This window comes from Vigna radiata, unplaced genomic scaffold, assembly GCF_000741045.1.
Source record: "Vigna radiata var. radiata cultivar VC1973A unplaced genomic scaffold, Vradiata_ver6 scaffold_179, whole genome shotgun sequence".
Classification (NCBI taxonomy): Eukaryota; Viridiplantae; Streptophyta; class Magnoliopsida; order Fabales; family Fabaceae; genus Vigna; species Vigna radiata.
Window position 1 is genome coordinate 167009 of NW_014542553.1, and position 55303 is coordinate 222311.

Here is a 55303-nt window from a genome sequence, read left to right on the forward strand (position 1 = left end):
ACACATACAAGGATAAATGAAATAAATTTATATCATACACAAAAATGAAAATTTAATATTATGCTACCAATTAAAAAAATCATAATATAACTTTTAAAAAACCTAAGTGAATCTATATATAACAAGATATGTTGAATTATCCTTAACATAACTATGTAAGTTAAAAAGAAAAATCTGGGTCTCTGTCATTCCTCATCTTCTCACTGCACACAACAAAGTACGTTTAACAATTCTGTAACTCTCACATTCCTTTGTAGTTTGAAGGAACAGTAGCAACACATTTCTCTATCAGAACACCGTTTACAAGAATCCCTGATAGATACCATCATCCATTATAACTGTCAAAACAGAAAAAGAAAGGTTCTTCCAAAACATTCCGCATACTACACCGGCCGGTAAAATTTAGGACAAAGATAAGAACTTCAGAATCAAAACACACACCATTAGATACCCCTTCTTTTTCTTTCCATCAAAAACTGCAAATAGTGGAGTTATGTTGTGTACCCCTTTATGGACACTATGTTAACTTTACATTATAACAACACAGCGGTAAATACAGACTTATTGTTCTACTTTTCCCTTGCATTTCAGAAGGGAGGACCATGACTAGGTTATTAAGAAGCATAATTGATGTTCCTTTTTTGTCTACTATAGCAGAGAAATCATTTGGATAAAGAGCACTGATATAACAGCATTTGCGCCAGAGGAATTGCTACCAACAAAATAATTAAGCACCCATCATTTTAATTTCTGAGATTCCAAGGTTAATTAGATTGGCCTTTGAATGGTGCACCACAATGTCATGGATTTGGAGGACAGGTTGGAGCCAATCAATTTGTGAGGAAGATGAGGTTGAAGAGAGACCAAAATGGCTTGACTAAAATCCACATTACCACAAACTTATTTATATTATAATATATTTTTATTATTATTATTATTTTTTGTGTTTGGTGTGGATATAGAAGAAGAGAGAAAGTGGGTTACAACGAGAAAGATTGGTCTTTTGGTCTTTGACATTTCATTGGAGACAGCCTATGTGCCCTACTACTGTTGTGGGCACCCACAAGCAGCTTTTTTGTCTCCTTATTTTTATTATTATTGTTGTTACTTTCTTTCTTCTCCATGCCCAACAAGCAAGCAACTAAGTTTCTTTGGCATGTAAATGTTTTCTTGTAAGAAAGTTTCTTTTTCTTTTCCATCCTTCGACAGCAATGATGTTTTTCTGTTAGGGGCGATGTAAGTGTTGAGGAATCTGAGGAGTGTGTTGTTGCTGTGAATGTAGAAAAGTGGCTATAATAGCCTCAGTAAAAAAAAAACAAAAACCATTCTTTAAAGTTAAGAAGGACTAGCACGAATAGAATCATGAGTGCACGAGTGTTTTCATTGATGGGTTTTTAGCAGAAACAACTTCTTTGCCAACCTTTAATATTAACCGTTTCTTCTTCTTCTTCTTTTCTTCTCCCCTTTCATCCTCTCATTGTCTTTGGATTTTGTGTTTTGTTCTTTTTCTGGTTTTGTATTTGGGATTTTTGGCTTCTTGCTTCTGTTGGGAAACTCCTGCATTTGATATTCCTGCAATGTCTCAACAAAAGCAAGCTCAGATGGTAGGTGGTAACAACCAGGAGCAATATAATGACACAACTTTTACCAAAATCTTTGTTGGAGGGTTGGCTTGGGAAACTCAGAGGGACACAATGAGGAGGTATTTTGAGCAATTTGGAGAGATCTTGGAGGCTGTTGTGATCACTGATAAGAACACTGGGAGATCCAAGGGTTATGGCTTTGTAAGTTTCCTTTTACCTTCTGGATTTTGTGATTCTCACTCACATCTTTGCATAGTTTATATCTGCATGTTTATTCCATTTATGGTTGTACTTGCATGATCTTGAACAAGGAGTCTATGGTTTGTTGTTTCCCAAGGTCACATTTAAGGATCCTGAGGCAGCCATGAGAGCATGTCAGAACCCATCTCCAGTTATTGATGGAAGAAGGGCTAACTGCAATCTTGCTTCTCTTGGTGCAAACAAGAACCGACCACCAACTTTTCAGCATGGTCCCATTCCTTACATTCTGCTTTATCTAATTTCTTCTTCCTTTTTTTCTCATAATGCTTTACCATTTTTTTCATAAAGATATCAGGTTAGCTGTTCTTTAACTGCAGCTATTTATTTTGTTGAGTTTCACTCTGCAATTTTTTCCAAAAACAAGTTTGAGTTTCCTAGTTATTTCATCTTGATAGATTTAACTCATCATAGACAAAAAGGTACCAGCTTCAATGGTTGGTTATTTAGTAAATGTAAAGCAAAATGAACTGTGTGTTGTAAGAGAAGAAAAGGTTTGAAATGCAAACTCACATTGTAGGTTCAGGACGGTTCAGGCCTCCACCACCTGCTTATCATGGTTCTTCATCTACTGCTACATTTTCCCATCAACCCCCTAGGCAATACACATTTCCTTATTCATCTTACGGGTAACATGAACTTGTTTTAAGGATATGCTCATTTTTGTTTGCATTTCTTTCAATTTTCTGTCATTTTCTCTGATGTCCATTCTATCTGCTGACAGATATTCTGGATATTCACAAGACACCTTGTATCCTATGGTAGGTGTTAATTATAATAAAGTTTTTACAAGCAACTACATTAATTCATTTTCCTGCATTATTATGGAACACTCTTAGGTGTAAACTATTGCAGAACTACTATAATGTCTATGGAGTTCAACAATTTTCAGCTTACTACCCATCTGCTGGAGCTTCTGGTGCAGTAGGGTTGATCCATAATATTTATCCCTTTTATGGTCAATATGCACAGAGTATTCAAGCTCATGGTTTTGGGGTTCAATACCCTCAAATGGCACAGTTTCCATTTTTGTCTGACCCTTATGGCTCCACTGGGATATTGTCATATCCTTCTTCAGTATCAGTGCCAACTACTACTGCAGGTGATATGTCTAATGCAAAAACTTATTACTTCTTGTTGGCATTGTTATGTTATCTTTGCTCTTTAACAATCCTGTCATAAACATAACATTGATGGCTAAAATGTGACAGTTTCAGTAACAGGAACTGCTACCACAACTATAACACCAACAACATCAACAGGTGTGACAGCAACAGTGGCTAGTAGTTCACAAGCCTCACAAGCAGCTTCTGAACAAAATTCTACATCTTCAAAGATACAGAACATGCAAGGCTAACCAAACCACATCATCAAAAGCTGAATTCAAAATTTCAAAATACAAGACATTTGTTAGATAAAGCTTGTGCCCCTAACCGACCTTAACCATTTCTGAATTTTCATCATGACAGAACTCAAAAGTCATCATCATCATACATGTTTGTTTTAGGAAAATAGGCTTTGTTTTAAATTTTTTTAAGTAGGTTGTAGGAGTAGGGGAAGATCATATTCATATCATTCATGTATTCAGCATTGGGTAGAATCTAACTATTTGAGCTTTGGATTCTACCTTTTAGAGTAATTCAACCAAAGTTATTATTACTGTTATGTCTTGGGTGATGGGAGCATCCAATGACATAGTCCTTTGTTTATATTGCAGCAAATGGTTTCAAAAGATCATTTTATATCTTTTGAAGCCTTTGATTGGCTGGTCAAATAGGAAGACTACATTGAGCTTGGATGGCTCAATAAGCTACCATGTATTTTATTTTTCTTGTCATTCATGATTTCTTCAAGATAGGATTAGTCCAAAAGAAAAACATAGCCTCTATTGTTTCTCACTTTTTCACGTATAATCATGTTTTTACCATTCATCTTTCGCTGTCACGTCGCATTCCTTTTTGTTTTAGATAAAGATTATTCTTCTTTTACATCAATTAAGTGTCTTTTACTCTCTCTACTCTGCAAACGTATATGGAATCCAACGGAACTCTCATGTGTGTTGTCAATAGTTGTTCTTACCTTTTCAATACTTTTTTAAGCATATTATTAATAATATGCAGATGGGGTTATTGGTATCACTTTTGATCACCCTTTTGAATTTTAGTTCATACCTGAATTTTCTTACATAAATTTCTTTTGTTGTTTTTGCAAATTCATACCTTTCTATCTATGAAACACGGAAACGTTTAATTCAGAAATTCAAGTATTGTCGAAACAGAATTTAACACAATAAAAGAAATTCAAGTATATTAGTTCAGCTATCATTTTGCTGGTAAGAAAAGATATCACGATTTAATGCATTTTAGTTAAGAAAAAAAAATCAAATTAAGTTTCTCCTTGGTTTTAATATTTATTGTATATAATGCTATATCGTTTTGTATAAAAATAATGAGTATCATACTAGTTTATACTTTCCTTGTCTATTTTCGCATTTTTGGAAAAGTTCAAGTCACTTACTATAATTTTTAATTCAATGTCTTAAAAAATATTAATGTTGTAGCATTAGATTTAGGGAATTTATTTATCTTTTATAAGGTATAATTGTAATTTTCTGCTTTAAATAATAATTTTAGGTGACTAAAGAGAGACATTGAATTCCAAATTAATAGATGTTGAAGGAAAGATTAATTTAAGGTTGAATGACACATTAACGTTATAATACAAAAGTTAGATTCTAAACTAAAAAGAACAAGCCAAAACATACGTTACTTTGTCATTTTTTAAAACATGAATTCACATCGAAAAACTCTCTAATCCTTCGAATTATGAATAATTGTTTAATAACACTAGTAAATTAATTTCAGTTCATTTTAATATCTTTAGCTCAGTTTGTTAAACTGGTGAGTTGGATGTGGGATAAATTTTTTAAAATAAAAAATAAAGGTTAACTTTATGTATTATATTAATTGAAGGATTATATATATTATGAGTTAAATTATTGATATTAATAAATTAGATTATAACTATTAATTATAATTAAATAATTTAATATATAAATGTAAAAGCCATTTTAATTAGTCTGATTAGAGACATTAGTTAATTAATTAAAATTTTAATATTTATATAATTAAATATATTTTTAAATTGAAGAGTCTTTTGAGAAAAAAATTATTAGACAGATTGTCAATAATTTTGTGTTTAAATCCATATTTGAATTTCTAACAATCTCCTTAATAAGTTCCTTTTACATAAGTACATGTTAAAAATAATCTAAGTATGAATCTAAATCTTACTTTACATAGAAATGACAAAATTAAACATTATATAAGAAAAAGCACCTATGAAATTAATATTTTGAGGTTTGGGTTAAAAGTGATATTAATTCTTTATGTAGATTGGACTAAAGTGGCATATATATAATTTTTTCCCTCATGAAATACACTCAAAAGACAAAAAAAAAAAAATAGACTCACCAAGGGTATTTGAGCTGATATACTCATCGATGGTAGCAAAGTTCATAATTTGTCATAATGATCATTTTACAACAACAACATCATAACCACAACAACAACAATATAAGTAAATGTTACGTTACATTTGAGAGGAGATATATAATATTTAAAGGGACTTCTCTTGAAGGAGAGATTGACAAAGTCATAACCACAAGTAAATGTCACTTTACTCTTGAAGAGAAATATAGTATGTGTAAGAGACTCACTCTTGAGAATATTGTTGGGAATAATTCAAGCATGAGTTTAATCTCACATTAGGTAGAGATAACAACGTTAAACATTATATAAGAAAAAAAAATCCATAAATTCAATGTTTCAAGATTTTAAGTTAAAAGTTGTACGGTAGCATAATTCCAACGGACGGAAAAGTCCGAAAGACCGAACGGTCTTGGTGGGCCAACGGCCCACCATGGCGTTACAATCTTAATGGGCTCAAGGCCCAATGCTAGCGTACGTAAATGACCAGCGTAAAAGATGTCTACAAAGATATATCAGATATATCTTAACAGAAGGAAAGATACGCTAAGTAAGATCGTTTATATTTATTGTTATTCTGTTTATATTTTGTTTATCGCATGCTAGCCCAAAGCCTATAAGTAAAGGCTGAAGGGTTCCGAACAGGTACGTTCTCTGAATTCACTTACTCACAGTTCATACAGCATATCTTTCATCTCATCAATTCTCTCACACAGAGAATTCTCAATACACGCCTAACTTGAGCGTTGGAGTGCCTTTTCAGGTACCTCCCCCCCGGTTAAAGCTAGAAGATCACCGTACGGCTGAAGTCAACGCGAAGACGTACGTCCGAAAATCAGAAGAAGCAGGAGAAGAGACAGAAAACGACGACATCGAGGTTAGTCCTTCGGTCCCAGTAAATTTACACCGTAACATTTTGGCGCCCACCGTGGGGCCGAAGGAGAAGATTCCCTATGGTGACCACCAGAAGCAGAGACGGAAACAATACAGACCCTATGGAGCAAATGAGGCGACTTCAGGACCAGTTGGAACGGCAGAATCAGCTCATCCTACAACAACAGGAGGCCTATCTAAAGATAACATAAGAACTTAAACAACTCAAGGAGAAATAGCGAGACGCAACGGACGACCACAGCCGGAATGATGATGATGACCATACGGCACAGAACAGAGGACCTCCTCGCTCACCGGACCTGCTACCTTTCACGGAGGCTATCATGCAAGCTCCTATGCCCGACCGGCCTCCTCCGCAAATAGAAAAGTTTGACGGAACAACCGACCCAGAACATCACCTCCGAAGCTTCCTGGATTCAATGGCCTTTTATTCCAGTGACGATCCGGTCAAATGTCGGGCGTTTTCCCTATCCCTGAAGGGAGAAGCTCTTGAATGGTACTATGCTCTCCCTCCTAACTCCATTGATAGTTTCCGCACGTTTGCCAGTCTATTGAAAAGGCAGTACGTATCTAACCGAAAAGAAGCAACTACGGCGGCCGAACTCGTCAATCTCAGACAGGAGAAAGACGAGCCACTAAGAAAGTTCATGCACCGATATACTGAAGTAGCAAGAAGAGTAAAGGGGGTAAGTCATGAGTTCATTATCACTAATTTACCTAACTGCCTGAAGCCGGGTTACGTCTCAGAATCCCTGTATGCCAAGTTGCCTANAACCATGGAGGAGCTGCAAGAAAAAATGAACAAGTTTATTAAGATGGAGGACCAACGACATTTTCGCCGGAAAACGGACGCNGCCACAGCCGAGACNAAACANGAGGGGGGACGATCACGGGATAAAAACCGTAATCATAAACCGCCGCAAAAACACACCCCTACTCCTTACAATCCTCAATACAACCGGTATGCCCCTCTTACGGCCTCGAGGGAGAAAGTATTTGAAAAAGCCCTACAGGCCAACCTAATTACCGCCGCCAGACGGGGGACTCCGGATGCCGCAGACGGAGCTAAAGTTTGCAAATATCATGGCAACCAGGGGCACACTACAGAAGAATGTCGGGTCCTCAAAGACAGAATTGAAAAGTTGATTCGTGAAGGACATTTGCAGGAATTTGTCCGAACAGACGCACGCCGACGAGACCGGTCGCCTAGGGGGACTAAAAGAAGTCCCGAGCATACCGGAAGAAATACCGAGCGTTCCCGGGATCAGCACCGTGAGCGCTCTCGCAGTAGACCTCAGAAGCGCGACCCCACTCCGCGGGGACGGATCGACACCATATCGGGCGGTTTTGCGGGAGGAGGGGCCTCATCCTCAGCTCGCAAAAGACACGTAAGAAGTTTACGAAGTGTTCACAACATCGCCCGCAACCCTTTATCGATGCCGGACATCATCTTCACAGACGAAGATTTTCATGCTCCAGATCCCGATCAAGACGATCCAATGGTGATAACCGCTCGTATAGCAGAGTATGATGTAAGTAAAGTTCTGGTTGATCAAGGCAGCTCCGTCAACATCCTATATTGGACCACCTTCCAAAAGATGGGACTATCAGAAGATATAATAGCACCCTTCGGAGAGCAAATTGTCGATTTTGCAGGCGAACGGGTGGATACTCGAGGATATGTTGATCTCAGAACCCGGCTGGGAACTGGTGACAGGGCCAAAGAACTCCGTACGCGGTTCCTGTTGGTAGAAGCCCACACCTCCTATAACGCCCTCCTAGGGCGGCCATGCCTCAATGCCTTCGGTGCCATAGTTTCCACTCCTCACCTAGCGATGAAATTTCCTTCGGAAGAAGGAAAGATATGTACCGTACGGGCAGATCAGAAAGTCGCCCGACAGTGTTATGTGGCTTCTTTGAAAGATAAGACATATCATAGAGAAAAACGATCGGAAGCAATACTGGTCGATCTGGATCCCAGGACCAACACTGATGATCGCATACAACCCCAAGGGGAAACCAAACAGTTCATTCTCGGCAAAAACGCCGACCAAACCACCTCCATTGGCGCCGGCTTGACGCCAGAACAAGAGAGGGACCTAACTGTACTGCTAAAGTCGAACAGCAAACTTTTTGCATGGACCGCCTCTGACATGCCAGGAATTCACCCCAGCGTGATCACCCACAAGCTGTCAATATTTCGTGAAGCCCGTCCGGTAGCTCAGAAGAAACGGCGACTAGGCAATGACAAAAGGGAAGCCGTGCAGAACGAGGTAGACAAACTGGTGAAGGCCGGGTTTGTCCGGGAAATCCGATACAGCACTTGGCTCGCAAACGTTGTGATGGTAAAGAAAGCGAACGGTCAGTGGCAAATGTGTGTTGACTTTACTGATCTAAACAAAGCCTGTCCGAAGGATAACTACCCCCTTCCCAGCATCGACCGGTTAGTAGACGGTGCTTCGGGACACGCAGTCTTGAGTTTCCTTGACGCCTATTCCGGGTACAACCAAATTCCCATGCACGTCCCGGACCAAGAAAAAACAGCTTTCATAACGGAGCATGCCAATTACTGCTACGAGGTGATGCCGTTCGGTCTAAAAAATGCCGGCACAACTTACCAACGACTCATGGACAAAGTCTTTCGAGAACAAATCGGGCGGTGTATGGAAGTTTATGTAGACGATATGGTGGTAAAGAGCTCTTCGCACCAGCAACATTTGAAAGACCTGGCTGAAGTCTTTCAACAACTCGAGCGGTATGACCTACGATTGAACCCGTTGAAGTGCACCTTTGGGGTGCAAGCAGGCAAGTTCCTAGGTTTTTTGTTAACCAACCGAGGAATAGAGGCCAACCCGGATAAATGCCGGACGATTTTGGAGATGCGGAGCCCAACGAAACTCAAGGAGGTCCAATGCTTAGTCGGACGCCTTACCGCTTTATCACGGTTTATACCGAAGCTCTCCGACCACATTAAGCCCATAATAAAGAATATGAAGCAAAATGTGCCCCGGCACTGGGACAATCAGTGCGAAGCTGCCTTCTCCACTATAAAAAATATACTAACGTCTCCGCCAGTTATGGCGCGACCAACAGAAGGCTTCGATTTGCAGCTATACTTGGCGGCCTCTAACCATTCGGTAAGCGCCGCCCTCATTCAAGAATCTCCAATTCTTAAACTAATTTATTTTGTCAGCAGAACTTTACAAGGAGCAGAAGAACGATATTCCCAGGTGGAGAAAGTAGCTCTCGCTTTGATTACTGCAGCGAGAAGACTCCGACCGTACTTTCAGAGTCACCAAATCGTTGTCCGGACGAAACACCCAATCGCTAAAATTCTCCGCAAGCCAGATCTCGCAGGCCGAATGGTTGCCTGGTCCATTGAATTATCAGAATTCGGCCTCCGGTTCGAACCGCAAGGCTCCATCAAGGGTCAGCATCTGGCCGACTTCGCAGCAGAACTCTCGCCGGCAATCGAACCGCCCACATGGACTTTAAGCGTGGACGGTTCCTCAGACAGGAAAGGAGGCGGTGCTGGAATCGTACTCGAAGGACCGGACGGTTTACTTGTCGAACAGGCCATATCCTTCAACTTTCAACTCAGTAATAATCAAGCTGAATACGAAGCCCTAATCAGCGGGCTACTTCTGGCAATAGAATTGGAGATCGAACGTCTGGAATGCCGAATGGACTCACAGTTAGTCGTCGGGCACATTAATGGCACTTTTCAAGTCAAAGATAATCATCTGTTACGATATTATCATAAGGTTAGTGATTTGAGTACATCATTTGTCAGCTTCAGCATTGCACATGTACCCCGACCGCAGAATTCCCGGGCGGATCTATTGTCTAAACTGACGCACAGTCGGAACAAATCTCAGCTAACCTCGGTGATCCGAACCGCGTTGGATAAACCCTTGTTAGAAACGTGCTCCATTGACTTCACCGCCTCAAAGACTGATTGGCGACACGAAATCATTCAATTGATGACTCAACAGGAGCAGGGCGGGTTCGTGAACGCTTCAGACGCTAAACGAATCGCCCGTTATACGTTTGTCGGCGACGACCTTTACCGCCGCGGGTATACGACCCCACTGCTGAAATGCCTATCTGCGGATGAAGGACAATATGTTATTCAGGAATTGCATCACGGAATTTGTGGAACACACTCGGGCAAGAGATTACTTCGAGCAAAAATCCTACGAGCAGGCTTCTATTGGCCTACCATTGAAAAAGATTGCGCAGATTTCGTACGACGGTGCATCTCTTGTCAATCTCATGGACACGACACCCGAATCCCTCCATCAGAACTCATGGGAATCATCTCCCCATGGCCCTTCGCTCAGTGGGGGATGGACATAGCTGGCCCCTTGCCGGTCGGGAGCGGACAGCGCAAATATCTCCTTGTGGCAATTGACTATTTCACCAAGTGGATCGAAGCAGAGGCCCTCGCAACAATTACCGCCCGGAAAGTGCAGAGTTTCATTTGGCACTTAATTTGCAGATTCGGCATTCCACAGAAACTTATTACAGATAACGGTCGGCAATTCATAGACCGGACGCTAGAAGATTTCCTCCACGGGTTTGGTATCAAACATGTTACTAGCTCGGTAGAACATCCCCAAACTAACGGACAAGCAGAGGCGGCCAATAAAGTCATCATTGCTGAATTGAAGAGACGGCTGGGACAAGCCAAGGGTTTATGGGTTGAAGAGTTGCCTGAAGTATTATGGGCCTACCGTTGCACACCACACGGCGCTACCGGAGAAACCCCTTTCAACCTCACATATGGAACGGACGCTATGCTACCGGTCGAAGTAGGAGAGCCCTCCTTGCGGCGAAATATACAAGATATGACCATAAATGACCAACAATTGAGGATGAACCTAGACGCCTTGCCCGAACGACGTGAAGCAGCCTTAGTCAAAAATGCAGCTCAGAAAAGACTTATCACTCGGCGTTACAACTCCAAAGTTAAACCACGCAGCTTTGCCGAGGGAGACCTTGTTTGGCGTAAAAGAGGAGACGCCCGGAAAGACAGAACGCACGGAAAACTCGCTGACAAATGGGAAGGACCCTTTCGCATCACGGACGACCTGAAAAATGGAGCGTATCGCCTGGAACAGCATGACGGAACAAACGTTCCCAACACATGGAACGCGACTCATCTTAAGTTTTATTATAGTTGAAATTATTATTTTCAATCTTTACAAACAATGTTATTTCCCTTACCATATTTCAATGAAGTATTCCAGTTCAGATATATAATTTGCATTTATATCACCGGGCGCCATGCCCCCCTAGATTTTTCAATCTAGAAACTTCAACAGGGCGCCATGCCCCCTTAGATTTTTCAATCTAAGAGAAAGACCGGGCGCCATGCCCCCTTAGATTTTTCAATCTAAGAGAAAGACCGGGCGCCATGCCCCTCTAGATTTTTCAATCTAGAAAAATACCGGGCGCCATGCCCCTCTAGATTTCTCAATCTAGAAAAATACCGGGCGCCATGCCCCTCTAGTATCTACATTAGCTTCTTCCCCCTCCTCCTCGGCAACCTCTTCTGCCGGCTCTTCATGGGCGACTTCATCCTCTATGTCGGCCAGGTCCCCTTCCTCAGTAAAGGTACCGTCGGGAATATCTTTAATCGGCACCATCTCCCCAAGGTAAACATCCTTGTACAAATCAAATTCGAACGCACTAGGCGACACATTGGCCAAACATTCCATCTGCCTTAGCGCCTTCTTAAACCCTTTTGTATGCTCCTGGCGAATGGCCGCATACATCTCCGCCTGGGTGTTTTTCCATTCTAGAGAGGCCGCCCTCAGAGCATCTCTCTCTTTTCGGACAGCGTCCGCTTCCGCAACGGTCTTCTTAGCCGACTCCAGTTCCTTCAGCAGATTGTCCCGTTCGGTCTGCATCCGGAGGCTCGCATTCCTCAACTGCTCATTGAGCAAATGACTTTCAGCTAACATTTTTGCAGATTCTTCAGCATTTTTTGCACAGTTAGCATGAGCAGCACGAGCATCCTCTAGCTCCTTCTTCAGTCGACTCACTTCACTTTGAATATCCCCTCGGCTGGATGCATAAGCCATTTTATATGCCGCCGCTCCACAATTTAAAATATGGTGAAGTAGATATTCGGACATCTGCTGCTCAGACATTGCAGCCATCGCCTTCTCCTCGGCAGCATCAAAGTTAAATTCGATCTTGTGCCTTAGATCGAAGCCTGGATCATCCATACCCAAAGGTAAGTGCCGCTCGGGAACTAACTCTTCCTGAACGGCCATCGTCTTTTTGCCCTTAGAAGCACCACTACTTGCTGGTACCTTCCTCTTCCGAGTTAAAGGTTGAACTGGAGAAGGAGGAGCGTCATCAATATGCACTATGGTGGCCGGTGTGGAGGATGTCCCACTCGACCGTGCGGTCTGGAGCCCGACCCCTTGGTCCACCGCCTGAGACTCCCTAAACCAATCACGACCGGTCCTTCTGGCCATAACTTCTGCAAAATAGCACCACCCACACAACGTTACAATTCACAAAATGCAAGTAAAAGACAGTTGACAAAGAGACCTACCAAACACCCTTGATTTCAGATCGTTGTATCTCAGGCAACTAACCAGCTTCCTGGAGGAGAACGGACGAGGTAACTTGATCAACCTGTCCAGATCCCTCCGCTCGACATCAGACATATCCTCTTCTGGCCAAGAGGTTAAGGTACGAGGCTTCTTAGTCCAGTAAAGGGGAAACCTAGAGTTCCCGTCATCATTATAAAAGAACGGCCGACCCATTTCGGTAATTGACACTTTAAAAAAGTGGTTTTTAAAGTCTTTGTATGACTCGGCGAATAAACTGAAGATGGCATTTTTTGCCATAGACGTCAGAGATACCCAACCCTTCTTGGCATTGGGGCGGGTCTTAAAGAAAAATAAGAATATTTTTGCGGTCGGTTCAATATCTAAGGAGTGACATAACACACCGAACGCTTGAATGTAGCCTCAGCCGTTCGGGTGTAACTGAGAAGGGGCTACATTCAAGCATCGGAGGACATCCATTTGAAACCTAGTCAAGGGGAGTCTCACATACATATCATACAGAAAGGGCATATACATAAAAAAGTAATCTTTTCCAATCACATCTTCCCCGTGAAAAACCCTTTCATCGGCTTTACAAGCCATTAACTTAAGGGCACGCTGGTACCCAATATTCCTAAGCACACAATTATCCTCTACCCAACGCAACAGTGTTTCTCGAGACCCAAATGAACTCACCTGCTCCCCAACCTCCCGGGAAGCCCATAAATACTCTCTCGGAGAAGGAGAACAACCCTCTTCAGGGCCATCAACATCCACTCCTCCATGAACGAAAACCTTATCCCCGCTCAGTAAGGAACTGACACAACCAGTAATCACCGGTTGGGCAACCGGCGGGTCGCCATGACCCTCCTCGACATTATCAGAGAAATCGTAAAGGACAGGGAAGGAAGACATTGTTACCTGGAAGTGGGTGCGCGACAAGAGAAGACACTTGAGGAAGAAGAGGGAAAGCCTGGAGAGATAGGTGCCAGAGACAGAAATGAAAACGGTTTCACTTCCTTGCCTCATTAAAAGCGTGGAGGTTACGAAATTGGATGCATCGTCTGCACCGTTAGATGTGTTTCATCTAACGGCCTCTTTTTAGCGACTCTAGCGCTACCTTCAGCACGGGAAATGTAGATTTCCTTATAAGCTCAAACGACGAGCTCGTCATGTCGTTTCCCAGTCATTCAAATAAGATGACTGATCACTCGGCTTACACACAACAAGTCATTGAAAGACCGAACGGTGAACACATTTAAGCCCTTCGGCCAAACCAAGGCCCACGCCTTCCTTTGCCTCGGACTTGGGGGGGATGATGTACGGTAGCATAATTCCAACGGACGGAAAAGTCTGAAAGACCGAACGGTCTTGGTGGGCCAACGGCCCACCATGGCGTTACAATCTTAATGGGCTCAAGGCCCAATGCTGGCGTACGTAAATGACCAGCGTAAAAGATGTCTACAAAGATATATCAGATATATCTTAACAGAAGGAAAGATACGCTAAGTAAGATCGTTTATATTTATTGTTATTCTGTTTATATTTTGTTTATCGCATGCTAGCCCAAAGCCTATAAGTAAAGGCTGAAGGGTTCCGAACAGGTACGTTCTCTGAATTCACTTACTCACAGTTCATACAGCATATCTTTCATCTCATCAATTCTCTCACACAGAGAATTCTCAATACACGCCTAACTTGAGCGTTGGAGTGCCTTTTCAGGTACCTCCCCCCCGGTTAAAGCTAGAAGATCACCGTACGGCTGAAGTCAACGCGAAGACGTACGTCCGGAAATCAGAAGAAGCAGGCGAAGAGACAGAAAACGACGACATCGAGGTTAGTCCTTCGGTCCCAGTAAATTTACACCGTAACAAAAATAATATCAATTCTTTATGCAGATTGGACTTAAGTCAGTTATATATAATCTCTCCCAAATAATACCCTTGTAAAAATAGACCTATCAATTTATTCTTTTTCGATCATTTGACATTACTTTCAACTCAGAATTTTAATACAATGAGTTTATGATTTTTCTTTATCTGACGTTAAACTTTTTTATTTTTATTCAAATAAAACTTAAACTTACATCTGGATGTTTAACACACATATATGAGTTAGTGAATCACAATAAAATAGATCTAAAGTTTTGACCTAGTCAAAGAATAACAGAAAATTGACGAATTAGTCCACCAACTTTTTAATTATTTTATTTAATATTTTAAAATTTGTATATTATGACAAATTAATTGGTATCACTCCAATTGTCTGTCTTTCCTATCCCATCTATAGTAGACAAAAATAAAATAAAAATAGATTAACCTACTTTCTAACCTCTGTTTAAATTATAAGTCCAACATTTTTATCATTTACATCAAATTCATTTTACTTGCTATATATTTGTTTTTTAAAAATTAAAATAAAAGTTACTTTATTTAATAAATTATAATATTTCTTCCCAATATTCTAAACAAACTCTTTATCATTTCCATCAAATTCATTTTACTTGCAATATATTTATTTTTTAAAAATAAAAATAAAAGTTGCTTTATTTAATAAACTAATATATTTCTTCCCAATATTCTAAACAATAGGTTTTGTTCAATTTATCTTTATGAATTATGAATCAGCAAACAATATTTAAAGTTTACCATTCTATATTATTACTTACAATGATCTAGTTTGTATTTCCATTTCTAATCGACCAAATCATTTTCTCTTATTTTTTCTTAAATAAAAATATATAACCATCTCAGTAGACAAAACTTAACTATCGAATCTTGATAAGGTTAAATTTTCATTTTAAAAGTAGTCGTTTTGGACTAAGAAAAGAAAGTAAAGTTGCTGATAAATAAATATTGTGTTTATTGATAATTCTTTTATGTTTATTAAAAGTTGAAGTATTTAAACATTTAAAAGTTAAAACGAATTCCTATTAAGAGTAATAAAAAATTAAAAAATGTAGATAAATTAATAAGTTATAGCGAATCTTGTTGAGGCAGTATTATTCTTCAAATATCCTTCTATCGGTTTCAAAGGAGAGAAGAAGATAGAACAAATTTGACTTTTCATTTTGCTTATGGAGGTGCAGAAAGAAAGTATGGAGGTACAGGTAGAAATATCCAGAAAACTGATGTAAGCAAGGCCCACTGTTCACTGCCACAAACGTGGTGTGGGTCAACTAACCCACCAATGAAGAAAACCAAATAATAATTTTTTTTTATTTCTTTAAAATTATAACATTATTGGTAACTGATGACTATAATTATTTTTCATCAGTCACCATGTCACTTGTCAGCTAAGTTTTTCAATCATATTTTTGTCTATTTCTTTCCCACGATTTTGAAACTCACGATACAATTTTGGGGTAAATATGTTTTTAGTCTCTATATTTTAGGGTGATTTTGGTTTTAGTCCATTTTTAAATTATAGTACAATTTAGTCCTTCAACTTTAGAAAACTCTGATTTTAGTCTTTTTTACTAATTTTTTTAACTTTATTTGTTGTTTCAAACACGTTTCATTATAGCATTTGGATTGTTTACACTATTTGACACATCTTTGCTTCAATGTTAACTAAGAAACGTGCTTGAAACAATAAATAAAGTTAAAAAAAATTGGTAAAAAAGACTAAAACCAGAGTTTTCTAAAGTTGAAGGACTAAATTGTACCATAGTTTGAAAATGGACTAAAACCAAAATCGTCCCAAAGTATAGGGACTAAAAACATATTTAACCCTAAAATTTTCTATAATCGTAAAACTAATTATATTTATTTTTAATTTAGTACTATTTTTTATTGATATTAACTTTATAAATATATGATATAACTGTTTAAATCAAACATCTCGTAACATTATCAAGGGAGGCACAATTTTTTTTTGTTAAATAACCACAAAATAAATTAATAAATTACGTACGTATAATTTATATTATTCAAAACCGATCATTCAGAGTATAAAATGTATTAATATAGTCTTACAAAATAGGAGACTATGGAAATATAAAATTTATAGAGTCATATTAAACAATTAAAGTTTTATACAAAGACCAACCACTATTAATATTCCAAAAAACCTCTCCTACTGATAATTCATTTTTGAGATACGGCTCCGAATTTACCTATTCATCTATTTCATATCAATAAGGTGAGAAAAAAAAAAGTGAAAAACAAACTTAAGAAACACAAAGCATGTAAACTAATATAAAAAAAAGTTAACCTAAAACCAATAAACCATATTATATATATATATATATATAAAAGATAAAATACAAAAAAATGTATATGAGTACAAAATAGATTACTCTAAACTCTACTATCTGAATATATACTCTTGACTTCAGAATTTACTAGAATAAATATTTGTAATATTTTATATGCTTTGCAAAACCATAAACAAAGGAGTTATCATTCCATTACTCATAAGGTCAATCTCATTAGTATCTAAGACCAAACAAAGCCTAATGATTAGTATCTTTTACGACTCTCACCACATATCATATTATACTTTACATGAGTGTGAGTAATTATTAAAATATTATAATACCTCTTTACTGACATCTCTTATGTCATTGCGTACACTAAAGTTACACCAGAAAGAATTTCTCTTTTAAATTCCTTAAACACAATCATTATACATAAGTTCCATCACAAATCTATCTCACACAACCACAGAAGAAACAGGGCCAACATACAAATTAGTGCTCAGCGACAATACTAATCACCAAAGCTCTCACAAAAAGTGTCACTCAATGTCATTCTTCTTGCAAATAGTGGTCATCAACGATATCCTTATCCCACTTAACGCTAAAGCATTCATAAAATCACAATGCTTAATAGTACAAATTGACACTCATCAAATTAAAACTAAAATTCTCCTAAACCTGCAAATAGAAAAATGATGTATTTTAAAATAATAAAACTCATTTATAACCAAATCATTTATATTAAAAAATTATAATATAAAATAATCAAAGTCTTATTATCTTTTAATCAATGCTACCTTTAAAATATTAATGTTTTAGAGCTTTACATTATATCAAATTAAAACAAATATACATTAATTTTACAAATATATATAATTTTCAAATCCAATACTTGATAAATCAACATTATTTTTATTTGTTTTTTCTAATAGAAAAACACAATATTTTTTTTAATCGATTCACTAATATAAGCACTACCCAATAGCTCTAAAGGCCATATATATTTGACATCTTTATCATTTCATTTAAATATAAGGGGCTGAAGTGATTATGGAAAAGTTAATGATATGCCAAAATAATGTCCCACAATATTAAATCAATATAACATTTTAGTTGTTTGTATATGTCAAGAATTCAGTTTCTTTAATGAATTCTTTATAATATATTATTAGATTAATTTTTGATGGTATGTAGCATCTTGCTTCTGAGATAGGAAACTATTTTGGAGTCATAAATGCTTGACAAATGACTTCATATCCCTTGAAAGCAATAGAATTTTGAGTGTTCCTTCCTCTGCCTCACTCCACAACACATTAAAAGTACACATGCACCACATAAGAAAACAAACTAATATAAAAACTTCATACAATGTTGTTCTTGTCTCTGAATCTTCATTATTTTTTTTTTTATTTCATCAAACTGAAAATAAATATAAAAAGGTTGGCTGAATAGAGATCGATGATGTAGAGAATCTAGAAGAGAGTTTGACTGGTCTTGAGAGTGAGCATGATGAAGTTTGGTTAAGGATTAAGACAATAGTTTCATTGATATTTGTGTCATCTGATTTTGCTGCAAAAGATGCAAATTATTTTTACCAAGTAAGGACACATGATGATGCAGGTTCCTATGAGAATCCACCATGCTCCATCCCTCATCTGATCACACCACGTGACATCTCATTTTTTTAACCTAATTATTTAGTCCCAAAAAGAAATACTGACTTTTTCTCATTCCATTATAGAAAAAGCCACTTTTGGCTTGCATTGCTTTATTCTACTATCTTCAATTATTATTCATTAACATTATAAAGCTTAAGCTAGCTTCTGACACTTCCACCTTTGCTACAAAAATCCATAACTTTATATTAATCTTCTTTCAAATTAATATTCTTTATATGCTGCCTCTCTCCCACGTACGTACACCCTGTTTCTCGCTGCCTTTTAAATAATTCAATTCGGTAACCATGTGCCACTCAACATAATCTTTATCTATATTTTTTACTCATTATTTTATTTTCTTCTTCTCATTGGTCAAAAATATTCACACTACACTCCTTATCCAGCCAATATTAAAATTAAATAAACTTTCAAATCTTATGTTTTAAATTAGTAATAACTCAAACTATTGGAGATTTAGATTAAACCACAACGAACTATAAATAATTACTTATATTTTTAATACATAATAATTAATTTACAAAATGAACTGATATTTTATATTACAGGTTAAACCAAAATAAATCAGTATAATTGAAGTCGTAATCTTTAATTTAACCTAATTTTATCCTAGAAATGTGTTATTTCATTATAAAATCAAATCTATTTTCTCGTATTTATGTACACTTTTTTTTTTAGTTTTACATTCTAATAATATTTTTAAATTAAAACAATTAATTTAACAATTTTATCTTTGAAATGTATTTTTTATTTGATATATTTTAAATTTAACTATTTTTAAAATAAAATAACTATTCAAAATAAAAAATTATCTATAAAATAAATAATTTTTTTCATTATAAAAAATTTATATTTATTTTTATAATTTTATAATTTTTGTTATTGGAGAAAAATGTAAATACATATGCATTATATGCATGTGCTCTTAATATCTAATAAAATGATTCATAAATTTATAAATGCATTATTTATATTGTTAAAAAGTACACATGTGCATATGGTTTTACTAATATTTAATAAATAAATTATAAACTTATAATATCTTATTTATATTGTTATTTAAATATATTTAATTTATTTCAAAGATGAATTTTGTTTTTTTTTTATTTAATTTTGAAGTTGAAAAAATCCATTGTTTTTTAAAAATATTAATTTTTTGTTTGAACTAAAGTTTATGAACTTAAATTAAATATTTTTCAAAATTTTATGTTTAACTTTGTTTTAGATTCAAGGTAAGATTACAATAAAATTCAATTTAAAATCAAAGTTATCTGAAAAATCAATTTAAACCACCAAACTAGATACAAAACCTGCACACAGTTTATTGTCATTCATGGAACGCAAGGCTTATGTAAGCACACCTTATGACAGTCTGTAACATTATTTTATAATTAAAAGTATAATTTAATTGAACTCTAGAAAATGCAAATATGTCTGTGCATAATCTTTTTTATCTGTTCTATGCTTAGTTGGTCAATAAGTCAATAAATATTCAGCACAATATTGAAATCAAATGAAGAGTAATTGAATCATGGTGTGTTACATGTAGTTTTGTAAGGATTTTAAAGCAGGGGTGACTCAGATATTTCACTCACGACAGAACCATGAGGAGGACAAGGTTACTGTAGCATTGCTCAACTGTGTTGTTGTGTACTTGTTAAAATTAATAACAAAGACTGAACAAGAGCTCCATTAGTGTTGTGTTGGCCTTCTCCTTGTTTTTTCTTCTGTCTATTTTCTCCAGACAAGGTTAAAGGAGGTTGAGTTGAGCCTCAACCTTTCTTCTGTCTTTAACTCCTCATAACAAGTTATTTTCTGGCTCTTTCTGAGGACTGTTTTTAGTGGTTCAAGCTGTAAATGCCGCGGTCTCTGAGATAGATTTACATGGGGAAGAAGGGAAGTGGTAGTTCGTGGTTAACTGCTGTCAAAAGGGCATTCAGATCTCCCACCAAAGACAGTGACAAAAGGAGTGGCAGAAGAAGAGAAGACTGTGATCAAGAAGAAGACGAAGAAAAGGTTCTTTTGTGTTTTTTTTAGTGTTTCCTTTCTTGACAGATTAATTTAGTCTCAGCTCTTAGATCATGAGAATGGACACTTAGCACTCTTCTGTTTTAATTTTGCAGAAAAGGGAAAAGAGAAGATGGATTTTCAGAAAGACTCACATGAGTCAAGAAGGACTGAACAACAACAACAACACTCAACAAAAGTTGAAGCATGATGTGGCTGCAACAGGTGGGGTTTCAAGGACAGAACAGGATCAGAAACATGCACTTGCAGTGGCCGTGGCCACAGCAGAAGCTGCCATGGCGACCGCTCAGGCGGCGGTGGAGGTGGTAAGGTTGAACAAACCTGCTAGCCATGCAAGGGAACATTATGCTGCTGTTGTGATCCAAACAGCTTTCAGAGGGTATCTGGTGAGTATCCTGAACAGATCTGAATTGCAAAATTGTTAAGGTTTTACCAGGAGTTACCATGGTAAATCAATTAATTAACCTGAAGGAGTTTCGTTTTTTCCTTTGAAGGCTAGAAGAGCACTTCGTGCACTAAAGGGGTTGGTGAAGTTGCAAGCTTTGGTTAGGGGTCACAATGTTAGGAAGCAGGCAAAGATGACCCTTAGATGCATGCAAGCTTTGGTTAGAGTTCAAGCAAGAGTCCTTGACCAACGCATAAGGTCTTCACTTGACGGTAGCAGAAAATCCACTTTCAGTGACACTGCCAGTGTTTGGGACTCTCGGTATCTTCAGGATATTTCAGATAGGAAATCAGTAGTAAGTGAGAGGGTACTTGTTTAAACCATCACTGGTGGCCATTGATCAAACTTTATGTACTTCTTCTTGCTTTAAAGTATCAATAGTTATGTTTGGAAAAAGTGCATTTTTTGTTTACATAAAGCAAGGGAATAGTCTTCATTTCCATATTCTTAACGAAGCACAGTTTGGAAAAAGGGGGTTTCTGTGTTTGAATTGTTTGATGTGGTTGTTTTGTCAGTCAAGAGAGGGTAGCAGCATTGCAGATGACTGGGATGAACGTCCACACACAGTTGAAGAAGTGAAGGCTATGTTGCAGCAGAGAAAGGAAGCTGCAATGAAGAGAGACAAGACCTTATCCCAAGCCTTTACGCAACAGGTTCTGAAAATTGAATTAATTTCATTGACTCTGTTTGGTGGAATTGATTGGAAAGTGCTATTATTGATTATTGAAATTGAATTAATTTCATTGACTTGATTGGGTGACTGATTGTGAAATGTGTTTAATTGATTCTTGAAATGGCATTAACTTTCCTTGACTTGGATTGGTTGATTGATTGTGATGCATAGATTTGGAGGAATGGTAGGACATCATCAATTGGAAACGAAGATGAGTTGGAAGAGAGACCAAAATGGCTAGATCGGTGGATGGCCACAAAGCCATGGGAGAACAGAGGAAGAGCTTCAACTGATCAGAGAGACCCAATTAAGACTGTGGAGATTGACACATCTCAGCCATATTCGTATCTAGGAACCAATTACAGAAGATCACATCCAAATTATCAATATAACCCAAACCACCATCAACCACAAAGACATTCCATTGGTTCACCACTCCACAGATCTCACCAAAATGGATCCCTTCACCAGTCCCCTGCAACCCCTTCTCCTGCAAAATCAAGACCCATCCAAGTCCGGTCAGCAAGCCCTCGTTGCATCAGAGAAGACAGAAACTACCCCACTTCCCAAACACCAAGCTTGAGGTCCAATTACCATTACACAGGAAACTTGTACCAAAATGGAAGGGCTGTGGGAACTGGAACTAGTAGTAGTAGTAGTAATGGTGCTACATTGCCGAATTACATGGCGGCAACGGAGTCTGCAAAGGCTCGAATCCGGTCACAAAGCGCGCCGAGGCAGAGGCCATCCACACCAGAAAGAGACAGGGTTGGATCAGCAAAGAAAAGGCTTTCTTTTCCTGCTCCTGACCCTTATAGCGTGGGAGCGAGTTATGGAAATTACGGGCACAGTTTGAGGAGTCCAAGCTTCAAGAGTGTGAGTGGATCACACTTTGGGTTGGAGCAGCAGTCAAATTACTCCTCTTGCTGCACTGAAAGTCTTGGTGGTGGTGAGGTTTCTCCTTCTTCAACCGGTGACCTTAGGAGGTGGTTGAGATGATTTGTTGCTACTTTAATGACAAGAAACATGACCGGACCCATTAGGTCATCATCATCATCATCATCATCATCATCCATTTCATTTATTTGGGCTTTTGTGATTTTAGAGTTAATTTTAGTTTAACCCTCTGTGACCCCAAGAACAAACTTATTTACCGCGGGTGACCTGAATCTGATGTTTAGGAGGAGTAGAGAAGCAAGTACTTTTTCTTGCTAGGAAACTCAGAACAATTTAATGTCTTAGTTTATCATTCGTTTTTCATACTTTTCTCAAGATAAAAAAGTAAGTCCTATGTGGTGGCCTACCTCACTTGGGACCTTGTGTTGATGTTGAAAGAATTGCCTAAACCATTTGAATAGCTTTTAATGGACTGTCCTGTCATAGATATATGTAAAATTTCGTATTTTAGCATTGCCTTCACTTAGCAAATTGTACAACCCTCTTTCCTTTCATTGTTTTCTTCTAATCTCATAACTTAAACATTACTCGCCTGAGCAAAAGCATACGATTATTTATATTCTTCTCACACTTAACAGGTACGTGAGTCTCGGTCACGTCATATTCTTTGAACCTTTATTCTGACTCACTCATGTTGTTCCGTCTATTATGCTACATACTTGAGGTGGTTGGGTTACACGTGAAAGTGAAACCATTTTATTCAAACTCCTATTTTCAGTACATTATCAAAATGTAGTATTGGATAACTAGTGATGATAATGAATATGCATACAATACAAAGATTCTTTCATGAGGAGATCAACACTAACCATTACAACAGAGAATGATTAATTTGCTCAGTATGTTGCACTGTTATTTAGTGTCGGCCATGAAAAACCTTTTCAGACCCGCAGCATGAAAAGGGTATAAGCAGATACGCTTGAGCATTTAATGAGAAGAGACCATGAACTGTGTCTTACGTTCTGTGAGCATCTCCTGCAGAAGTAATTTGGTGTGTTACCAAAGTTAAGAAATTGTTTTTAACTGAGTCTATTGTAAGGCACGTCATGTGTAACAAACATTTTTATATGTTAGACACAGTTTTCAAGTATTATTGTTATGTTGGGTTGGCATTTCAGATGATTCCATCCAACATATTTTATATGTTAGACACACTCATGTATTGTTAGTTTTCAAATTTGCATTCAACATCATTTCAATGCATATCCAAAAACATCATAAATGAGTTTGTATTTTCCAGTGAGCACACATGCCAAGGCGTTTTGACACCAATACATGAAGTCTTGAAGAATGTAAGATTTATCTTGAGTGTTGATTATTATTGAAGAAGTTAACATATTTGAAAGTAGTAAAAAATGAAAATAAGAGCTAATAATAGATTATTTGTACTGGTGGATATGGTCTGAACAGCTGGACAGACTTTTGCTCACTGAAACTCATAAATCAGAGTTTCTTGGAATTATGAGCTGTTTGGGGTCCCATCTCACTGAACACTACCACACTACTGGTTAGGCTATATCTAATATTTGCATATTCTGTTGTTACACAAATAAAGTCATTGCTTCAAATTGAAACAACCACTACTAAGTACTAACTATTTCCATTCTAAGCATTTAGAATTAAAGATCATAAAAACTAATTTTGCAAAAATACCACTGCCTTAAGTTCTCCAGCTAGATGCAAAACAATGAAAACTCTCTTATTTTTCTGTGTAAACGTTGTACCAAAATCAATTTTGATTTACTTTAAGGTTGTTGAGGAGATGAAGGGTGGTACTGATTAGATTGATGTACATAACACAACTAAACAAACGGAGATGATCCAGTGGACTAAGGAAGATTATTATTACTAACCTGAAATGGAACAAAAATAATAATTATAAACATTGGAGTAATGTTACTCCAAATATGGACCAACAACGTTGAAGGCTTAGTATGGTCCAGGTGTATTAATTGTTGTAGGAAAAGGATGAAGGGTAAATGAGGAAGGCACATATTAATTAATATAAAGGGTCTCTCTCTGTTACTTTCATGTAAATTACTTATTGCTTTTAAAGAAATACTTGTTTACATTTTCAGGCTCCTGGGAGATCTTCAAACAAGTACAATTCAAACTATATGAGTACTCTGGTTCAATTTAGTTCATCCGTAATTTATTAATACTTTTTTTTTTAACTAACTCCATAGGTACATTTTAATATTATATAATATTTTTATATGTGCCTAACTATATTAGCCTAACCACAATTAGTTAGGTCTAATTTGTAGATTAGTCATAACAACATGCATTAATGTTATGTCTAATAAGTAGATTTAATTATATATATATATATATATATATATATATATATATATATATATATATATATATATATATATATATATAAATGGAAAATAGTAAGAAGTTCAAAGTCTTAGAGAGAAGCTGTGTATAATAATATGATAAAAATGTAATAATCAACATGATGCTATGGCTCTCCGGCCCTCTATTTTACCTACAAGGATAAGGATAAGAGATTTTCTTTTCCCACCCTATAATTCTATGAAATTTATTAAAATGGCATTTTTATTATTTGAATTAAAAATATTACTTCTTGTAAAGTAAGTGAAATATTTTCTTATATGCAGTTTGAAATGTATTTTGCTACGTATTCTTTAACTACATTTTTAATTTTAAATTATATAATGTGATATTGTATTTCCAATTTTATAACTTAAACTATAGTCTAAATTATTTGAAAATTACGTAATTTGCAATATTTTCAAAAAGCTGTAAAACCTCAAAACCACTTTTCCAAACCTTAGCCCAAACCTTAGCCCAAACCCAAAACTTCTGTGACCAAATATAAAGTCCAAAACTGCTTGTTGTTTAACTTTTTCATAAACAAAAAAGTTGACAAAAACTAATGTTATGGAACCGTATGTCAAAATGGAAACAAACAGTTTCTCGGTACACCATCCCACATTTCTTCATATACCCTCACATTTTTTTAAAAATTTCAAAACTATCTTTTACATTTAAAAAAATTTTACATCCCAAAATTTTTTCAATAAATTTTAAAATATGTTGAAAAAGAAATCTTTTCAACAGATTTTGAAATTGTTGGAAAATTTTCTAAGTCTTCAACAAATTTTAAAATCTGAAATTTTTAAAAATATTTTCGAAAAGATTTTAAAATTCGTTGAAAGTTTTTTTTTCTACAAATTTCAAAATTTGTTGAAAGATTTTTTTTAATGCATTTCGAAATTGGTTAAAAAAGTTTATTTTTAGAATATGAGAATACAGGAAAAATGTGGGATAATGCAGGAAGAAACTCTCAATAAACAATTTTTTAAGAAGTTCATTCAATTAATTATACTTTTTATATTTTCATATAAATAATTAATATATTATTATAATAAATAGTAAAAAAATGTATTTTGTTTTCTAGCAAATTTTTATAATATACTAATTCTTACGACTTTATCCAATTAGGCTCATCCGACGAAAGATTTTTTTTCCATTGACACAGGTCGATTCCTCTTTATTTATGGTACAACTGAGCTCCTTGTAGGTCTTCCAACTCGAGCAATCAGAAGCAAACGCATCGCCCGCTACGGGCATTCTCTTAAAGCTTAAAAACGAAGTGTTTCATCGACTCGACTCAAAAGCTGTTGGTGACTGAATTTGGCCGATGAGACAAATTTTTTTTGTAATTATTTTTAACAGAATAAATAAATATTCTTTTTCTATAAATGGAACTAATTAATATGCAAAAATTCTTTTATTTTTTAAATTAATTTTCTAATTTATGTATATATTAGCTTTGGTTTATCAAAAAACTATTTCAAAATTTTTATTTTCTTCTAATTGCATTTATAAAAAAAAAATTATCGAGATATGTTGGTATAATTCTAACATCCCATTTTAATAGTATACAACTACTGAAAGAAATATTACAAATTTAATATTTAAGAATATATATGTATATAGATATATATACACACACAAAAGTCCTATACAATTAAAGAAATTATTACATTTAGTAAAGAGAAGATAAACATAGCCTAATCATCTTAAACCTATATTGCATCACCGCCATATCTCTGAAATAGATCAACTGCTATCTCATCATTTCTTACGTCATTAAGGTGATCATTGCAAACAAGAACACACAGACAAAAAACAAACACAAAAGAAAGAGTAAACTAATATACAAAAAGAACAATCATACAACATGTATAGAGATGTTAACACATGTAAATCTTGCATATCAACCATTTGAATACATGTATTGATATTAGACTCTGGTGAGTTATGCATTTATGGTGGTGGAGCAACTCGCCAACCCAAGCTACCACACAGACAAACCATCTTTAGTCAAGGTAAAGCCCCTAAATTAGGACCTCCTCATGACATATTCCGCCATTCTCTACTTGAGGTTGGATGGTTATTAGAGCGACATGATAACTCCCAATATTGAATCCATATATAAATACATACATTAATGAAACACCACCATAGAATCTCCCCACAAGATCCATGGAGTTATGCTAAAACGTATACCATACTCACCATCATCACAATTTCATACATGAACCAACACCATACACACTTAGAAATGCATGAGGTACATTATAAATTCATTTCAAATAGCCATGGAATAACAAAAACTCAAGCATCTATAATAGCACTCAAAAGTGGCACCCAATATTGGGCTTTTTACAGAAGGTGATGCTCAATGACAGTCTAGGCGCTCAACGCTAAACCTTTCGCAAAAGGTGGCACTCAACGCCATTCCTCTTGCAAAAAGTCACGTTCAGTGAAACCATTCTGTCACTTAACGTCCTATAACAAAATTGCTCTTAACCTATAGTGATACATGGTGCTTATTGGTGCCTTGTTGCTCAAAGCCAAAGCATTCTCATTTTCACACGCTCAACGGTATAAGACTGATACTCAACGATCTGGAGCTACAATGCTCTTAGACTTGCACAACGAACTGGCACTCAGTGCCATCTTGCCACCACTCAGCATGGTATCAAATATAAGCATATTTAGAACTATGATTTGAGGGAAAAGGAAACTGCTCAAATGGTCAATTGGTATTCCTTACTTAGTACTTTGGTTAGAAACAACTTTTAATGTCAGGATACATACCAACTTACTCAATTGATCAGATCCTAAGTTTCTCAATTCAACACCAATTCAATAATGCAAACAACATACAAACATCCAATACAAACCAAATTTCAGCAAATCAAACATCATTATATCACCCAATCATGCAAAACATAAATTTCAAGACATTTATAACTTACAAAAAAAGCAATTAGCTTCCCTTGCCTGAAATATAACTAAATAGAGACCTAAAAACACCTACAAACGCACAAGTAGCTCTATATACTCTTATGAACAACACAAACACTATCAAGACACACTATTAAGGCCACTAATTATCATGAATTCTTAAAGAAAGTTCAGACACCATATGCGAACTAAGACCGTCCACATACACAAAAGAATGTACAAACTAAAAAATGGTTAAAAAATCAACTCACTCTATTGTAGAAACTAATAAGATAGAAGTGAAGAACTCGCCTCAAGAATCACCTTAACAACCTCCGATCTATTAATAAATGAATTGATAGTTAGAACTCTTAAAAAAAAAAAAATAAAAGTTAAAATAAGAATGTGTTTAGAAAAATGGTGTGATTAAAAATAATAAAACTCATTTATAAAAATTTTATTTATATCTCAAACTTTTATTATTAAAATAATTAAATTTCACTATTTTAAGTATACTATTAATTCTAAAATATCATTTTCTAAACTCTTACAAAAATAATACCCATTTATTAAAATATACTGTTATATACTTGTGGTTGTATTTGGACCCATCTAGAAGAAAAAATCAAAAACAAAAAAATAGTTGTTCAAAACATAAGTCTCTCCATAATTTATTTTTATATACAATTTAAAATATTCATAATCAAATATTCTCAGTCACCACAGTCTGTCGTTTCTTTTTATTATACTTTTTTTTTCTCATTAAAACTAAGACTTTTTTTCTCTTGAAACTATCATATTTATTTTTTTCATCTATCTAAGTTTCTTACTTTTATTTTATCCTTTTTAAAATCATACCTTATCTTATAATAGTGATATGTAAATAATCAAATTTTCTAAACAAATTTTAATTTAGAGTAAGTATTTTTTTTCTTTGAAAATTGTTTAATCATTTTTTATTGCAATTTTAGCTTAATATTAATTTGTTCAGTTCAAAAGATTTACTGTCAAAACCAGTTTAACTTTTAATTGAATTTTGGCTGAGTTGTTCTAGGTTTACAAAATTTTGGTTATCTTTAAACCCTTCAAGTTATTGTTTGAAATTCAATTTATTTTATTTTATTCTATTTTATGTAAGGAAACTAGCATTTATGAACTATTGTTAATGAGTTAAATTTAAGAATTTAGTTGAATTTGAACTTGGATGATTAAGTTATGTTTGAAATTATAAAGTTGATGACCCTTTTAGTTATGACTTTGGAATGTTAGACAGCCATCGAAGTCAATTTTTAATTGATTGGATCGTAGTTTTGTTGAATTTAGACGTGTAATAGAAAAGTATCTTTGAATGATTATTTTGAATTGAAATTATTGAAACATGATTAATGAGTAATAAACGGTTGTATTTTAATATTTTGAATTACATGAATTTTTTGCTTAAGCAAAACCTTTATGATATTTCTGATAAAAAACTATTATTTTTCATATTATTTTTTTATATTTTTGTTTAAGTTAGATTTTTTTTTTTTGGCTCAAGCGAAAATGAGATTAGAGAAGTTGACTTTATTTTTAGTATGTTAAAGAAGACTGTTACTCAAACAAACTATTTTATATTATAAATCCTTATTTTTGTTAATGATTTAATGAGATGGCACAATGTTATAATTTATTTCAATGTTGTATTCGTTGATATGGTTATTACAATACTTATGAATGAAGTTTATATGATTAGAAATTACTCAAAGTTACCAAAATGAGATGATACATGAATACTTTTAGTAGTGTATTAAGTATAGACAATATCTATCTATCTATCTATCTATATATATATATATATATATATATATATATATATATATATATATATATATATATATATATAAAATAGAGATATCTATGCAATAATTAATATATTATTTAAATATTTTTACCTTTATAAACCTTTTGTTCAATATTAGTATAAAATATTGAATATGTATAGAGTTTGATGTTAAGTGTGTTGTAATATTGTGAGATTTTACAAAATTTATCATAAAATTTATAGAAAAATGTTTTTTATTTGAATTTATATAAAAGGATATAAAGAATTCACAGTAACATAAATAATGCTGTGTTGTATCACATGTATAAGAAAAAACTCTTTAAAACTTGAAAGAAAAAAAAAATTCAACTAAAATTCCTCACATACATAAATATGCAAAATTATATACAGTGTCCACCGACAAAGTCATTATGGATGTGACATGAAAATAATTTGTTGAAATATTATGTGTGGGGAGTGTGTTGGATTCAATTATGAGTAAGTGGCGTAAGTGCCAGCTATATCACTTCCTGGCTATTGTTATAAAATTAATGTTACATTTAGCGTGATTAAAGGTAATTTATTATATAATAAAATAATTTCAAATTTGAAATGATTTTCTTGCATGTTATTCCAGATAAAATTCATACTCTTTATTGAATTTATTTATTTTTATTTTCAATAAAAGATCCTAATTAGTTTAGTACTTATATTAAGTTATAGTTGCCACTTTTATTTTACTAAAAAATAATATATTAACTAAAGTTTAATAAAAAAAAATAGTATAAAAATTAGGAAATTTGTTATATACATAATGAATTATTATATATTAACAATATGTGAAATTATATTATTACTCAATTATAATTAATGTAAAAACTAAGAAAATGATATTTTATAAATGGTAGTGAGTTAAAAATAATGAGACTGCATCATTTTAATATTAAAAGGTTTTAATATAAAACAAATTATTATAAACGAGTTTCATTATTTTAAAACGTACCATTTCTCTAGAGTTTTTTACCTTCTCTCTAAGTGTTCTTGCTCCTAAGTCATCTGTTTGACGATGAGGAGGTGTTTTTATGATCACGGCGTCAAGGTCTACAAATCTAGTCGATCAATTTCAAGAACATAGCAAGTAAGTTTCGACTCATTTTTCTTCTTTTGTTCCCAAATTTATTTTAGAATAATCTAGTTCTGTTGCATGTGTAATCATATTTCTTCTAGTCATTCTTGGTTCACCTAGAGTTCTAAGGACTTTGTCCGTTTCTAATTTAGTGTCTCGTAGGTTCGTCTAGAGATTCCTTGCGTTTCAAGCAATTAGTGGAAAGTTTCTTTGAGTTGGACAGTTTATTACAAGGTAAGAGAAGTTAATCCATCTTTAATATATGAAATAGAATGTGAAAATTTTGTTTTGGAGGCGGGATATAATTGCATGATGTTTGGACAAGTTGAATTGATAATTATGGTAAGTTATGGTGATTAATGATGTGTTTGTGATTGTATGAATGTATGAAATTGTTGGTATGTTGAAATAGGAGTGGAATAGAATGCAAAATTTTAATGAAATTGACATAGTGAATAAAAAGGAGTTGAAATACTGTTTCAGGATTAAAATTGAAGTAGTTGGTATACTAGTTTTTGAAATAATGTATGATAAAAATTTGCAGTTTAGGTAATTGTTTTGAAGTGTTTATAACTGGTTAGTATCATAAGATTGGTTAAACTAAAGAAGGTTAAGTGGGGGAAAGAATAAGAGTTCAATTTTACTTGTTTTAGAGTGAAATAAGGGGTCTTGGTAGGTGAGTTTTTGAGTAGGTGATTGGTTAGGTAAAATAGATGTTTAGGGATTGTTTTGAAGTCCATTAGGACTTGTGAGAGTTGTTATTAAACCGGAAAAATCTGGTTTGTAATGCAGAAAAGAGTTGGAGAGGGCGTGTTGGAGTGAATTTCAAGTCTTTTTAAGGGGGTTTTGAGTATCGAATCTTTAAAGGAGCAATTATGTGGAGTAGGACTTGGTTTAGAGTCTATTGTTGAGTTAATTGCAAATTGTTAGTGGAGTAAAACCAATGACATAAGTGGTAAAAGATGTAGAAATGAGTTTGGGTAGCTTAAGGAGCTTAGGTAAGTGATATTGGGTTTTGAATGGTCATTTTGAGTTAGAGATGGGTTTTCTAAAGTTTCATAGTGTTTATAATGTCCTAGGAATCTTTCAAAGTTGTGGAGAAAGTGGGAAGAACCATTTAAAAAGGGTAAGTTCCTGCTGATAGCGTTGAGCGCCCAAACCAGGTGCTGAGCGCTACCATTCTAGTGGCTTTGGTGTTGAGCGGTAGCTTCTGAGCGCTACCGCACCAATTTTGGTTTCTTTTTCAGGTTTTGGAAATACCAAATTCAGGGTTCTAGATATCAGTTTTAGACGTTCTTTAGGTCGTTTTGGGGTTTTGGACCCTTTCGGAACGGTTGGTGAGTGTTTCAAAGTCGTTTTACTTGCCTTAGTATGAGTTTAAAGGGAGTTTGTGTTGTTTAGTGGTTCTCCTTGGACTGTTCTTGTGTATTAATTTATATGGAATGATTTCATGTGATTTTTGATGACTTGTTGGGTTGTTTATGGTACTATGATGCATGATAAGTGATGATATATGTTGATATTCAAATGTGAAAGTGTATGGACATATGTATGATTTCAAATGGCTTTCAAGGTTAGAAAAGAGAATTCCAAGGAGGAATATCATATTAGGGGACTCATGTGTATAAATAGTATAAATTATAAGAAGTCGGTATGGGATTATCCTGACACTCTAATGATCATCCATGCTCAATCAGAGAGTGATGCGTCATGTAGTGCGAGGAGCAGGAGGTCCTAGCCTGGAGGCCTTCTTCATGGTGGCAAAAGGGCGTTTTAAGGACTAACCTTGTGTGACAACTTTGAGTGGGTCGGTTGTTCCACCACATAAGTGCAGAACCTTTCATGGCTCGACATTTATACTATATTGTAAAGGGTTTGGCCAAGTCTGAGTCAATAGTATAATTGAGGAGAATGTTCTAGTTTTGGTGTGATTAAAATTGTATGTTGAATTTTATCTTACCATATATAATTGTTCTATCATTAGCTTAACCTTGCATTTGTTTTGTTTGTCTATGTGTATTTTCTCTTTTGTGATGATCATGTGTGAGCTTAGGGAGAACATCTTTTTAATTATCTCAGAGTAAGGGTTGAGGTGAAGCAATGGTATAGATAGCCTCTTTTGTTTTTCAGATGTAGATTTTTCTTCTCTTGAAATCTTAAATTTGTTATAAGTTATATTCTTTGTAACTCTTATTTTAGTGATTTTATATTACTAAAATAGGATGTTACACGTTACATTATAAAAATATAAACAATATATTTTTAAGAAGAAGTTATTTTAATATGAAACAAATAATTACAAAATATAGATTAAATTTATTAACTTATATAATTTTAATATAAATATAAATAAATAAACCAGCATTACTTTGTTAATATCATAAAGAAAATATTTTTTTTAAAATTAAAAATGGTGAATGTAATAAATAAGAACTTTGGCAAAATAAATATATTTTTTCTATAATTAAATAATCATTTAAATTTTATATTTTAATATTTTCAATTTCTTATTTATGTTTTACTCGGTATGTAATTTTCAAAATATAACATAGGTTCATGTTGTTTAAAATATAATAAAAAATAAATATTACTTATTCAAATATTAAATTATATAAGAAATGATTTTTTTTAATCAGATGTACATGTTATATTACTAAAAAAACTTTAAAAGGATGAATAATTATTGTAAAACTAATAGATGTATGAATTTGTTTTGAGAGATTTCTTTTGAAAAATAAAATAATAATTTTAAAAACAATAAAAATTTGTGAGTATATAATATAAATTGACTTTATTTCTATTCAATGTGGGATTTCCAACACACATCCCTCACGCCGATGTATATACATATCGAGCGTGAGACTAGATATTAATGGGTGGTCCGATAACGGCCCAATAGCGGGTGGAACAATCTGCCCAACAAATATCACTAGGATAGGCTCTAATACCATGTTAGAAGTGGGTTTTAGGCCTAACTCAACCCCACAAAATCGGCTTGTAAGGTGAGGTCTGCACCCCACTTATATACTATAAATTGGCCTTATCTCTATCCGATGTGGGACTTCCAACATATATATATGGGGTTTGTTAACATGCCTATACCTGTTTTTCAGTTGGTACATTTTAGCAATGTGTACCGGGTTACAGTAGACAAATATACGATTGGTGTAGACAAATATACCCTCACATATTATGGATTTTAAGTTTTAAAGTCAAGGTATTTGAATAATTTTTATTCTCAAAACTAAAAAAAAAAAAAATCCTAAACCCTTACTCACCTTCCTGATTCCTCTCAATCCTTTCTCTTTCATCTCTCTCACTCCAACATTTTCTCTGTCATCCTATGGTAGATCCAACTGAAAAAAAAAATTAGAAATACTCGTCGTTAAACAATTTACCTTTGTAAAGAGTTGAGTCATTCGCATATTCCCCTTCAGGCAAAGTTTTATTCCAAATCTCTTCAATTTAATCATCTTCACTAACATCTCTAACGTAAGGAATTCTTTTAGTTAGTACATTTTAGCAAAGTGTACCAAGTTTTAGGTTACGAAAAAATCCTATTAAAATAAAAATTAACTTTAAATTAAAGATATTTTAATAATTTTAAAATTTAATTCAAAATAAAAAAAGTAAAAGGTAGTTATTTATCGTCTTATTGGTTTATGAGAAGTTATTTATATTTATATAAATAACTTAATAATTTTAATAGCTTAATAAATTTATTCTCTTTATTGTAGTTATATTTATTGTATTAATTTTTACTTGCTATAAATATAAATAGTCGCTATCAAAGTCATAAGATATTTTTTATGTAAGACTAAGTTTAACTTGAAGTGGCCATGTATTCCAATTCTTATTTATTGAATTCGAAAAAAAAAATTATACAATTAGAGGTATTTTAGTAAAAAAAGATTATATTATATTTTATGAAGGAAGAACAAAGTGTAACGTTAAATTTTTGAACCACAAAGAATCAGAATCTTTTTTCTTAAAGCCATAAATAAATAAATATAGAAAAAGATAATCATAAATAATTTGTCACAGTCATCTATCTAATTATATGATTTCTCCAATGGATAAAATTTACCATACTAAGATACTATATTTGCTATTCTTAGATAATTTAATATACTATAAGAAAATTTCTAAATAATAATATTTAGTAACCAAAAATATTCAGAAACTAATTTTTTTGACAGTCAACTTTAGTTACTAATGTTAATAACAATTTAGATACAAATTCATGATATAAATTATTTTAATTATAATTTTTTATTCATAATAAAAACTATTTTAATTATTAATAACTTTTAGTTCATAATCTAAATTGATTATTATAATTATTCTGAATCACTAAAATATATTATTATTTATAATTTTCTGTTTTACCTTTGATATTATTATGCCCAGAAGAAATGACATTCTTAATTGAAAACAAAACAACAATTATTGTATTTAAGGTTTACTGTTTTAAAATATTTTTTGCGAGATAGTACTTTTTTTGTGTGTGTGAAATTTATCCTTTTTTTTTTTCTCATGGAACACGACTTTACGAATTATTACCGCAATTTCAGGAATATGTTTGATTATATGAAAAGAATAACTTTCACTCTAATCTTGAGCATAAACCAAAAGTAAAAATTAATACGAAATACAAAATTAAAAATTAGCTAGTAACAACATTTAATTATATTAAAAAAAAGGATTGAAATATTTTTTTTTTCGATTTCTGGAAGTTTTAAATGCCATTAAATACAACCACAATAATACATTTTTCCTTCTATCTATCTTTCTGGATGATGAGTGACCATATGCAAATGTCCACAAAACATTGCTGTTTCTCTCGTTTCCTTCTGTCATTGCACCTTGTTTCTAGATATCGGGTATGTGTATGTCGATCTCAGGTTTAAGCTATAAATATGGTAACCCAACATAGAAGTTGACAAATTTCAGTATGAGAATGTTTCAGAAAGCCTTGGCTTCAACTCAAGTCTTTCTTTTCTTCTGCGTTGTGGTGTTCTCTACTCCACCAGAGGATCCGATCAAATGTTCTTCAGGGAACACAAGCTGCACCATCACAAACTCCTACGGGATGTTTCCCGATCGAAGCATCTGCCATGCCTCTCAGGTGCTGTACCCCACCACCGAGCAAGAGCTTGTGTCAATGGTTGCATCAGCAGTCAGAGGCAAAACGAAGATGAAAGTTGCGACCCGGTTTTCGCACAGCATCCCGAAGCTGGTGTGCCCAGAAGGCCAAAATGGGGTGCTGATAAGCACAAGATACCTGAACAAGATAGTGAAGGTTGACGTTGAAGCAAGAACAATAACAGTGGAGAGTGGTGTGACACTGAAGGATCTTATCAGTGAGGCTGCAAAGGCAGGGTTGGCTTTGCCATATGCACCATATTGGTGGGGTTTGACCATTGGAGGGCTCATGGGAAGTGGTGCACATGGAAGCACTTTGTGGGGGAAGGGAAGTTCTGTTCATGATTATGTCGTCAACCTTAGGATTGTCAGGCCTGCTGCTCCTCAAGAAGGTTATGCTAAGGTTGAGATCCTCAATCAACAACATGAAGATCTCAATGCAGCAAAACTCTCACTTGGTGTGCTTGGAGTTATTTCACAGGTAAATTTTCTCATTTCTTACTTCATTCTTGTTCATGTTGTTTCCCTTTTCACATGCACAAACAGTAATGAAATCTGGGTTAAACTTTAAACAAACTCATCTTGATAAACACATTCTTCTGAGAAAATAAAACTACATTTTCTTCCAAAACACTTTAGTTCTAGTGTGAAATCGAGGACAAAATTAACTGTACTTAAAATGCAGATCTTTTTGTCATTCATCAATAGTCATAATGGAAGAAATTCATTAGATAGTTATTATGACATTGACTAACATACCACTATGAATAATTAATGCAACAAAAACTAAAAATCAGTGTGCCATCATTATAAATAAGATCATTACACTCAATAGTGATTATACACCAACAACATATTTTCAACCCCAATAAAACAATATTTTTATTTTAAAATATTAAATAAATTAAAATGCATTAAGAAGGACAATTAAATTATTAGTATCTTATTAGACAAGAATAGAGAGATTGAATGGTACGTCTTTTCGACTTTCCTATCAATAAATGTGAACAGTAAAAAGCAATATAAATAATGATGAATAAACATATAAATGAATATATATATATATATATATATATATATATATATATTGATAATAATTATGTTGAGATAATATTATTATCATTAATTATCTTCTCATCCTTCTAAAGATGGACACTGGTTTTCTTTAGATCTCAATTGATTTTCATGCATTTAACAGTTTCATTTTAGAACAATTTAAAATGCTTTCCAACTTTGAAGTTTTGTTGGAAGTATTACTGGAGATAAAGTGAATTCATAAATATAACTGAGTAAGTGTAAATTTTATTTTATAAACAGCTTTATGAAATTGAATTAAGCTTAAATCCATCGTTAAAAATAAAATGGAAACATTAATTGCATCAATTAAATAAAATTGAAAAATATTCATAATTTAAAAACGGAATTGTTTATAAATCAAAAACCAACATATCCAGCTCACCCAGAATCTGAATTCAATTTCTTCTTCATGAATAACGTTCACCAAGCACTAGAAGACAAAAAAGGATTTACTTTTGCAAATCCATGATCAAATAAAATATATTCTGATTCACTTTTGTGCCTCTGATTCATTGGTTCCATCAGGTAGCAAACAAATAAAAGTTTGAAGTATATTCTAAGCTTATATATGGACAAATGTCTGAGATCATCCTTTCTAAATTAGCCAGCCATATCTTTATGTCCTGGTGTAGTCAGCTATCACCAAATTCCATGGCGCAACAAAAATACAATAACCCATGACTGAATAACAGATAAACAACGAATGTAGTTCAGTCAGTAATTTTTCAATTGTTTCTTCAAATTTAAATTCAAATCTATCACATTGGTTTGGTGGAACCTGTTTCTATTTCTAATATGGAACTCCTTTAGGATGTTTGAATCCATAAAAAAGTTAGTCAAATATATTCATTTATGCATCTCTTGAGAAAATTTCATTTTTGTATCTTTCTGATTAATTTTTTTAATACATTTTATGTTTTTATATTGCAAGAAGGTTTTGAATATTGTCTTTTTATGTAATAACATCGTCGCTTTGCTTTCACATGATTTTTTTGTTTTCTGTGTATATGGTGGCTTCACATGCTTTATAGTAAGATGTTAATATGTTAATTCTCAAAAGCATACAAAAGAATATAAATATACAAAACGAGAGAAAGTTAAATTAGTTGTCAGCAAAAAATGCGTAACCTATATTTATGATAAGAGACAAATGCGATGTCGTGGAATCTAGCTTATATACAAGTAAAATGATATTTTAATACCAATTTTTGACACTATTTTGACACTGTACACATGTCAAAATGTGGTTGGATGATTTTAAATTAAAAAAAAATGGTTTTTCTCTTTTAAATATGCCTTTGTCTCAGCTTAAGTATCATTTTCCATCTACCAAGAAGAAGTATATACATTATGTAATTTTTTGCTACAAACTCGCAACACTCCATTACTGTTTCCAAAATGAATTAAATTAAATATTCAATTGTTGGTTGAGAAAAGTAGCTGTGCAGTAAAGTTTGTGATGTGGGTACATTCATATCTGCCATTATTATGCGAGAGGAATGCAATGATGATTGAGCATTTGGATGGACGTTTTTTGCAGATTACTCTAAAACTAGAAGGTATCTTCAAGCGATCCATCACGTATGTGGCAAAAAATGATTCAGATTTGGGAGAACAAGTTGCTTCTTTTGGATATGAACATGAGTTTGGTGATATAACGTGGTACCCAAGTCAACGTAAGGCTGTGTATCGTGTTGATGATCGTGTGCCAATTAATGCATCGGGCAATGGTCTTTACGACTTTATCCCCTTCCGTCCCACTCCTTCTCTTGCATTGGCACTCCTAAGAACCACAGGTTTCCCTTCCTTTTATTCAATTAATACATAAATAAGGTTCTTACTTTTAAGCATGCATGTACTTAGAAAGCAAACCAACTTCCATGTCGTTAACATGTTTGCTTTTTTGCTTGATGGGGTAGCAGAAGATGTTCAAGAATCTGCTGGTGATGCCGATGGCAAGTGCATAAGTGCTAAGACCACAACGACTACCCTCGTCACCTCAGCATATGGACTTACCAATAATGGTACTGTCTAAATCAAAATATGATAGTAATAGTTTATGATTTGACGGAGAATTCAACTTGCGAAGCTGAAGTTTTTGTTTTACATTTGGTACTTGCAGGTGTAATCTTCACTCGATACCCTGTAATTGGATTTCAGAACCGGCTTCAGGCATCTGGGACATGCTTGGATAGTCTTAAAGATGCAAAGATCACAGCATGTGCCTGGGATTCCAGGGTGAAGGGAGAGTTTTTTCACCAAACCACATTCAGCATTGGTTTGTCAGTTGTGAAAGATTTCATTGAAGATGTGCAGAAGCTGGTTGAATTGGAGCCAAAGGGGTTGTGTGGCTTAGATCTTTACAATGGAATTCTCATGCGTTATGTGAAGTCTTCAAATGCCTACTTGGGGAAGCAAGAGGATGCTTTGGACTTTGATATCACCTACTACCGTAGCAAGGACCCTATGAGTCCTAGGCTCTATGAAGACATTGTTGAAGAGATTGAGCAACTTGGGATTTTCAAATATGGAGGATTACCTCATTGGGGTAAGAATAGGAACTTGGCGTTTGAAGGAGCCATCAAGAAGTACAAAAATGCAGAGAAATTTTTGAGGGTTAAAGAGAAGTATGATTCAGAAGGGCTTTTCTCAAGTACGTGGACAGACCAAATGCTTGGACTAAAAGATGGGGTGACGATAGTGAAGGATGGATGTGCTTTAGAAGGGTTGTGCATTTGCTCACAGGATAGTCATTGCAATCCAAGCAGAGGTTACTATTGCAGAGCAGGCAAAGTTTACAAGGAAGCAAGGGTTTGTACTCATTTGAAATCCAAATGAGACCAAAGTTTACAAAAGATGATCCATTTATACTGTGTGATAAGTGATGATATTTTATAGCTGTAATTTATATATACCAAAGGATTAATAAACACTGTGTGATGCATACAAAGTTGAAAGGGTAATTTATTTATTGTTATACTGTTTAGGACTAGTTATGTGAAAGGTCATGCAGCAGGCAGTGAAAGGGACGATAATTTGGAGAATTTTATTTGACAACATTTTAACATTATCTATCTATTAGTGATTGGTTTAAAATTATTTCATAATCAATAATAATTATAAACACTAATAGGATAACATCTAGATTATGTAAAAAAATATTGTGAAAGTATGATTATCTAGTGAAAGTGAAATATAATTTCTGACAAAGCAAATACAAGGTTTCATTTCATATACCACCCTTTGAATTTTGAATTTTCGTGAGGCTTTGTGTTACCATATCCATTTTCCAGAACAGAGTTGAGTTCAATAACTTTCCCTTGTATAATACTAGGTTTTTTACCCGTGAAACAAACGGGTTACTTAAGTTTTAATTTATTGATTAATATAATAAATCAATTTAATTTTGTTTAGATAAAAATTGAATTGCAGTATAAGTATCATTAATAAACATACAATGATAAAGTACATTAATATCTAATTATGAATTGTGTTAACATTTGTGTGTGAAATGTATACTCCAAGAATATTGTTTGTATAATGATTGTATTTAAGTATATAAATAAATAAATGTAATAATTGAATACCTTTAATTGTTATCTTTCTAATTTTTTCTCAATAGAAAAGAAAAAAATTAATTATAATTGAATGGATTATAGACATAATGAAATAGATATCAATTTTAAAACAAAAGAGATAGTTCATTATAATAAAGTATTATCAAATAAAAAATTACATGTTTAAAAGTTTTTCTCATAATGTTTTTTAATTGATTATCAATACTTATTCGTAACAGAGATTGCTTAAATATGATAGATATATTTATTTGCAAAAAGATAATATCGTAAAAGCATAATTTTACCATATATACATATAGAATTGGTGTTACACTTACGTTTGATGCTTCTATATAATCATTGTCCAGCAAATATATTAGATAGTTTGTAATACAATAAATATACATGAATTTGGTAAAATACATATGGTTTGAATTAGTTTGATTTGGATAAAACAATATTTAAATTGTACAATAAGTATGTAAAACAATGATATAATAAAAAGTTAAATAAATACCTGTTAAAAAAATTAAATTCAACATGAGAAACATTGAAGTTAGATTCTACCAATATATCCCCTTTCTTATGCATTATTTTTTAGAAAAGGATCGTACAAGTACTATTAATTTTTGGTAAACCCCTTCAAAGGTCCCAATTTATGTAAGGTTTTTCCAGTTTCATCTTTATTTTTTTTTTTTTGTCAATTTGATCATTTTTAGTGAATAATCGACTCAATTGAGTCTTCGCCATTAAATAAACTTAACTCCGTTAAATTTTTGGTAACTTGTGAGGGTGACGTGGTTATAATTTTAAACGTGGCTTACACAGGCATAAGTGGTTTTTTTTTTTAATGAAACATTTAAAAAAATTGAGGTTTTTCAGAAAGATTTTAAAATTAAAGTTAATTGAAATTTGAATTGAGAAGAGAAAATCTGAAACTTCAAATGGGGACGTCAACCATGGAAGCATGTCTGTTCTGCTTCTGCATTCATCATCAAGCATGTTCTGCGTTCATCATCAAGCACAGATTCACCTGCAAACATAAACCAACCCACCCAGAATCGCGCCTCCACTGCAACAACCAAAAATCATTATATCTTCATCATGAATCAAAAGATAGCGAAGCTCCTCCCATGGCCGTCATCTCCTTCGCACAACCTGCATCAGAAATCGGGACCAGAGAAAAGCAAATTCGCGCAACAGCCCAAGAATCCCAAATCAAACCCTACGAAGAACCCTAAGTACAAATTTCATCTACCCCTCTTCTCCATCTCGCGCCACTCAAATCTGTGTAGCGTCATCCTAGAAGCATCCACGTGCAGAGACAGAAGCTGTAGATTCTTCTCCAACTCATCTTTGCATTGAAAAGCTTTTTCACAACGAGTGTGAGAAAGAAAAGGCTTCAAATTTTCTCTTCCCAATTTTAAATCCAATTAAAATTTCAATAAACCCTAATTGTTCAGAAAAAAAGAAAGGGAAGATTGAGAAATACATCACAGGGCACCAAAATCGGAGACTGGTCTGGTTTATAATTTCGAACAAGAGACGAAGTCGGCGATTGAGAAGTTTGGGAATGAACAATTGTTTATGGATAGTTCAGATTCAATGCAGAGTAGGTGATTTCGACGGAGAACGTGAGGTGGTAGAGAGAGGTGTAGAGCCACCTGAAATGGAATAACACAAGAACCCTAATTTTAAAATATTTCAAAAACCCAATTTTTAATAAAATCCCAAGTTTAAGCATTTCTTTTATAAATCCCCACGTATAAGGGTCTGCAATCCACGTTTCAAAAGTTGTCCAAGTCAACATCACATGTCATAAAAAAGTTAACACTATTAAATCAATTTAACGGAAAGGATCTAATTGGATCAATTTTTCACTAAAAATGATCAAATTGAAAAAAATGAAAAGACGAGGATGAAATTGGGAAAACCTTACCTAAATTGGGACCTTTGATGAGGTTTAACCTTAATTTTTTATTAAGTATTAAAAAAGGTCTAAAAAAGATATGAAAAAAGAATAGAAAGTTGTATGTTTATAATTTTCTATATTTTAATTTAATTTATAAATAAATCTTATATATTTATAATGATTTATGTGCTTAACAAATCAATTGTAATTGTAAGAACCGAGAATTTCAGTCATGATTTTGGAATGGATAAGTGTGTGGAAATAATAGGACCGATTTATATTAAAATAATGTTATTATATAAAGGAAATTTTCAAATTTTTGTCGCATTTTCTGATACAACCATTTCTCTCCAAAATTTATTTTCTTTTTTTTTCTCTTCCTTTTCTTTAGAATTTCTTCATCACAATTCATCTTTTCAATAATCAGGCAGTGTCCAAGCCGTTTTGGTGTCAAGAGTTTCAATTTTCATCGATCAAAGTCTTGTTTAGAGCTAGTAAGTCTCGATCTCTTGAGTTTTTGCAGGATTCTGAAACTTTCTGACACATGCAAGCCACATTTCTGGTTGCATGTGTTCATCAGCTTCCTCTTCCTATTTCTGATCACTTGTCTGGTATTTTGGGTTGGTCTATTCCCACCAGTCGGTGAATTATAGGTTTTTAGGATTTTTCATGGTGTGAGAGCAAGTTTCTGAAGTTGTTGAGCGTTCGTTTCTGTCAAAGAGGTAAGGGAAGCTAGTTAATTTAACTATTTGGTTTATGATGTATGAAAGTGTTGTATTCAGGTTGATTGTGGTTCATAATTCTGGTTTAGTGGTCGAGTGAATTTGGAAGGAAGTGTGGTAGTGAAAATGGGGAATTGGAGTCCAGAGTGAGTTTGGTTTATATGGAGAATCTGGATAAGTTGTTTAAGGCTTGTTAGAATCCTTAAGCCACTAAAAAATGTACCAAAAGTAGGAAATCTGATTCTCGGTCATTGAGTTCGTGATTATGCAAAATTTACTCTCAAATATGAGATGAAACTCCCTAAATGATGTTAGGAAGGTTTAAATGCTCTTAGCTAAGTATATAGGTATGTATGATACAAGTTTGGAGGATTGGAAGTTGGGAAGAATGAGTGAATTGGTGAAGTTTGGTTTTGATCATAATTTTGCAGTCATTCTACAGAATTATGCAGTTTCGCTAAGGGTTCTTTGTTGACCGTTCGACCTTCCTCTTGTGTTCGGTCTTAATTAAGCTTTGCTTCTGTAGAGTTTTTCAGTTAATGACCGATCGGTATTGTAATTGTATTCAATTGAATATAGCGTTCGATCTAGTTGTAGCCTTCGGTCTCCACCTAGTATTCGGCCTAGATAAAGTATCCAGTATAGTCTAGGTTCTCAAGTCTTACACTAGTACTCGTTTTGTATGGTTGTCGGCCTTAACTATGTTCAGGTTCTTGTAGGCCTCACCAGTTCATGACCGTTCGGTCATGCTTTAGTGTTTGGTCCTAATAGAGTATTCTGTCTAATTCCAGAGTGTTCGACCTTAGGTGGGTGCTTTGTCTTGGTAGTGCATTGGACTTATATTAGTGTTTGGTTTTTTCTAATGGTAGTTCCTTAATAGTGTTTGGTTACTTCCTTATCCAGTATGGACCGTTCGGTTATGTTTTGTACATAGTGAAAGACTGTTCGGTCTTACACTAAGTGTTTGGTTTAAGTTATATGTATTCGGTCTATGTTCTTAGTATTCGGTCTAAGCTCTAAGTGTTCGGTTGTTCTAGTGTTTGACCTGCAAACTGTATTCGATTCATGTTTGAACCTTACTCTTCAATTTGATTGTTCGGTCATATTCATGGTTGTAGCTGTTATCGTTCGGTTTGAACTTATTAAGAAGCTTTATGTTTGAAAATGGGTTATGGTTATATTGTACTTTGAGTGTTTATTTCAATGATTTAAATATATTTGACATGAGAAATAATGTTGTTATTGTAGTATGATATGATAATTTTAAAGGTGAATATGAAAGAGAATTCCAAGGAGGAATGACTCAGTGGTGATTTTCAATGTAGTAAAAGTATTAATATGGGAAGCTCAGTCTTGACATTCTAATGATCGTTGATTCTCAAGTAGAGAATGGTGAGACATGTTGTGAGAATAGCAGGAGGCCCTAGCCTAGGGGTTTTACCTTGACCAAAGGCGAGTGATAATGGGCTAACCTCGTGTGGCAACTGATGGGTTTCCAGGTTACTTCACCCGTGAGTGCACGAACGACCATAGCTACATATTCATACTAGTCCGGACAGTCAAAGTAAAGTGGTCAGTCAATATGTGTTTATATGTTTTATGCATGTGTATGAGTGTTTTATATGTTTGTTTGAATTGTATGATAACATGATTATTAAATTACACTAGCTTACCATGCTTTTCTGTTTTGCCATGTTTACCCCTTTGGTTTATCTTTTGCAATGATCATCCTATAGGTGTAAGCAAAGGGTGAGGATGTCTCTGTGGGGCAACCTCTGAAAGGAGAGGATCCATCAGTTTAGTATAAGATCATTCGGTCTCATACATAACTTTTGTGTAGTATAGAATTTTGTGTAAGTTTTAATTTTATAGTTATTTTTGGGTAACTGTACTGTTAAATACTTTATCATCTTGTAGATAACTAATCTATTATATTATTACATGTGATAATTCTATTATATAATTTATACTATATTTTTTTGGATGTTACAATAATGACCATAATAAATTATTAATAAATGTCATTTTTGTATTATTGAATAGTACAAATTTATTACATAAATAAAACATTCTTTTAAATTAATTCATCAAATTTATTATAGAAAAATATGTTAATCTATTTTGAAATAAATATTAGAAACATAAATAATATTTTAAAATATTTAAGGGATAAGAATAGAAAACAAATATTTTATGGAAACTAAACTAAAATATTTTCTTATTGTCTACCAAATAAAATAATTAATTGAAAGTTATAAAATAATATTCATAACTTAATTTATCTTTTGTACATTTTTACTGTTTAAAAAAGTAATGCAACTACTCATATATTTCTATAATTTTTCAAAATTACCAATAATTTGTGTATAATTTAAATAGAGGTCAGCAATGATTCAGAGTATGATAAAATCCAGCATATATCTGTTTTGGAGTATAATTATATTCTGCTTTATTTTCTTTCTCTCCTCTCTTATACTTAAAATTTAAGGTTTATTTTAGTTGATAAGCGTAAATATTTTTAAAACATATTTTTGATAATTTTACAAATATAATATTAAAATGTTAAAGCATAGTACATATAAGCAGGAAAAGGGATGGTACAGTAATCAAGTAAAAAACAAAGTATTAATTTTCTTTATTTTAATTTATAAATAAGTCTCATACTTTATAAATATGTTTATGACTCAATAAATCAATTATAAAAATCATAATAAATTAATAATTTGTTAAAAGAATGTCGTTTTTGTATTATTGAAAATTTTAAGTTCATCAGATAAATAAAGTATTTGTTTAAATTATTTCATCCAACCCATTCTAAAAGAAATATGCTTAATCTATATTGAAATAATTACTAGAAACTAAAATAGTTTTTTAAATATCTTGATGGATGAAAATAGAAGAAAAATATTTAACCAAATATAAACTAAAATTCATACATTTTATATGAACTAAAATCAATTATTTAAATGTGATAATAAAAATAAAAAATAAAGATAAAAAATAATGTTTGTAGACTAAAACATATTTATTAACCTTTATTTAAATATAAATAACCTATGTTTTTGTCTATCAATTAAAATAATTAATTGATATTATCATAAAAGAAAATTTATAACTTAATTTATTTTTTGTACATTGTATTGATTAAAAAGTACTGAACTATCGCAACTATTTCATATATATTTCTATAGTTTTTCGAATTTCTAAATAATTTATCTATTGTTTAAATTTTTTTTTTTGATGAGTTTTCTGTTAATCATACTCTAAGATAATATAAAATATGTACAAAATATTTATAGATAATATCTTAAAATATAATAATTTAGTATCAGATTTTGTTATATTTTAATATATTAAGAAATATTTTTAAAATATTTATCATTAATGTCTTATTATATAATAATTTATTACCATATTATATTATAATTTAAAAATATTATATATAATGATTGATTATATAATATTTTTAAGATAGTCTATAAATATGGTATCGATCAGAAGAATAATACAATACTTCATATTTCTTTTTCTTGACAAAATTTTGGTAAGAACAACTATATAGTTAGTGAATTTTTAGTTGTTGTCGGTATTATTGTTATAAAGAGATTGTATAATGAGAAGATAAAATCTGATAATGATAAGAATATTTGAAGGTGGAATGAAATTAAAAAATAAATTATATTTTCAATAAGAATTGTTTTGATTTTGTTTAATTTTTTTCTTTTGCAGGGATTCTTACGTTTCATTACAATGTTTGATTTTATGAAAGAGTGGGCAAGCACTGTTATAAAACAGAATTGGCCTTACATTGCGGTAGCTGGAATATTCATTGGGTTTGCCTTCGTTGATAATGTTGAAATTAATTTGAAGCCGCGGAAATCTACTTATCTAAAACAAGTTCTCAAAAAGAACGATGGTGATAGTGATGATGAATAACCATGATTTTGAATTAGGTTCTCGTTTTATATTTTTTTAATTTTTGGGTTTTATCCATATTTTGTTTAGGTTTAGGTTTTGAATTTTTTTATATTTTAGTTTTATTATTTAATAAAGTTTAATCTCTTTTTAATTTTTTTTTTATTTTGATTGACTCTGAAATTTAAATGTTAGTTTCTTTTTAGATTTATAATTAGTAAAAATAAAACTATTTAATGCACAAAAATTTAAAATTTCGATCTATAGTCATCTATCTAATTATATGATTTTTTTTTTCTCATGAAACACGACTTTACGAATTGTTACCGCAATTTCAGTCAGGAATATGTTTGATTATATGAAAAGAATAATTTTTACTCGTGAAATTTTTTTCTTAAGTATAAACAAAAATAAAAAATTGATAATAAATACAAAATTAGAAAATGTGTGACATCCCAAAATTATATACGGAATATAATTCAACAGGATATATCATTATAATACAACCAAACAGTGTAAGGATGTACATAAAATTATAATAATTACAATCATCCAAAATGCTATAAAATTAAAATTTTATATACCTAAGAGGTCTCTCAAAATGATAAAAAGGATCTATGAGTAATCCTATGAACTAGGTACAATATATAAGCTACAAAGTTTCTCAAAATGAGATAAAACTCTTAAGAAAGAAATCTTAAGAGTTAGGGGTGGGGTCATCTCCCTCCAAAGCGTGCTCCTGGGGTACATCTTCTACCTCTGCTCACATCCAAAGTTGGATAATCATCACAAGAAGAAAAATCATACATATACAAAACATAAACCAAATAATGCAAGGGTAAGCTGAGTTGGAAAACATGCAATGTTATCATACAGAATCTAAAACAAAAAAGTAAAATCAAATGACAGATCAAGTAGAATATCCTATCATGTTAAGATGCATTCTAGACTCGTCCGGACTTAGAATGAATATCGATCTAGGGCAGGTTGTGCATTTGTGGTGGCCTCTACTACTTTGCAAAGCCATTGCCGAGGGGTTTCATCCGACCCACACAAGGTTAGTCTGTTGCCGCGCAAATAGGCCTCCACGTAGCATCTATCACTAGGACCTCCTACTACTCTCACCACATGCGTCAATTCTCTCTAAGTGAGAATGAAAGACCATTAGAGTGTTGGGATAACCCCCATATAGGAGTCTCATATATTCATTCTAAACACTAAGTGATCTCACCTAGAGATCTTACTTTGCTTCTCAGTCACAAACATCCTTTTATTATTTACAATATACCATTCTTAACCATATGAAATCATATATTAATCATAAAATCAATTATCACTCAAGAAAGAAGAAAATGGTAAGACAGAGTAAAGAAATTCATTCAACACACAATATTTGCTAAGCTAAAAATGCCAAAATAAAATATCCATAATTCGCCTAGCTAGCCTCTCGCTAAGCTAAAAATACAAAATAAAAATTCACTCATAATTTGCTTAGCTAAAACTTCTCGCTAAGCTAAAAATACAAAATAAAAATTCACTCATAATTCGCTTAGCTAAAACTTCTCGCTAAGCTAAAAATATAGAATAAAAATTCACTCATAATTCGCTTAGCTAAAACTTTTCGCAAAGCTAAAAATACAGAATAAAAATTCACTCATAATTCGCTTAACTAAATCTTCTCACTAAGCGAATATTCCCTGACAACAACCCCTTTTTCAATCTACAGCACTCTAAAACTGCATAATTGAGCAACTTTACCCTCCCAAACTATTTATAATCTTTTTGGTGGACTTCTAACACACCTAAATCAAATTATATGTTGAATTAAACTTGTTTAGATTATTATAATCGTTCCTAACATCGTTCTCTAGTGTTTAGACATTGCCATCAAATCTAAAAACTCAATTTTCTTCTCCTAAAAGCCTAAGTTCAATTTTACCATTTTTCACAGTTTTAGACTCTGGAAATGGTTCAAATAAGTTCTAATTGACATGTTTACTCCATCCCCACTGCCCATAACAACCTCCAGCCTAGTTTGCTAAATTTGACCATCTCACTTCCTCTCAATTACCCTTAAAACTAGTATTAACTCAACTAAACCAATAGCTTTTCTTCTAAAACAATTTTCATTTTCATACATCCAAAATCATTTCCAGTACCTCAAACAACATTCAACTAACACTTCATCAATATCAATAAAATTTCATATTTTATTTTCCAACAGGTCAAACAACCCTTTTTCCCACCAAGACCCCCAATTTTACATACAAACAGATTCTCCTAGGCATCAATTTCATGGTTCTAAGCATACCTTTAACTCATGCACAATACAATTTACTAAAAATACAAAAGGCCCAACTTCCCTTACCCACAACTCGCAAGATGATCTAGATAGGCACCTTGCACCCTAGGAAGTTGACAGCACCTATAAATCCCCAATTGGAGATAGAAATTTGTTTTTAGTACAACATTTGAGCTAAACATTGGGGAAAAACCTAAATCACTCACATGCAATAGGACCATTGCATGATCACTACCCTAATTTGGATAGGAGAGGGAAAAGAACATTTACCAGATTAAGAAGGAAATTTAATCAGATAGAAGCGGTGCCCTTGCAACTTGGATGGTCTAGGAAGTTTCTAATCCACATATTTGTTGGTTAGATTTTGAAAATGGGAGGGGAGGATGCGGAACCAGGAAGAAGAAGAAAGTAAGAATGGGTGTAGTGTTGCTTCAGATAGATAATGAGCTGAAATTGTTTTATGTTATGTTATTTGAGAAAGGAAAATGATATTTTAACACTATTTTTTGACACTATTTTGACACTGCACACGTGTCAAAATGTGATTGGACGATTTCAAATTAAAAAAGTTGAGGCAGAGGTATATTTGGAAGAGAAAAACCAAAGTTTGTTTTTTTAATTTGAAATCGTCCAATCATATTTTGACACGTGTGCAGTGTCAAAATGGTCTCAAAAAATGGTGTTAAAATATCATTTTCCTTTGAGAAAAGCTTTCAGTCATTCCTCTGCTGCCACATGTACCCTTCAACATTTCTTTTTCTCAGATTTTACAAAAGGTAGCTATTAACAATATTTAATTATATTAAAAAATAACTATTAAGATATTGTTAGGTTGTGTAATGTATTGAAGTAGGAGTTTCAGTACTAAGGAATGATTCTCAATAACTCTCGATCTCAAGTAGAAATTGGTGATTATATTGTGGAGAGTAATATGAGGTTTTTAGTATGATAATCATTTATTTTTCATGGATGTTTGAATGATTAACCTTGTTGTATGAAAGTTTGATGGTATAGTATTATGATTTGGACAAGTTGTTTCACCATACACGGAACATGTTCTTTATGGTTAGTGTTTAAGGTTGATGAGATTTTTTGTGTATTGTTTGATTTACATTATGAATGTGATATTATTGTTTTAAAATATATGTATGTTCTTTTGATACTTTAGTTTATCCTTCTTTCTGTGTTTGTTTGTGTGTATGCTTATTTTCTCTTTTGCAATGCTTATCTTAATTATGTGAGTTTATGAGTGTCTTTGGTGAAAAAAAACTTGCTAGTAACAAAGCTGAAGCTTAATTAGAGTAGGATGTTCCGTTATTTTTTTTTTCTGTTTTGAAAAGTTTATATTATACTTTTAGTGAAGTGTAATATATTTTCTTGTAATACAGAATAATGTATAAAAATATATAATGCTATTATATATTATTTTAGATAATTATAATATCAATTATGTCTTTTATTGAATCAACGATTATGTTTTATTAAATATGTAATATATCCTATAGTAGTTGAACATGCGGAAAATTAGAATGTTACAATATTATTCCTTGAAATATGTGTAAATAATTTAAAAAGATAATATTTTATTAAATACATTTTAAATTATTACAAAAACTAAAAATTAAAAAATATTTTTACAAAATATTTTGCAATAAAATTCACAGAAAATATTTTCAGCAGATTTTCCTATTATTTATTACAATATTATTAAACATATTTTATGGATTTATATTTGATATAATAGGCAGGAAATAAAAGTATATAATTAACATGGACGCATTAAAATTCAGGATCATTTTATTGATAATTGCTTATAAGAAAATCTCAGCAAGTTTCTTTTTCGGAAAAAAGAAATCAATGTTTTTTTCTAACACTACATAATTAACTAAAGCTGTAAGTAAAATTAGACATAAACGTGTATTATCACTTTTTTTATAATAACAAAAAATAATAAATTATAATTATAAAATTAAATATTTTTACAAAAGTGAAAACAGTTTATAGATTATTTTTATTATAGATAATTTTCATTTATTTTATAGATTATTTTATTTATTTGATTTTAAAAAGTGATTAAATTTAAAAAAAAAATCAGTTAAATAAAATAATGGTTAAATTTGAAAAAACAGTGACTTGATATTAATACATAATTTGCAAAAACATTATTACATAAGTTAGATATTCACTAATTATAATTATCATTAAGTGATTACCTGATATATATTTTCAGCAGATTTTCCTGTTATTTATTTCAATTTAATTGAACAGCTTCTATGGATTTTTATTTATGAGAAAATCCATAGGAAATAATTTTTCTTTTAGGTTATGTTATCTACAAGTAAGGTATACATATAATTAATATGGACGCATTAAAAAAAACAGGATATTTTATTCATAATTTTTCATAAAAAAAATCGAAAGTTTTTTTTCAGAAAAAAAAAATAATTTTTTTTTTAAGAGTGCGTAATTACTAGTAAAACAAAAAAGTAAAACAATATATATATATATATATATATATATATATATATATATATATATATATATATATATATAGTATATGTCACTGAGCTCTATATAAAGCTTCAAAAACCCTTATTGTTTTGTAAATTTAAATAGTTTGAAAAAGTATACTCTTCAAGTATTGAAGTTATTGGAGATGGTGGCAAAGATGTCTTCCACACAATATTTCTGGTTTTTTCTTATAATCTCAGGTTTGTAAATTTTCGAAAACAGTTTTTTTTTTTGTCCATTAATATTATTTAAATCCAACTAAAACAACATGAAGGATGAAATTAAATAAATTAGAAAATAATTTAATAATTTAGTGTTTAATATTGCAGTTATTTCAATGAGAAGTGTGTTGGGTAGTTTGTGTGAGAAACCTGAATTAACGGAACAGTGTGGATTTAAGGACTGTCCAAAAGTTTGCTTGGATTTGTATAAAGAAAGGTTTCTTGCTGGAGAATGCATTCTTGGTCTCTCTAAGAATCTTCAATGTGTTTGTTTTTTTGAGTGTCCATCCACTCTGTCTAAAATTCCCAATTAATTATTATATATATATATATATATATATTTTTTTTTCTTTTTTATCATCTTAACAAAAGAATAAAATTGTCTCTCTTGTTTTTTCTACTACATCATACAATTTGATTTTTTATTTTCAATTTTAAATAATGTCATTCTTTTACTGTGTTATTATTTATTAAATTCAACTTTAAAAATTATTTATTTTTAGAATCTTTTGATAGATGGTATTCTAATTATTACCTATAGATAATTGAAGTTTTTAGTATTGATTTAGTATACATAATTGAAAGTTGTAATATAATTGTTATTGAATATATATATTTTATTTAAAAAAATAAACTAATATTTTTTTTATTTTTTTTGTTAAATATGTATTTAAGTTTTTTGTATATATTTAATAAAATATATTGTATACAATAACTTTAAATAATGATTGAGTTAATCAAAATCAATAATTTAAATGAAATATAAGTTGGATAAGTAGAAAAATACAACGATTTTTACTTAAACAAAATTGTTTAATTAATTTTTATTAGAATCTTAGCTTATTATTAGTTTGTTCAAATCATAAAATTTTCGGTCAAAACTAGTTTAACTTTTAATTTGTTATCATATATTTAGAATTTTAAATTTCCGATGATGATGACATTTTAATATTTTAAAAATAATTATAATTTTTACTTATTTTTATTTTATATTTTAAAAATTTTAAAGAATTTATACTTTTCACCTTCTAATAATATATTTATGTCACAATTCTTTAGTTATCATTTTAATTTGACATAAATTTCATAATTTTAAAAGAAATATTATTTTTAATATTTTGTTCGTCAAATTATTTTTAATTTATTAAAGATGTCATCATTTAATTAATCATTTATTACTTTATATCATTTTAAATTTTATTATTTATTATATTAGTAATATTATGTTATTATATTATTATTAAATATTATCTGTGAAAACAATAATGTCAATATTTGTAATTAGTTAGTATTTAAAAATTAATAAAACTGCTGTAATAAATTATGAAATAAATCTGAAATTTTGTTGATTTGATATTACTATTAAGATAGACCTCGTAAATGAAAATAATAAATTTCAGTAAAACTCGAAACTAAAATCAGCCGTTAGAATTTATTATGGAAACAATAATTTCATAACGTTTTAATATTTATAATTAATTAATTATTCAAAAGTAATAAATTGTTAACATAAATTATGAAATAAATGAATAAAACGTTATGAAATTTAAATATTTTTATTTCATAATTTATGTTAACTATTTATTTCATAACGTTAGAATTTAAATTAGTTGGTCAATATAAATATTAATATTTAAACAATCCTCTAAATTAAATTAGTAAATTAGAAGAAATCTTTTATTTTGTAATAAAAGTAAATACTAAACTTACTACTAAAAATTAGTGGTATTAATTAATTGATCATTAATATGCATTATACTCAAAATAGAAATGACAAAAAAATTGTGACTACAAATGAAAATAGAAATAGAATATCCTTAAATAACACCAAGTGTCAAAGTCCAATAAAGTTAAACATCAAAGTATATGAAAAAAAAAAATAATTAGAAACGTATGGATGTATACTTTATTAAAACCGATTTCGTTAATTTTGTTGAACAATTGTATTTGGCCAATAAATGTAATAAATTGCATTCAAGTTTTCGGTTTAAAAAAAAATCTCAAAACTAAAGTCAGAAATTAGAATTTATTATTAAGAAGTAATTAGTAATTAAAACTAATAATATTGTTATTAAGATAAAGGCACTAAAAAGTCTATAGAATCATATGATATATATATATATATATATATATATATATATATATATATATATATATATATATATATATATATATATATATTGTGTCTTTAATAGATAAATAAAACTTTTACTAATTAAAGCATTTTAATTAATATAATAGTAAAATGAATTTAAATATTTTATTTTATTGAATGTAAAAAATTTTAATATTTTTATGTTGTAAATGTTACAAATTTTCTTTGTAACGGGCCAAATCGAGACTGACATCATTGGGGGACAGTATAAAAACTTGAACATACATATATCATGTCAAGTTTGGGGTTAGTGTACTATCGAGAATATATATCGAATCGTCATATTATTAATAGTAACAAAATGTGATTAAGTTAATGCAATATGTATTACATAAAAATAATCAAAGTAATTAACTAGGTGGATTAGATCTGTTAAGGTAAAAACTCAAACATAAATTGTACAATACACATGATAAATTAATTATATTTTATTATTATAATATTTAATATTATCCGACAGACTTAACTGAATATCAAAGTGTCTTCTTCGTTAATATTTTATTCAGTTTTGGGAAAAAAGGAACATAGGACATGTCAAATAAAGGTGTGAGATTTGAGTTTGGAATATACAGTGAAAACTTTAAAAAGATTTTTATAATATATATTCAGCTTTGAAGAAACAAAACTTATAAAAAAAAATGTTTACATAATAATGAGCCAGATGAAAACTGTAGAGAAAAAAAGAGAATATCAAGCTCTACTTTTTAAATATTAAAAATATTTTTTAAACATTTAGTTTTAAAAACATGTTAATTACAAAAAAGATATTATATATGACATGGTTAATACATTCAACTTGTTATAATTTAATACAATCAG

The 55303-nt window shown here is 32.1% G+C and overlaps 4 protein-coding genes across 6 annotated transcripts; all 4 read left to right on the top strand.

The window, feature by feature from the left end:
• The first annotated feature begins 1109 nt into the window (after positions 1-1109).
• On the top strand, positions 1110-3772 carry LOC106780335 (RNA-binding protein 24-B). 2 transcript variants are annotated; one of them, XM_014668611.2, is made up of 6 exons: positions 1110-1784; positions 1921-2053; positions 2362-2470; positions 2566-2602; positions 2697-2943; positions 3059-3772. In XM_014668611.2, exons 1-6 carry the CDS (start codon positions 1578-1580, stop codon positions 3196-3198), a joined length of 873 nt encoding a protein of 290 aa, XP_014524097.1. In that variant the 5' UTR covers positions 1110-1577; the 3' UTR covers positions 3199-3772. The 2 variants fall into 2 exon arrangements, with proteins under 2 accessions (XP_014524097.1, XP_014524096.1); XM_014668610.2 differs by having other exon boundaries at positions 1114-1784; positions 3053-3772.
• Positions 3773-5779: 2007 nt separating this feature from the next.
• Positions 5780-11409, top strand: LOC106780318. The gene is made up of 3 exons (XM_014668594.1): positions 5780-5803; positions 6093-6206; positions 6496-11409. Exons 1-3 carry the CDS (start codon positions 5780-5782, stop codon positions 11407-11409), a joined length of 5052 nt encoding a protein of 1683 aa, XP_014524080.1.
• Positions 11410-20186: 8777 nt separating this feature from the next.
• Positions 20187-23234, top strand: LOC106780360 (protein IQ-DOMAIN 1). Of its 2 annotated transcripts, none has more exons than XM_014668636.2 (5): positions 20187-20685; positions 20793-21083; positions 21192-21449; positions 21658-21795; positions 21987-23234. In XM_014668636.2, the coding sequence occupies exons 1-5, from the start codon at positions 20554-20556 to the stop codon at positions 22812-22814; spliced, it is 1647 nt and encodes a 548-aa protein (XP_014524122.1). In that variant the 5' UTR covers positions 20187-20553; the 3' UTR covers positions 22815-23234. The 2 variants fall into 2 exon arrangements, with proteins under 2 accessions (XP_014524122.1, XP_014524123.1); XM_014668637.2 differs by having other exon boundaries at positions 20189-20685; positions 21192-21437.
• A 12533-nt stretch (positions 23235-35767) lies between these two features.
• On the top strand, positions 35768-40327 carry LOC106780334 (probable L-gulonolactone oxidase 4). The gene is made up of 5 exons (XM_014668609.2): positions 35768-35850; positions 35937-36593; positions 38730-38985; positions 39112-39213; positions 39312-40327. The coding sequence occupies exons 1-5, from the start codon at positions 35779-35781 to the stop codon at positions 40025-40027; spliced, it is 1803 nt and encodes a 600-aa protein (XP_014524095.1). The 5' UTR covers positions 35768-35778; the 3' UTR covers positions 40028-40327.
• The last annotated feature ends 14976 nt before the right edge of the window (positions 40328-55303 follow it).

Excerpts from the sequence above, each read along its gene's own strand:
- LOC106780335 (XM_014668610.2), top strand. The coding sequence starts at position 1,578 with ATGTCTCAACAAAAGCAAGCTCAGATGGTAGGTGGTAACAACCAGGAG. Across the intron at positions 2,603-2,696 it reads AAGACACCTTGTATCCTATG|AACTACTATAATGTCTATGG; the intron begins GTAGGTGTTAAT and ends AAACTATTGCAG. Across the intron at positions 2,944-3,052 it reads AGTGCCAACTACTACTGCAG|TTTCAGTAACAGGAACTGCT; the intron begins GTGATATGTCTA and ends AAAATGTGACAG.
- LOC106780360 (XM_014668636.2), top strand. The coding sequence starts at position 20,554 with ATGGGGAAGAAGGGAAGTGGTAGTTCGTGGTTAACTGCTGTCAAAAGG. Across the intron at positions 20,686-20,792 it reads AAGAAGAAGACGAAGAAAAG|AAAAGGGAAAAGAGAAGATG; the intron begins GTTCTTTTGTGT and ends TTAATTTTGCAG. Across the intron at positions 21,084-21,191 it reads CAGCTTTCAGAGGGTATCTG|GCTAGAAGAGCACTTCGTGC; the intron begins GTGAGTATCCTG and ends TTTCCTTTGAAG.
- LOC106780334 (XM_014668609.2), top strand. The coding sequence starts at position 35,779 with ATGCAAATGTCCACAAAACATTGCTGTTTCTCTCGTTTCCTTCTGTCA. Across the intron at positions 38,986-39,111 it reads GGCACTCCTAAGAACCACAG|AAGATGTTCAAGAATCTGCT; the intron begins GTTTCCCTTCCT and ends ATGGGGTAGCAG. Across the intron at positions 39,214-39,311 it reads ATATGGACTTACCAATAATG|GTGTAATCTTCACTCGATAC; the intron begins GTACTGTCTAAA and ends TGGTACTTGCAG.